At 44.5% G+C, this 70,772-nt stretch overlaps 2 protein-coding genes across 3 annotated transcripts in view; one reads left to right on the top strand and one right to left on the bottom strand.

The window, feature by feature from the left end:
- Nucleotides 1-4,121, bottom strand: part of ACTR5 (actin related protein 5) — an 11,302-nt gene extending 7,181 nt beyond the window's left edge. The window contains exons 1-4 of the mRNA XM_065645707.1: nt 3,738-4,121; nt 2,454-2,683; nt 1,334-1,503; nt 268-485 (exon numbers count right to left, since the gene is read on the bottom strand). Of these exons, the coding sequence (XP_065501779.1) occupies nt 268-485; nt 1,334-1,503; nt 2,454-2,683; nt 3,738-4,121 (1,002 nt within the window). The remainder of the gene's footprint in view (nt 1-267; nt 486-1,333; nt 1,504-2,453; nt 2,684-3,737) is intronic.
- Nucleotides 4,122-11,384: 7,263 nt separating this feature from the next.
- ARHGAP40 (Rho GTPase activating protein 40) lies at nt 11,385-51,346 on the top strand. Of its 2 annotated transcripts, none has more exons than XM_065645506.1 (15): nt 11,385-11,463; nt 34,155-34,357; nt 38,296-38,516; nt 40,448-40,523; nt 40,895-41,046; nt 41,652-41,817; nt 42,172-42,263; nt 42,393-42,470; nt 42,731-42,890; nt 43,609-43,691; nt 44,853-45,059; nt 45,324-45,464; nt 47,125-47,285; nt 48,315-48,370; nt 48,813-51,346. In XM_065645506.1, the coding sequence occupies exons 2-15, from the start codon at nt 34,177-34,179 to the stop codon at nt 48,917-48,919; spliced, it is 1,881 nt and encodes a 626-aa protein (XP_065501578.1). In that variant the 5' UTR covers nt 11,385-11,463; nt 34,155-34,176; the 3' UTR covers nt 48,920-51,346. The 2 variants fall into 2 exon arrangements, with proteins under 2 accessions (XP_065501578.1, XP_065501577.1); XM_065645505.1 differs by lacking the exon at nt 11,385-11,463 and adding an exon at nt 24,832-24,978.
- Nucleotides 51,347-70,772: the final 19,426 nt, after the last annotated feature.

The following is a 70,772-nucleotide window of genomic DNA, read 5'->3' as shown; positions in this document are numbered from 1 at the left end:
ACTTTGCCTTCATTACTACATATCATGACGTGCACGCTTTGGCAGCATCAAAATATTTCGCAAAGGAAGTACTGTTCAGAATATGGAAGCATTCTCTGCATCAATAATCTCTCCCTTTTATCCTCCAAGTAACCTTAAAAAGCTCCTATCAGAAAAGACACAGGACAGACATAGTTTCTTTACAGTGATGCATGACCTTCTGATAAAGCTCCAGGGGCAGCCTGCCCTTCTCCCAAAAGATCACACAGAGAACTTTGCCTTGATTACCTGTACGTATAATAACCTGTCCAGCCTCTCTTGGTCAAGTTGCAGCTTCTCTTCTCGACGACGTGCATTGAGTTCTTGAAGGCGACGTAACTGCTGCTGCCGTCGCTCCTGCTTCTCCTCTGACGTCAAAGTGCTTCCTAGCAGCTTGTTCGAGAAAGGCAGCTGCATCTTGTGCACGTTGTTCTCATAGTACTCAGGGGACCGCCACTTCTGGAGCTCTTTTGAAAGCAAAATAAATGTTTTGCCAGGCTGAAAATCATCGTTTGTATGTTGCACGCACTCCGCACTAAGTTCAGACTGAGAAGGAAGAAGGTAACAATGATCCAGCCTAGAATTCTGTCACCTCCTGGCAGCTGTTCCCGTATTTAGCTGCCCCCTCAGGGTCCCCTCTTCCAGTCACACACTCAGTGCACAAGGGTCTCAGTGCTCTGATCCCCAGCACACAGAAAACACAAAGTACTAACTATTGGAAAGTGCACGTTAATGTCTCTTCTCTCTTCCCAAGGCAAGGGAGAGTTCTCACACATTTCTAAGGACTCCCATGGGCTCTTTCATAAGTGACAAATTTAAGAAAACACTTCCTTTCAGCCACTACTTAAGATGACATTTACCATGGAAATTTTTAAACTTCTTTAATTCATAAAAAGTTTGAGAAGTGTCCTTTGCGATTTGGGAAACCTTAAAACAGATAAGAAACATGGCCAGATGCAGAAATCATCCTAACCAATTTAATGTTCTGTTGCACGTATAGACTAAAGTAACTAATACAATAAACTCCTTTAAAATTATTTTCCTCTGAAATAATCCCAAATTTTATTCACAGAGAAGTTTGAACTAATACAGATTTGTTTTGGTAATGTAATTTTGTTTCTGTCTTAATGCTAACTTCAAAACTGTTGTCAGGTATTTCCCATGAGGTAGATTACCAGAAAAACAACTATAAAGAAAGCAAAATAGTAGTAGAGTATTTCTGCCAGAATACCAGCCAACTTGAGAACAAGGGATATAGAGGACAAAACTAAGTTTGGATGAACACTACCTGGTGGTAAATTACAGCTGGGTTTACCTTCTATATAGTCCTCTGCAATGTAGCTGTGCTCGTGCAGTATTTCCTCCATGCGACTGAGAGTGATGGCAGCAAAATGTCCCGGGTATTTCAGCTGAAGGAGGCGTTGGAGATAAACAGCTGCTTGACACCCTCCAAGATTAATACGTTTGCAGTTTTTAGCATCCAACCTTAAAATGCAAAGAGAGACAACCGTGACTGGAGAGATCCACAAGTTCGGCATAAACCAGACCTCCTACTCTCCCCAGTATTATTTAATATGGACAAGTAGACAGCTGAATATTCACAGATAAATCTTTCAAGATTCAGTTACCAGAGAATCTAACACACCTGCTTTATCAGAGAACAAGCATTATCATTGCTTTGTTTATTGCAGATACCTTCTGAAAGGCTCTGTTCTGCTTTGAAATAAAAAAAAAATCAAACATTACATAATTTTGGCTACAGCAAGAAAAAGTTCTATTTTAAGAAGGAAGTGATGGTTAGTGGAGCTAAAAGTAGTTCATTTAACCTTTGTAACATTTCACCCCTGGTCAGATGTTACCCTTGAAAATCTGAAGCACCTATCAGATACAATAAAGCCATTTCCTGCAGTAAGGATTGGAAAAAAAAAGAAAAAAAAAAGGAAAAAAAAAAGCAACATAGCAGCATAGTCAGAATGATAAAAGCCTCAAGAACTGCAGAAATCTCACAGAGCACTTTATTTTGTCCCAAAGCTGCTTTCAAACCTAGTATATGTTTTTTAACGCCTGATCTTACTTGGGGCAGATATCCCCTTCTACTTTAGAAAGTACAGACCTATGCATGAATAGTAACTAAATACAAGCACAGCACTGCTTCTTCAACTCAAAATTCAATAGAACTTACCAAAATCTGCAGACCTAGTTTTAACTGGTCAGTATAAATGAAGACCTGACAAGAGCTTTTACCTGAAATACTGAATCACAGAATCGTAGAATCATAAAATCATTTCGGTTAGAAGAGACCCTCAAGATGATTGAGTCCAACAATAACCTAACTCTAACACTAAACCATACTAGAGGAGTGGGTATTCATATCACTGAAAAGTCAATGACTGACAAAGAGAGGCTGAACCGTTCTTAACCCACCAAGAACTCACCTGCCCTCCAAGACTGGCAAAATGTGCGTGCACTGATAACCTGAGGATATCACCAAACCACTGCAGGGCCAGTTCTGCTTTCTGTTGTGGTAAAAACTGTACAAGCTGTCTACGCCATAGGAGACTTTGGGCACTTGATAACATTCAAAGAGGAGCTCTGACATCATTTGTCTTGAATACAGAGGATTGCAGACTGCTTCTGTCAAAACAATTGGATGATCGACACAACCCTGTAAGAGACAAGAGAAAAGAAAAATAATAAAGGTATGAAGGAAACACCCAGGGATACTTATCCTTGCTTCTTCTTTTGAACATCAGCAAGAGCTCCTCCAAAACAGCAATGAGAAACACTTTATGTGCAGGCTATTAATCATACAAAGTAAATTATAGCTAGTGCTTAAGGAGGTAAAAAGTAGTCTTGACATGCAGGGCTTCCAATGTTAGCTCAACCAAAGGTCAAAATCCTAAAGCTAGAGGAGAATGGATTTTTCTGAAGCATATATAAATAACTAAAAATCTAAGTAACCAAAATCTGTGCAGTGAGGAGGTAAAGTGTGAATGAAAACTGGTGAAGTTTCATTTCTGCACTAGGTAAAGATTTCAAACGGGTGTTGTCACACAGGCAAAAGGCTTCATGGTCTGAGGAACAACTCTCAACTCTCAGGTATATGAAACAGGTAAATGAGCACTGTTATATAGGGGCACTGTACAAAACCAGTAATGTTTAACATTCTTCTCAAAACTGATCCTGGGCGCCGGTTCTCAGCCACAGCCTGACAAGACGCTGCAGTCCGAACCTCTTGCCCTGCAGCTGTATCCTCCTGCTTTCATTTCACCACAAAACTAAGAAGAAATTAAGCGAATAACGAGGTTCAAAAGCCGCCCCTGGGGAGGGAGACAGAGCCCTGGAACAGGCTGCCCAGAGAGGTTGTGGAGTCTCCTTCCCTGGAGACATTAAAGACCCGCCTGGACACGTTCCTGTGTGATCTTCTCTAGGGTACCTGCTTCAGCAGGTGCGTTGGGCTGGATGATCTCCAGAGGTCCCTTCCAACCCCAACCACCCTGCGATTCTGCCACCACCACGCCAGGTTGCTCAGGGCCCATCACCCCAGGCTGTATCTGCGAGGAAGGGACAACACAACGTCCGTCAACAAGCAGGACGACGCCGGAGCCCCATTTCCAGACATCTCCCTTCTCCTCAGCCCCCCACCCAGGGCCGGGCCTGGTTTCAACCGGCGGCTTCCCGGCCTCGCCCCGGGGTCCCCCCTCCCCGGCCGGCGGTACCTGCGAGGCGACGCCCAGGCGCTGGAAGACGTGGTCGAGCAGCAGCTCCTGCAGCTCCAGCTGCACGGGCACGTTGCGGTCGAAGGGCGAGCGGAGCAGCCAGCGCAGCGGCTCCGGACTCCCCAGGTCGTTGCCCACCTGCGTCTCGGCGCCGGCCCCGCCGCGGGCCCCGCGGCTCCGCGCCGCCAGCGAGCGGAACCGCAGCAGGGGCTCGGCGGGGACGGCGGGGTCGGGGGAGGCCCAGCCCGCCCGCGTCTGGAAGGAGCCGTTGTCGATGACCAGCGGCACCGGCTGCGGGCTCCGCACGGCCGCGCTCGGCTCCAGCACCGGGTCCGGGGCCCAGCGCGCGTCGCGGAACGCGAACACCCGCGGGGCCGCCGCCATCTTGCGTGCGGCACGGCTCCCTCCGGCCGGGAACGCGGGCGGCGCCGCGGGTTCCGGGCTGCGGCGGGGCGGGCGGGCCGCTCGCCGAACCGAACCGCTCGGGCAAGGGCCAGGCGGGCCCTGAGGTGTCCCAGTGGCCTGACTAAGAGGTTGGCCAGAGAGGTGGCGGGTGAACCATCCCTGGAGACATCCCAGGCCAGGCTGGACGGGGCCCTGAGCAACCCGAGCTGGCGCAGATGTCCCTGCTCATGGCAGGGGGGGCACTGGGGGAGCTCTGAATCTCCCTTCCAGCCCAAACCCTTCTGAAGAGACCACAACTGCTGGGTTCTGCGCCTTTCTGTCGCTCTTGCCGCTGCATTTGTAGACAAACCACCAGCGGCCCGACCTCCAGAAGCGCCACCGGCCTGCAGCCCCCGCTGCGCGACGTGGGGATTGCAAAGATTTAGCATCCTTGAAGCTGGGGTCATTAATGGCTTTTCTCACGTGTTTACCCAAAGCACAAAGTCGGGATAATAGCTTTGTTTCATCACACAGGGGTGTTATTAACGTGCATTAATAAGAATTTGCAAAGTTCATTTAGATGTTGGGATTAAAAGGCTCATTCGAAGGCGCTGTTAACTACGTGAAACCAAACACGTGCACAGAAGCAAGAACATTAAATGCATGCAATCGCTCATAATGCGCACTTACAGAGCTGCTCTTGTCTAAGGTTTACCGAGAGCTACACAAACAATTAATTTAGCCGAACAACCCCCTGCGAGGTAAACGATAGATAATGGTTTTATTTTACTGAAGGAGAAACTAGCAGTGTGATGAATATCAAGTCACCAAAGTCGCATCTGTTCCTACTCTGATCACTACTGAACTCCTTTACTATTAAGCAATACATTTACAGACACATGTCCTATGAAACATACTAGCTTGCCTTCCTTGGAGGGAAGTGAGATAGAAAGGTAATGAAAATATACAAAGGCTTATTCTCCTAATGGATTAACTAATAGATAGCAACATAGAGAGTAGGCTAATAACAGAGTCCATGTTAATATGGGACATGTTTGTGCTCCATGTAAAATAAGAAGACCTAGGAGAGGTAATTTTTAGCTAGTCACCCTCTGCAGGGTTGATTCTGTTTTATTGATTTCTCAAAAGTAACCTTGGCTACCCAGTTTCAAAGTGGCTGAAGTTCTTGGTTATCTCCCCTATATCTGAGACATAAATGTACCTTTAACTATTGTTTTAACATAAGCCCTGAAAGCTTCCTAATTTGTGTTTATCTTTTAAATAGCAACTGAAAGATGGACAATTGAATCAGATGTTTTCTCAGTTCCCATGGTTAATCCTTATTACTCCCTCTCCGCGGAGCACAGGGCTGAGTATATCAGCGGTCTTGTGATTAACACAGTGATGCAACAAGAGTTATTAAAAGCCAGTTAGCAAAGCGGAGCAGGCGAGCTGTGCTAAACTTAGTGCAACCTGAAGCGAGCCATGAAGTATCCGCTGGTTCCTTTGGTGAATGAGCTGACCTTTCCTCTTCTTTTCTTCTGGCTTTGTTTGCCATTTGTAATGCTGTTGATCATAATGATTATCTGGCTACAGCTTCAACTTAATGAAGGTAAGTTCTGCACTTGATGAGATAAAATGCTGCTGCATAAAGACCTTATCTGGTAGCTTCATGTTTAGGCTAATGCCACTTTTCATAGAAAGAAACTAAAGGGGTTTTTAGTACTGTTGGTAGCATATGGAAAACGTAATTGCAATTTTTATGCTTTCCTGTTAGAAACACTTATAAGACAACAAGCTGCTGTCATCTGTTCTTCCTTACCCTCTCCCTTTCTCTCAGAGGTAATTTAACTTGAGAAAGGCGAAGGACAAATAGTTTTTGTAAATATATATTTAAAAAATCCCCCAGAAAGCAAACCTAACTCTCTCATCTTGTACACTTTTAAACTCTGGCATTGTGGTTCTCTTACACTTTTCCCTTTTCTGGGGGGTGCGGAGATGTTACTGGGGGAACTGTTAAGTGATTCTTTAATCAATGCTGAGGCCGATAGAAAATTTTTGAAGGAAGAAATGCACTTTCATGTATTTGTGTATTTTACTCCTCTTTGCAATCTGTCACTGATTCTTACTTCTAGCATGTCAGTAACTAATAACAGGCTTTGGTTTAGGCTAATAATAGGCTTGTTGATGTACTCATGAGGATAAAGCCTCGCTAGTTTGCTCTAATCCTGGAGCATAAAGCAATCCCAGCTGAGGAATCCATCGTAAGTTCAAAAGCAGCGATCTTGCCTTTGCAGAACAGCTGTAGGAAGGAAAATAAGAACAAAATTTGACTTTCAGCAAGCTTTTGCTTCTATTTGGTGCCCTCTGTTCTTGCTTAGTAATGTGGTGTTCAGTCCTATAATAGATTCCAAAGCAGTAGCGAGAGTGAGACGGTTCCTTTGGACCCGCAGACAGCAGAGGAGCAGGAGGTACTCGCCGCAGCAGAGCCTTGTTCTCCTCCCTCCTTTCCTGTCCTGCATGGGTGTGCGTGCCACATTTTCAACTTTCGGCCCTCCTTCTGCAGGCTTAGCACACAACTGATGCTCATAACAGCCTCTGCTTGCTGCAGCACTAAAATACCTTCCCTCCACATGCTCAAGCACACTCTTGCAGGTAACCGATCATAGTTATTAAAAGTACAGGTTGTAAGAGGTTGTGACAATGATACCAAATACCCTGAATAGCACCGGCAGAGCTTACTACTGATACCTGAAGAGCAGAATGAAATATTTTTCTTAGGTAAAAGGTAGCTATGCTGCATACTTACACTTAGGTTGAGTATCAGGTTTTTTGCCTGGACGGAGTAACTCTGGAACATCTTGATGCCTTGAATGATGTTTTTAGGTTATATGTGCTGCACTTACCTTCACTATTTCTGGCCCTAAGGTGACTGTTGTTAGCACCAGGCTTCCAAGGATTTACACAAATGCTCTGAATTGCATTTTAATAAATATGACTACACACATTACTAAATTTTTCCATACTAGTGTATTTATAGGAATAGACAATTCAGCATTTCATCAATCAGTCTTAAGAAAGTAAAATAAAAGAATATTCATTTTAATATCTTCCTGACTAATTCAGCCATACCCACTTATTCTATGCTACTTTACGGGTAGGTACAAGCAAGGAGCACTGTGCTGTTCAGCTCCTCCTTTAATATAGTTGCTGATTAAGAGCTAATTGGTTAAAATCAAACACTTGTACAGGCCTCTTATTGCCTCTACAATAAACAGGGCTTGGAAATCCTTTACATCAGTTGAAAAAGGTTCAGAAGAACTTGTAAAGCTTCTGGATAGAACATCCTAGGCTTGTAGCTATGGAGGAAAAAGTCAGGTTGCCAGTATATTGCTGATTATTTTAAAATGTATTTCTAGCCCAGGTGCCTAGTGCAGAAGAAACACAGAAACAATCTTCTGACGAGCCTGATTCTGACTCTAAATTTGAGGATGAGCTTACAGAAGAAGAAAACCAGAATGACACATCAAGTATAGAAACACAAGAGGAGGTGCAATCTAGTAGATCTCTGGAAAAACCAAGGCCCAAACCTGCTTATCTGAATTTGAAACCAAAAAGCCCAAAGCAAAGTTTTCTTGCTGCAATCTCAGATAACTGGTCTCAGAGCCAGAGGATAAAACCTTCCCATGCTGAGAAAAGCAATCTCTGTAACATCGTGATGGTGAGTAGAGCGACCACAACATCTCTTTGCATATCTACTGCTTTTGTGCCTCAGCTCTGATATTTTTCACCTCTGTCCAACTCCCTGCCTCTTGGGTGAGAGAAAGCTGCGAGATTGGTTTCTGCTTGGTTAATGACTAACAGGAGGGGTTTTTTTTCCTCTCTCCCCTATTTGAAATGACTCCTGTTGTAGACCAGGTAGAGGTAACACAAAATTGTATAGAATAATTATTATAGAAGTGTATTGTATAAGCATATGTATAAATATGTATTTAAAGATATATGTATATTTAAGAAGTCCTTGAGAACTGAATTTAAAACAGTGAAAATTGCTACCTATTCACAGAATCACAGAATGTCAGGGATTGGAAGGGACCTCGAAAGCTCACCCAGTGCAATCCCCCCGCCGGAGCAGGAACACCCAGATGAGGTTACACAGAAGGTGTCCAGGCGGGTTGGAATGTCTGCAGAGAAGGAGACTCCACAACCTCCCTGGGCAGCCTGGGCCAGGCTCTGGCATCCTCACTGGGAAGAAGTTTCTTCTCATATTTAAGTGGAACCTCGTGTGTTCCCGTTTGCACCCATTGCCCCTTGTCCTATCATTGGTTGTCACTGAGAAGAGCCTGGCTCCATCCTCATGACACTCACCCTTTACATATTGATAACCATTAATGAGGTCACCCCTCAGTCTCCTCTTTTCCAAGCTAAAGAGACCCAGCTCCCTCAGCCTTTCCTCCTCTAAGACAAGAAGTTTAGCTCAACTCTTTATAGAAACTCTCCTGGTATGTGTGGCTGATATTATGTATTTTAAAAAACAGCTTTGGTTTTTTACACAGTATGTGACTAAAAACTAGATGTATTTCACTTGCTCAAAAAGAGCTGAAGCCAGAAGTCTTATGCAAACACAGCAGTCCCAATCCTCTTAGGCTTTATACAAATCCCAAAAGATATAAATTTGAAGCAGTGGAAGAGCTTAGTGTCTTGTGTCTTCTCTTTCCCCTATGCCTTGACTGTATGTTCCTTTGCAGAAGGGGCTCAGAAGGGAAAGCTGGTCTGTGCCTACACTATCTCTATTCACAGTCCTGTCTACTCACATTGCTGGGATTTTTGAATTGCAGCAACTGAGGTACTCGTCACGCTTACTTCCACCAGCTGTGCTGAAGCAGTAACCTTTATTAGGCTGGGATTGCTAAGGACTGGTATCATCTGATGCTGCTGCGGTTGTTTGACTGACACACCCTGAAGCTGATCTTTAGCATGGAATCAGAAATATCTCAAGTCAAATATTTTTGGCCTTATTAACACCACCAAAGCAGTACCAAGCCAGTGTAGTAAGATTTTTTTGTTGTTGTGTTGCTCCAAGGCTAGAGAAATGATGCTAATGAATGAGCCTGGGCTTGCCTAGGGTAACATTTGATTCTCTTAGAGCTCTTCACATACACGAGTATTGATGTGAACTGAGCAGTTTGAAGAACTGGGGTTAAACTTGTCCTTTGTAGGACATAATACTTATACTGCAAGGCTTGTTAGTTGTGTTGGGTGGGTGAGGGAAGGGAACAATCATTCATGGTCTTGCAAATTTTATATCCTACTGAAAACTGAACCACTTCTGAAAACATCATTGCCATGACTATTTTCTTCCTCCTTTTCTTCACAGCTGTTGTGCACCATGCTTTCTTCTCTCACCTGGAACTTTGTCACCCAGTTGCTCCAGATCTCTAATGTCTTGAGGATTCAACTGCTGCCATCCTCTCTGGTTATCTACATGGCTCAGCTGTTTGTTTTGTTGGGTGAAAAAGTTGTGAAAATCCTGGGCTCCCTGAGGCTGGAAAGCAGAGGGCTGTTGGCTTCAGTCTTGGCGAGGAGATGTCAGCAAACTGGAAGAGAATGATGAAGCTCGGAGAACCACCTCAGGGTGGAAATAAAGCAGGTAGTCCCACGAACGTTAGCAGCAATCCCACTCAGCATCAGTGAGAGCCACTGCAGCTCGGCAGAGGGTGGTTAATGCTCTGAAAAGGAAACCTACTTAAGACAGAGTCAACGTGTTCGGGTCCCAACAGCTACTTTCAGAGTGAACAGTATTGACTGGCTAAATATTAAATGGATGGCAGCAGCCAGCCTCTCGTCCAGTGCTTGGGTGTGTACTCTGCTCCCCTCCTGCTTTACTGAGGGATGAATTCCTTTTTCATAAGGACCAAGCACTACACCAGCACCAGTGATGCCCTCTTTGATTTCAGACAAATAACATCAAGGCAATAGCTCCCAGGATCGGTTCTTACTGTAGTAAAGCACAGTGATTATTTTTCTCATCCTGCAATTAGCACTTCTTGGAGTTCTCAATGTAGGAAACAATTTTTCAGCACCTGAGTCTAACAAATGAAACAAGCCTACCTTCAATTAAGAAGACATAATTAAACCCTTTAGTGGATATTGAACATGCTCACACTCAAGAATTTTTTTTTTTTTTTTTTTTTTTTTTTTTTTTTTCAAATGAGGAACTGAGTTGGGCAGTTGCATCCCAAACAGCACGTTGCTGCTTGTGAAAACCTTTGTCCCTGCTCCTGGTGTGAAGTAGTCCTGTCTCTCCGGAGTCTTGCAAGCGCAGACTGTGTAACAGTTACACCAACCTGCACTAATTATGAAGCACGCCTTGTTTGTGCTTATTTGTCTTTCCCTTCCCATCCCCTGAAGTCTGTGTGTCTAAATATTTGTCCAGAGCAGTAAGCTCTTAAATAAAACTTGTTTGTCTACATCTTTATTTAGAGGAGAAAAAAAAAAAAAAAAGCAAGCTGTTTCTCAGTTGTTTGCCGAGGAAATCTCTGTTTGTCCTTCTGCCCAGAGTGTGACCCTGGTGTATGGTCCTTCTCTTTCGGGGACGCCCCGTTTCCTCTCCGTTTGCCGAAGTGGGTGTTTAGGGCAGATGCTGAGGGGCCGGTTACAGCCGCTGTTGTCACGGCGCGGGGGGAGCGGCCCCGCAGCGGGGTACAGCCCGCTCCCGTGTGGGTCAGCAATCCCGCCCTCCCGGGGCCGCGTAGGGGCCGGGACCCGGTCCCCCCAACCCCGGACGGGCTCTCGCCTCCCGCCTGTGCGGTGCGGAGGGAGGGAAGAACGGGGAGCCGCCCCCTCCTCGCCGCGGAGCTCCGCGCCTGTCCCAGGGTTGACCCTGGCATCACGTCGGCGGGGTCCCGGGGGGTCCTGTGATAGACCCCGGCATCACGCCGGGGGGGTATTTGCTTGACCCCGGGGTCATGCCACCAAGGTCCCGGCGGGGGTCCCGGGGCTGACCCTGGAATCACGCTGGAGGAGTCCTTTGTTGGCCCCGGCATCACGCCGGGGGGTCTGGTCTTGGCACCGTGGTCGTGCCAGTGGAGTCCCGGGCGGGTCCTGGTGCTGACCCTGGAATCACGGCGGGGGGGTCCCGGGGCTGACTCCGGCATCGCGCTGGGGGGGTCCTGGGTTGACCCCGGAATCACGCCCGATTTGGGCTGGGTGGAGCCGGGGGCGGGCGGGGCCGCGGCCGCGTCGCTCGGGCGGTTGTGCCGCGGTCGGTGTCCGCAGAGCTCTCGGCTCTCCTCGGTTCCTCCTCTCCGGTTCAACCGCTCCCGGCTGCCGAGCGGAGCAGGTAGGCTGGGGCTCGGCGGTAGTGGGGACTGGCCCTACCCAGAGCTGTGGGCTTTTCTTTGCTCGAGATGCCGTAACGTGATTCGGGGCCGAATTGCTGCTTTTCCTGCAGAATGTGGCTTCCCCTGCCCTGCTGGGGAGTGGGGTTATTGTTTTAGCCACAGCTCCCCTACGGATAAAGCGAAAAGAAGGTTTTCTGGCAGTCTCAAGGTTTTTCTCTTTTCTGCCCAGTCCATGTGCACGTAAAATCATGTTGGTGAGAAAGACTTAATCTTGCAGCCGGGTCGCTGGAGATGCCTCCCGCCTCTTTGGGATTTCGCATGTTTAAGCAACATGAATGTGTTGGGCTCTCTGCTAATGTCAGCTCACTGTCAAACCTTTTTGTCTTGAGGCAGTTGCCAAACTGCCACAACTCAAAATGTTTTACTGTGGTCATTGCTGCAAGATGTAGATGAACAGGTAAAGTGTCTAAAGGTCTCGTAGAATATTGCTGATTTTTGTATTGCATGGTGCTGTTTTAAAGCCTGGTGATACTGAAGTATACGCTTTGGGTAGTTTTTAGTCTGTGTAAATACACTGGGAATAGCTTAACTTGGCTGGGCTGGCTGTCGCTTGCGATGTCACTGTAATAGCAGGGAGGTGGGTGCCAGCAGGCAAAACCTGCTTGAGAAACCTACTTTGAGGATTACTGGTTCCTGCGGAGTTCCCCAGTACCACAGCTATGCTGCTGGGACTAATGGTTTATACCTGGTTTTCCTGTCTCTGGGCTATGAGAAATACTGCATGACTAAATATTTGGCTGTTATGAACAAAACTTTTGTGTGTGGATTTGGCTAAAAGTAGTATTGAAGGGCCATTTTGGCTCTGCTGAGGGTCTGGGCTTCTTGCAAGAGGCTGATGGTGTGTGAGCCTGACCTAGAGAATGAGCCCAGACCTGCAGATGTGGGGACTCGGTTTGAACCCTATAGACTTTGTGTTGTGGTCTACCGGTGTTAAAATTTTCCTTGCTCTGAATCCAGCTGTAATGCCTGCCCCTTGCCTCTCTTTGCTGAGCATTTGGAGTTCACAGTATGAATGCAGCATGAGCTCTCAGCTGCCTTGAAGCCTGCGAGTGCTTGAATAGCATCCTGGAATTCATGCTTTAATTTCCTCTTTGCTGTGGTGTGCAAAAACTGTTTTCTTGGGCATCAGCAGCATTAGAACTTATATATTGTAGCAGAGCAGACTTGATATTGTAGTAGAGCTCTTTTCAACGTGATTGCTTGCGGAGTTTTCAAACAGATGCTGTTTTGGTTTTGTTGTTGTGGTTTGTGTTTGTTTGGTTGGTTTTTTTGTTGTTGTTTTTTTAAATTAAGGCTTTTCTGTAGTTTGGGATTTAATTCACCTGTAAGGTGACTTTTTTTCACCTGGGGCAAAGCACCTTTTTTCATATGTGCCCAGCAGCCTCCATCCCAGGGTGCCTCCATATTGTAGCAAGTATGTAGTTTTCTAAGCTGCAAAAGTTTGATACCAAAATCTGAGTTGAACACTTTGGAGTGCAGCATTAGTGGTAGTTTCTTTTGACTGACGTTGAGCCTCCTGGGAGATGCAAGTCTGCGTTTCTATATACCAATCTGGACTGCAGATGTTTTATGACCTTTTGCACATCACTTCATCTCTCTTTTTAACCCCCTTCTAATTTATAAAGCCCTTACTTTGCAGGCATGTCACAGGGGTGTGGTTTGATAGACACTAAGACTCCATTGGAAAGCATCGTACGTTGAAAAACATAGATACCACTTTCTCCTCTGAGCTCAAAAGTCTGGAAGAAGGTGATAAAAGACTCTAATCTAGTGTAAACTTAAATAACCTAATGTGTTTTGATGGATTTTGGTGATAAACGTGTCTGAAAGCAGTATGTCAAAGCATTTTGGGATAAGGTCTTGCAGCCCATTGGGATCTCTGATTTGTAAATGGGGCCTCTCTGGGTAACAGCTGGGTGAGCTGTGGCTGTTTACATCTTTCTTCTGGAGGAGTCATGGGATGATTTAACTTGGCCGACATCTGTTTTTCATAAAGAGGAATTGGGGTTCTTGGGTCCAGCTGCATGTAGAAAAATAATGCTCAAAGTTTGGCACCTGGTCCCTTGTGCCCCAAGAGGGCGCAAGGGCAGCAGCAGAGCTCTTGGTTTGATCAGGAGCTGGGGTTTGAGATGGTGTTTGATGCTGAAAGGAAAACTTTTTTTTTTTTTTTTTTTTTTTCCTCCTCCTCCAGTTCATAGCATCTTTGATTAGTTGGATGGAGAATTGTGTCACTTGTCAAAGCTTTGTAAGCTGCAATGGGTGAGGGTCTTGTTTGCCTTCAGGAAAAATATCGCTCCCTGCGAGTACAGAGGAGTGTTGAAAAGGAGGCCCCACAGAGGTGGTGGCACCTCAGTCCTTTACAAGACCCAACTGACCAGAGCCCTCAGCATCCTGATCTGACTTCTCTTTTGACCCCGCTTTCTAGCTTCAAATGTCTTTTAGGCTCTCAGTTCAGCAAAATGTTTGCTTAACAGGGGATGTTATGGCTCATGTGCTTCTTTTCCAAGCAGTTTAAGTGCTTTTAGTTGGAGACATAAAAATGTCTTAGTTGTGACATGGTGTTCGAGCCTTCCTGCTGCAGATGTAAAATCCATATGGCAGTGAGTCTTAATTGAAACCTGCTGGAGTTATTTTTCTCCTTCATCATATTATATGAAATATTCTTTATGCAGCTGGCTTGAAAGGATTAGCCTTAATTAGGTATTTTTAATCAGTTAGTGCTATTCCTTTCTGTGATGCTGTTACTTTCCTGTTACTTTCTAAGAAACATGGGTTTGGGTTATATAAGGCACTTTAGTTGTGATATTCTACATATCAAATGTGGCCTGTGTGATTTGTTCGTTATTGTATGCCATGGCCTTTGGGTAGACGTCATTCACTGCAGCATTGTTAATTGTGCGGGTAAGTCCCTCCAGGTGTGTTGCGTAGTGAAAAGCTTGTCTGAAAGCAGGACCTGTTGCTTGGAAAGCAAGGTCTCTAAATTGTTTTTAGATTCAGATGTTTATAATACTTTCTCGTATTTGTTGCTGTTTGGTAAGACCGTTAGGTCAGTTTGCAGGGGAGTATGTTTTGTGATTGCGAAGAAGTTTGGAGAAAGAAATACAAATGCTGATGTAGCTTAAAGCATATTCCCCAAAGTAAATTACTCCAAGAGTCTGGAATGTGTCGGTGGGAGGCTTCAGTTTTAGTGAGATGTTGCTCCATGCGTGCAGGAGTTCTTCCCCTCCTAAATAATTGTTTCCATCTGCATAGCTTATTCCATCAGCCCCTGGGCTGCCAGTGCCTGGCTGCTGATCTGTCTGCAATATTTGGGTCTCTTGTAAAACTGAACGTTTTTCTCAGCAAATCCTTTGTGCTACCTATGTATGAAGGGAACTTTACTGTTGTCATACAGAAAAATAATAGGGCAACCCCCACTGGGGGACCTTTTAAAATAAACAATATTCTTGTCTTTCATGTTCTTTTATGTTTTTAGAGGGAGAAGTTGCAGGACCCCTGAATCTTCTTGCATAATGTCTGGCAAGCCTATTATTAATTCACTGTTGTCTGAGAGTTGTTTAGTTTTTATATAATATGATATATAAATTGCAGTGTTCCGGGCTGGTTGAATTGAATACTGTGGCCTGTGGTCTGTGAGATGTCCCTGTGAACATACACGGTCACATCATATGGTGGAGCCTGAGCATAGGGAGTGGTAGTGAATACAGCAAATAGTGGAGACTTCGGTGTTTTAGTGAACAGCTTGGCTGAGCCCCAGGCGCACTTCTAGTGCATGAATTCCTGTTTGTTGGTTTTGCAGCAATAATGTACTAATTCCTTTGCCCTGTTTTTGCCCTTTTATAGAAGATTCCTTCTAGGATGATGGACTTTGTGACTTTATTAACAGTGGGTTTTGGTACTGACGTGTTACTGTTATGTGTATATTGGGAAGCGGCTGCCAAGGAGCTGGTGAGGGCAATGGGAAGAATCTGCTCGACTATTATATGCTCGTGGTTCAGCAGGAGCATAGCAGGCAGCCAGTGCATTGAGAATGGCAGGCTCCTGACCAAGAGTTATCATTTTATACTTCTCAGTTATCCCAATGAAGCACAGGAGAGACATCATTGTAACCAAGAAACAGTGGAATGACACAAATGTGAAGCACTCTTCACTCCCTTGCCTCTGCCCTCTTCTTTTTGAAGGTTCGTTCTTCTGACTTAGTTGAAGCCAATTAGTTGAGGTCAGCTGTTTCCTGGAGGAGGCGGCATGACAGATGTGTTTTTCCTTAATCTCAGTTCTTGGTGAACCTTCTCTGGGCTTAGCCTGTGGTGGATGTGGAGAGCATGCACACGAGGAGACGTCAGCCTGGTGGGGTGCTGGGGCATCTGAAGGGCTGGCTGGCAGTGCCGCTGCTTTGGGCTGGAAAGGAGACTTTTGCATGAGGCTGTCTGGGTGATGGACATTGCCATTCAACTCTGTGAACTTAAGCTGCTGCTGCCAAATGAACAGTTATGCTGGAGTTCTGGGAGCTCACATTTCTCCGTGTCTCTGTGTGTGCCCAGCTGAGCGTGCTGCAGCACTTGAGCACCTATTTCTCCTGCTTGGTCATGCTGCTGACAACCCCAACCAAGTGACCAACACTGGAGATGAAAGCCGTCTTTCTTGCGTTGAGGGCGCCTGTAAGCTCTCGAGTGAACAGGAGCCTGTAACTCTTGCGATGTCCATAGCAGATGGCCAATATATAATGGAACTGGAAGGATATCCTCTTTAAGCAGCAAATAAATACAGCTTTGCTGATGAAAGTTGTTTTTCTCGGTCAAGGTAAAGCTCGGACAATGTCAATGTTTGAAAACAGCAGGGCTGACACAGTGGAAGGAAATCCTTGCATGCCTCACAGCGGAAGGTAGACATGAGCCTGCAGTATATACATCCCTGCAGCTGACCTGAGATACGGTTGTTTTGGTCAAATATTCCAGAATCCTGGACTCGCTCCAGCTTGCTCATGAGTAGGGTAAAAGTAGATAAAGGTAACAGCTGTGTTTAGATGCAGTATTTCCTTTGACTAACGGGAGAGGAAGAATACCTCCTGGGAGCAGTCCTTCTAATGATATCCCAAAACCAAGAGTTTTGGAATTCATTCACTTCGTGCTTCCTACGCTCTCTTGGCCGGCACAAAGCAGGCGTGAAGCTGCTGGATGTTTGCAGGCCAGGAAAAGTCTGGAGCAAGCACAGAGCTGCAGGGTCAGTTGGGAGGTTCAAGGTTTTATTAAATACCAGCATGCACTGTGGAAAAAGCTTTTTGGAGAATGGCTTGTTGCAGCTAGAATAAGCTTTGCAAAAATGTGCTAGTTGGAAGAAAACCTAACCGGGGGGCAAATCTATAAGCAGGACCAAGAAATTGCTTCTTCGAGGCTTTCCTGTGAGCTCTGCTAGTGAGATCTGTGCAGTTTTGTAGTGGATTGGCATTACCTCACTGTCCACAAAGCAGATGGCAAAGAAAAACTCATCTTTGTAAATGTCAGAAAGTTGCTACTTGGTTGCTTTCTGGGGATCTATGAATAACATTTAACCCTATATAAGTACTTTTTTCTGACAATAGTACTGAGTCAAGTGTTCATTGAGACTACTCAAAGTTACAGGAGGATGTACCCTGTGAATACAACTTTATAATGTGAGCTCATTAGGTAGAAATCAAACGGGCTCAGTCCCCCTTCAGTGGACCGGTGTAACTTGTTAATTCTCTAATTCGTTACTTCATTAATTCACCAATTCACTAAATTGTGTGTGCATGAGGAAGCCAGTTTCCCAGCTGACGGTGAAAATGCTCATCCTTTCTCCTCTGTCAGGGGGCAGGTGTCCCAGTGTCCCAGCGGGAAGCCCGGGAGCCTCAGCAGTGCAGATGCTGATGGGTCAGCTTGAAAGCTTTTTGGATAACGTGATGTACTTGCGCCTCTCACCATGGAAGTTTGGTTTCTGCCACTCCTGTGGGTTGTTCCAGTTAATTCTGAAGTTTCAATCTTACCAGAACCTGTCGGACAGTTGCTTTTGCACAGCTGCAAGGACAGCAGGTCTCATCTCCCGTTTTCCTTTGTATCTGGTGTACACGTAGCTCTTGCTTTAGCCCAGCGGTGCTGTTCCCAGCATAGACCAGGCTGAGCTGCATCAGCGTGTGCAAGAGTCGAGTCAGCAGCCACAGTCCAGTGATGCCCGCGTTGGAAAATGTCCATTGTACAAAAATTCGGTTGCTTAGACCAGCCTGGTTAAAACATACTGTCCTGAATATCAGTTTGGTTACGGGAGTTCATCACACTTACTAGAGCTGTGAGCTAAAACAGAGTTGCTGTAGTTCATCTGCTTGTGTGTATGTCTTTAGATTTACTTTTATGGCATCTTTGTAGTTTTCAGCTCGCCCGCGAGTCTGAATTGAATTTCTGCTTTTTTAGCTTGTTGGATTCAACAGTGCTTATTCAGTGGATGATCTATGTGATGTTTTCTTTTTGCCTTTGCAGTACCGCTGTATTACTCTGAACTTGCACACTGAGTGTAAACTGAAGAATAAAAATCTGTCTTGCAACATCACTTGACATTGATGCCTGGGACTTCATATGTCTGACCTCCCCTTTGGCCCTGCAGTTAGAGCAGTGGATTTTTATACAAAAGCAAACAGTGTGTGGATTTAGAGGCACTACTCCAGCCTCTGACCAACCTTTGAGATATCTTGCACCATTAACCTCACCTGCCTTGTGTTGTTCTTCCTTTAAACTCTGCACTATAGAGTTTGGAAAGGTCTGTAGCAAGTTCTCCCATTCCCCTCATTGGCCTCTAAGTCCAAGATCGTGCCTGCAATCTTCTGATTCTGGTTTTCATGAAATCTCATGGCAATTAAACTTTGTCATGCATATTTTGGAAAAACAAGCCCTCTCCTAATGAGTTAACAAACTCTTGACTACTAATACCTCTTTAAGAGCGGTGAGCATTATTGTGCAATCGGGTTCAGCATCTCATCCAGTTCTGTTCCAGCTGTTGCATCGTTTATAGACGAAACTAGTACAAACAAGCTCTGTGTGGTGACTTCAGAGCAGGGTGCCAGCATAGCAAAAATTGTGACAGCTGAGTGTGGTGGTTTTTTTTTTTTTTTTTAAAACTTCTGAGCCTTTAAAGCAGCAGCCCAGTTCTGTTTCTATCCCAGCTCTCTTGTCTCTATAGGACAAATGAGAAGAATACCTAAAATTATAAATTATGGGCCACTTGTAAACTCCCCCCACACTGAGAAATTTGGATTCCTCCTGATGGTCCTGTTACTGCTAAAGAGATGAAGAAGTAGAACAGAAGCCTGTTAGGATAAATGATGGCACTTTTGAGTACAAGCTCAACGGTTGCTTATGAGCGAAATAATTGGCACTTACCTAGTGCCTGATGCTAAATAAGAACTTCTGCTACTGAGCTGTATTGCATTTAGTTTTTATTTTGGAAATAATTGATTGAGCAATCGGGATCCGCACAAATGCTGCTCCTTTTGAGAGGAGGAGTTTGTTCTGTTCTCCTGCTCAGAGACTGATGGATGTCCTGCCTGCAAATGTGCACGGTGGCATTTCATTCCCGAGTAAATGCCCTGTATCCACGTGTGTAAGGACAATGTGTGGGGACCTGTTTGGTAAGTATTTTTCTCTGGATCTTAAATTTGGAATAGTTGGATAAGTGGATTTAGTTTTTATTATAATCACTCAATAAGACAAGCTTTGATAACACGGGGGGTTCCAGCTCACTCTCCGCAGTAGTTTCAGCTAGTCTGACCCAATATAAAAACTTCTGGGTAGATTTTTAAAACGATAGGATCCTAAAATCTATCAAAACACCCAAACGGGGCATTGCTTCAAAAACTACATTTGTGTTTTGTCCAGGCTCTGCTCTTGGGTGTTTCACTTTTAATCTCAATAAACGGCTGAGTTGTGTAGCTACAATGAGGTCACTTTGACTTCTCCCCTTGTCTTACCATCCTAGCTAAAATTCGAGCTTATCTGAGTGGAGCTATCGGTAGCTGTTGTTTGGCTGTCTCATAACCTCGGTAGCTCTGAGCCATCAGCTCTGTGCCGATCGTGGGGCTGTGCCATGTGCATGACTTCGGTTCCGTCAGGAGTGGATGTTTGACATTCTTTGCGCAGTAACTCCTATGGGATGCCCGAAAACACACTGACTCATGGGGAGTTCAACCCATGGAGCCCATCCCGCTGCTTGTGATTACGGTGCAGGAAATAAACAGGATGACAACCTAATCTATCATGTCTTTGGGCTGAGAACTGGGACAGCAGAGTACGATAGTCCACTTCTGACATGTTTCTTATTTGTAGCTCTGTTGCCCCATCCTTTTCCCAGAAGGGAACAGAAAACTCAACTTGTAAAAATCAAAATGAGGTTTGTGAAACAGGTTGGGATGTGACCTTGGGAATTTGAACTCTTGCGTATTCTTTTTTTTCTATGAAAATGAAGGAGGTTTAAAGTGCTCCAATGAACGTGGTGCTGGGGCCAAGCTCTGCAGCGTGGACTCCAGTCCCGTGTGAGCTCGACTGACTCATCTGGGCTGGCATGAGGTGGTGGTTACTCATGAGAGCCGGAGAGGGACCTGACTGCTCATCATTTGTCCCATCTGCCTCTCTTCTATCACACCTTAGAAATGACATGTAGGACTTTGTCAGCTGGTTGCGGTGATAATTGATCCCTGTGTTTGAAGGAAGTGGACAAGCAGCTCGGTGATTATTAATCTGGTGCCTGTCACTTCTTTCTGCCCTTAGTGGCCAGCAAGAAAGATGCAGTTTTTGCAAGGCACAGCACCCGGGAGATGTCAGGCATGTGTTTGAGTAGGGAGGTAAACAAGGTCATCCTCAGAAACCCGCTAAGACTTCTAATTTTATGCACTCTGAAAATGCCCAGGAGGCAGAAACATATTCAATTTAAATTAGTAAATAAGTCTTGGTTATTCATCAGAATAAGTGTTTTTGTGTATTAAGAATAGCTGCTGTGTCTCAGCGCTTCCTCCCATTGTTGCAGCTCTTCCTTGAGTAGTGCAAATGTTTGGGGTGGTTTAAATTACATTTACAGTAGTAATTAAGTTTAAGCAACTTTGCAGTTCACTTATCTAAATAGACATCTGTCTCTAAAGAGCGTACAATTTTATATTTTTTCCCCCTCCTCCTTCACTCCCCCAGCCACAACACTGTCAAACAGGGCGGGCAGCTGGTGGCAGTCGTGTGTCCAACCACTGGCCTGTGTCTGATGGACATCTCTGCTCAGAGCTGCTCCTTCTGATGGGGACATGATGCAGTTGCTCTGGCTGCAGCATCACATCCCACCAAGTACCAGTGGTTCCTTCTTTGCCCAATGTTTTGGTTTTTTTTTCTTTTTTCTTAAATGTGAGATTAGTAGCCATCTGCATGCAAACAATCTCAGCTTAGGAAGAATCTGTTCTTGCTGTTTGTCCACCACCTGAAGTCCTAACCCTCTGTTTATCACAACTCTTGGGTGCAGTAAAGGAGGTGATGTGCTCTGACATACAGCTCGTGGCTGCAGACAGGTTGGGTTTTACCATAAGGAGGGTCTGACTGTTCATCGTTGGGTCTGAGCCACCCTAAGGGTGGGTAGAGCAGGGGGCTCAAGGAGGCGATGCTGGGCAGTTGGGGAAGGTGATGCTTTACCTCTCCACTGGGTCGATACCCCAGCTCCCGTGGGCACACCTGTATCTCTCCCAGTAGGATGACAAATTCGGTCCCGTCTCGTGAAGCAAAGTCATGAATAGAAGCACTTTGTAGGGTTTGAGTGTTGCTGTGGCTGTTTCGTGGCAGCTGTTTTGCTGGGAGATGCTGGTTTGATCTCGCAGAGCGGAGCTGGCCGGTGTTGCGGGGCTGGGAGCTGGTGTCTGTCACCCAGACGTGGCTGCAACTTGGTGCTTTGCCCCAGGACACAGCCTGGGTGCTGCCTCCCTGCCAGACTGGGAACAAGCTGCGACTTGGATAATCTCATCGCCTTGGCGACTCCAGAAACTGTAATAATCTCTTAATCTTAATGGGCCCACATGATGGATGGGTAACACTACTTGAGGATTCTCTTGATATGTGGCAGGGTGGAGGTGGGATAAATTATTTTCAGGCTTTCGCAATGTTATGTACTCTGTAAAAATAAACCTGCTGGAGAAAAAAGAATTGCGTGTTAGGGATTTCAGCTATGTTCAGGCTTTTCCACTCTAGTTCACAGTGCAGCGTCTTTCACTTGCACTTGATTTTCATGGTAAAAAGTTACTTTGGGGATGCTTGCAAAATGTAACGATGCCATAAGGTCTTGCGATGCAGCTCGTGAACGTTGTGTTCAGGCTGACCTGACGGCCCTGATGCTGGGCTCTGCCAGGCTGGTGGGGTCCCTGCGGTCTGACAGAGGATTTCTGTGGTCTTTAGGTCTCCAGCCTGCATGTGCTTTGCCCAGCAGAAATTCCCCATTATCCAAAAGCACGTTGGGTGTTTTTTCCCCCTCCTTTTTGGTCCTGAAAAAGTCAGGTTTACTGGGCGAGCCAAGTCATGTCGGTTTGGCAGGACATGTAGATACCTTCAAAAATACCTTGAGTACCAAAGCTGTGATGATAAGAGCGCTGGGTCTGTACCAGTGATTCATTTGAACTAATTGGCTGCTGAGAGCATTGGTATGTCTCTTTGTCTCCATGTTTGAGTGAGATTCAGCTCCTATGATACAGATTATCTCATCCTAGTGAGCTTGGCTCATCTCGATGCCACGTGGATTGTCCTGGAGCATGAAACATACTGGAGAACTTGAAACTAGAGTTGGAATATTTATCCTGATTCCCTCCATCTGAAAATGCAGACTCAGCTGGCCTCGTGTCCTATTCCTCCACCTCTTTTCTCACAAGCTAAGAAATAAACTTACTGATTATTCCTCTCAAATGCCATGAATAACTGAAGTCCAGACGGGGTGAATATGAGAGAGGCTGTAGATGGTGGTGCAGCTGTTATTATCCACAGAGATCTTAAACTTTCAGTAATGCTTGTGTAATGCTTTATATGAGTAATCGAAGCTGAACGAACTATTAGAGAACTCTGTTTTCATTCTGGATACTTTAGATTCATCTGAGTTGTGCAACAAGCCCAGCTGAATTATTACTTCTGCGTTGGAAACCTGCAACGATGGAGCTCGCTCATGAGTGACTGACAGCCATCTGAAAATCTGCTGGTCCAAAGGGACAAGCAGCTGGCTGAAGTTATTAAAGTAAATGTAATGAGAAGGAACACGGTTGTGGGCTGTTGTGCCTGTCTGCTTGCAGTACTGGCAGCTTAGATGTGCTTTTGCATACAGGAGAAGGGATGGTCTGAAACCCAACCGTGTGTTTCAGGGCATGGTGTTAAGCTTAGAGCAGCCCCATCTCTTCTCATAGATGTTTTTGTTGTTGCCCTTCCTCGCTCTCCCCTCCCACGTCTCAAACCCTGGGCAGTCTGTGTGGTCACATATGATGGTGTAGGCTTCTGTTCAATGTAGCTTTGCAACAACCATACCCTGTGTACCTGAATAAAGCATCACGACTGTTTTGATTCACTTTTTTGCACGCTGGTAACTGGTTTCGGAGCTGATAGAAGTTATATGGATAAGCTGAGTTTTGAATTTGATCCCTCATGATTCTTATTAGGACCACTTGTGATGAATAAGCTAAATAAGAAAAGTAACACAATGTATATGCAAGGCTTGTGGGTCTGTTGGGAGCAGAAGCGAGCCAGGGGAAGGCAGCTGTGACTCCAGCTGTACATAAGAGCTTTCCCCCAGGTGCCTTCAGTTACCTGGAGAAAGACCCACCTTCAGCATGGCGAGTCCTCGCTGGAAGCCTCTCCTCTTGCTTTGCTTCAGTGTCTAAAATTTGGGGGGAAGGAGTAAAATTTTGGAGGAATTTGAAGTAGAAAGGAAGCAGGGGGAAGGAAAAAAAATCCCATTAATGCTTTTGCATACTTCTGAGTCGCAGATGAAATTGCCTTCCCTCTACCTCCCCAGGGGACTGAAGCTGTGCTGGGGTTTGGCTATGGGGTGGGGTTGCGTCTAAACCATGGAAAATTGATGTCGTTTAATGTAGCACAGAGAATGTTAATCAGAGATCCCTCTTGGACACAGCCAGGGTAGGCTTGGGACAGAGTCTGGGCTAATCCTGGTCTACAGAAGGTGCGAAGCGGGATCCTGGCAGGAATTTGGGCAACGTTCCTTCTGCAACACATCAGCTGTGTGTTCGCAGGGTGGGGTGAAAGCAGCTGGACTGAAGCAGTGGCTGGAAAAAATAGCTATACTCATGGGTAAGGAAGAAAACTGAGATGGCCTCTGTGTGTTTTAATGAGGGATTGTCCCTAAAATAGCTGCTCCTGCCCTTTAAGCTGTTGCAGGCAAAGCAGGCTGAGCCATAGATCCAGTCTTTCTGGGAGTATTGGAAAAAAAGAGTGGAGTTATTAGCTGTGCTGGAGAAGCTCAGTGTGTCTTCATTAAGGAAACCTTAAGTAAATTACCTGTTTGTCCCTTTTAACTTCAGGATTACGAATAGTAAATGTTAGAGGAAAGTTACAGAAACACTGTGAAAGGAGGTTGGGTGGAGAGAATAACAAGGAAAGAGCAAAACCTGTTGGGACAGCAGGTAGACGGAAATTCGAGTGCTTTAACCCCTTGCTTGCTTATGTGTTTCTTGCTGAGATTTTAAAGAAGAATCTGGATCTTGCAAAATATTCTCTGTGGGTGTTATGGGTTTATGCTGTTCTTTCAACACCAGCGTCTTGCATACAGCTGGGATTTACTCAGTGCTCAACTATGGCAGGATATGCTGAGTTTGCTTTTTTTATAATAACAAATGCTTGAGTTTTTTGCTGCACCCCCACCCCTAAGTCCCCAGGCAGATCCTTTGTGCTTTTCTTGATGTTTTCTTATTTCAGAGAAGTGCAGTTTTGAGGAGCAAATACACTGTTTGACTCCTCCTTCCCAGCGCTGCTTGTGGGAGTTACTTTTTCAGGCAGCTGAGGCTTGAGTTAATGTTTAGCAGACCTTAAGTTCAGCCCAGGCTTGGAAATAACTCCGTTTAGTTTTCAGCTACTTGGAGGGCTGGGTGCTGCCGCGGGTGGCTCAGCCTCGGGCACCGCTGCCTGGAGGTCGCGGGTGGGTTTACCATCACTTCTGCTCAGAAGTGTCACCCGGGCGGGCGGATACGGGGAGGGAGGAGAAGGATGCTCACGGCCACCCAATTAGCACCTCGTGGGTGATGAGGAGCAGCTCTTCGTTATCCGCCGCGAGGCTCGGCAGTCACTCCCTGACAGCGCAGGGGTGCGGATGGACTGACCGCCGCTCTCCTCCCCGGCGGACATGGACAAGCGTGGCACGTGTGGCTCGGGGGCCACCAGCAGCGGGATCCCCAGGCCCCGGGTGACGTTGGCACCAGGCAGCTGTGCCCGGCTCGGCAGGTACGGAGTGTGGTGGGGTACGGCTTGGGGGTACGGCTGTGCGGGGTGACGCTGCTCTTCGTCCCACAGGGACAGGGCGATACCTGGGGCAGGGTGGCTGGGAAACAAGGTAAATTTCCAGGGACGAGCAAGCTATAATATGTTCTTTAAACCTGTACTTTGACCGCTTGATCATGAAATGAAACTGATTGCCGCCCCCCTTTTTTAAAAAATTTTGTGGATTTTTTGTGTTAACTCTGTGACTGGGATCAGTGCAGCGAGCTGTGCAAGTGGGAGTGGGGGGTAAAATGCAAACTCTGTCTTTCCCCTGGCAGCTCGTGGGGTTTGAGGGCTGTGCTGTGATTTGTAGAACCGAACAAAGGCAAGAACTGCATATTTACAAATATTGCACCAAGCACACATACAAAAGGATACAACTAAAAATTGAACTACTTTGGTTGATAAACACTGTACTGTTTGTGTGCTTAAATGGCGCTAAATTACTTACGACTTCATCTAACGTATTTATATCAGCTTAGAAATTGCACCAAGTTTCAGAACATCTGCCTGCTGCAGTAATCGAAACTTGTTGGTTTTGTGTGGATGTACTCTCAGTGATTTTTTTTTTTTTTTTTTTTTTCCCTGAAACATAGCTCATGTTTTCATGTTTCTGTCCGACTTCTCATTTTTCCTAGTCTGCTTTGACCTTGTGTGTAGAAGTGAGAAAGGAAATCTTTAAAAGACGGCAGGCAAAAATTGAGATTAAAAAAACAAAACAAATCAAAAATCTTAGGGGCGATGACGGAATGACCCAGGAATTATACGGTAAATTACTTTAAAACTACCCATGTGTAAAAGAACTAGAGTAGCACCTTGAGTGTTGCAGGGTTTCTTTGATAAAAATCAAAATATTCAGTGGCAACGTATAATTTTTGCCAAGCAAGTTAGTTGAGTTCCGGTGTCTGTACTGGTGCCAGCACACCTCTGCGCTCAGGTCCGAAGAGGTGCTGCAGCAGGAACCCTGCCCTTGCTCACTAAGTTTGACCAAAACACTTAACTCCTGGCAAGTGGCAATTTGCATCTGTTAATCTGGGACACGCCAGCAGGTGAAAGACGTCCCGTGTGTATATGTGTAGCGAAGCCTCTCTGCTGGGATTGACCTAAAACGTGCCTGTACGATAAGGCGACGATACGCCAGTCATCCTGGTTTTCTAATTGATTGACATTAATGACTGTTTATTTTTGCGGCAGTGAGTGGGGCATGCTGGTAGGTTCCCATGAAGACACCCATCCATTTACCCCGGGTGCTGGTGTCGTTCCTCCAAAGCACGGCCGAGGAGCCGTCGTTGCTGAACTAGATCTCTCTGCCTCCTGCTCCTCCTTTCAGTGCTGTAAAGCTGCTGGTTCCTGGGGTGGCTGGCGCTGGTGGCCAGTTATTAGTGATATTAATAGAATTAGTTAGAAATCTCAACCTAGGGGAGGCTTTTCATGGCATTGTAATAACTGAGCACTTTTGATGTGTAATAACTCTTACCTGAGAAGTCCAAGCAAAGAGCTTATGACTGTCCTTCCTGTCTTCCTGCATCCCTAAACCTCTCACGTGTGAAGCATCGCTGATTCCAGCACGTCCCTCAGCTCCTCCTTGCTTTGTGCTGGTCAGCACGTTACTCTTGTGACCTCTTCAAAGTCTCTTGCCTGTTCCCATACATCTGAGCAACAACTTATAGTTACTCATTCCCTGCTGTGATGTAGCTACAGCTGGTAGAATGGGCTACAAGAAGAAAATAAGAATGAGTTCTATCATCCTGATTTAGTCTAAGTTCAACCTGAAAGAATTTGTAGGACAAATATTTAGTACGTGTGAATCTGCTTTTGTAAAAAGCTTTTGCGCTGATGAATGATCTCACAAAAAATAAATGCACGGCCTTTTTAGAAAGGATTCAACCACGCTAGCAGTCTTTCTTCTGAAAGCCATGTGGTCCTTCACCCCCTTTGTCCCTGAGCTGGACAGCCAAGATGTGCAGAGGTTGAGCATCCTGCCTACAGTCACAGCAGTCACGGAAATAAAGTCAGGGTGTCTCGTCTGACGTAACGGTAGCATGTTTTGAGGGTGCGTTCTGTAACTGGGAGGTATCGACTCGTTCTGGTGGTGGTAAGATCCCTGTGTGTGCTGTGGGGCTGTGACAGCCAAGTCACTCGAGGGCAGCGAGTCCGTGCCAGCCGTGCCGTGGGAATCCTGTGCACGGGCTCAGCCGGGGGAGCCCAGGGCAGCGTCTGTACCAGGGTGGTGGGTAAGAACAAGCGTGGAGAAGCTCCTGTTTGGAGCTGGTGTCACTGGGCTGCGGGTTTTGGTGTGCTGGTGTTATACTGATACATGGAACTGGTAGACTGGATCTTTGTGGCTGCTGGCTGGGCAAAGCTGCTTGTGTGTTTAGATGAACGTGGATTCAGTGGAGTGTGTGAAGGTACAAACAGGGATGAGAATGTCACCTTTTAATTATCGATTCTTATATAATCATCTGGTAGGTCAGACTTATCAATTAACAGTTGCATTAAAGATCACAGTACTCCTACAGCTTTGTTTTGGCCAGGTACCCCTTTCTGTGGCCGGATTTCCGTGTCAATGAAATCCCTTTCCTGTTTGGCTCACCATGCGAACGCAGGGAAAGTGAACAACGGGCTCGTCTGCAGTGTCCTTACAGCAAAACAAAAAAGCACATTCAGAGAGCATGGCTTATGGCTTCTGAGGCCAAAACAAACTCTTGTGTGATGGGACAAACACCCAGCTAACAGACTAAACTGAACATGCCTTTGAATATTTTTAATTTGGCTGTATCTGCATGGCCTTATCAATCTGGTGTTTGTGCTGCTCTGTGTTTGTCTGAGACGCCTCCAGGCAGATCTGTAATTACAGGCAAATTTTGCTATTCCTTAGCTTGCTTATTTAGACCCTTACTAGACAGAGTGGAGACAAGTTTAGTGCTGGTGGAGGCCTGAGATACAGATGTTGAGATGAAGTTTCACACAGATGTTGAGACGGCATTTCTTAGAGATGTTGAGATGGAGTTTCTTTGCTCTTAAATACTTTGATAGAAACACTTACTGCCAGGTAAGTTATAACCTGTGCCTTCTTTAAAACTCCCAGTGTTATGGTGGAGGTAGCCTCTGGAGTTTGGGTCCAGCACAGAAAGCACTGGAGGTGCTGGGCTAAAGCGGTGTGTTACAAGGGTCAGGATTCACCTCTCACTCCACATAGCACTGGGCAAAGAATTGCTGTTTTGTCTTTCTGGTGTCACCAGGGGTGCTGGGACAGGAGTTGGGGACAGTGCCTGGCTGGGGTGAGAGGAAGCTGGAGCTGGGATGAAACACTCCACGCATGCAGAGCTCCCTGGCACGTCCTCCTTATCACTTGCAGAACAGGCTTCTTGCAAACAACCCGAAATGACGCTGCTCCCCCGAGCTGCTTGCATAATGGGAGATCTTGATGAACTGATTGCTGCGTTACTGAAAACAAGCTGTAATCTTATTAGGAAACTGTAGTAGTGACATCTTAGCTATTCTTGCTGGTGCTAGAGAGACAGTGTGCCATCCCACGAGTGCGAAATCCTTGATAAAATGCCTTAATGCGAATATAAGTGATGGTTGGCAGCAGTTCTATGTAAACTAGCCTGGGCTAGAGGCACTGTGACTTCTTGCAGGAGATGCTCTTGATGAAACTACTGCATATATAAGCAAATCTCCTATGGTTAGAGATATGCAAAGACGTATGGCAGCAGGGGCAGCCTGTTTCTAAGATGGCTTTAATTGTGCCTCTTGAGCTGCTTTGGTTTAGTAAAGCACGGTAAGAGTATGTTGGGTAAGTAATTGTTCATCGGTAATTTGATAATTAGTCTGTCTTTACTTTTATGGTCTGGTCCGAGGAATTTGAACCAGCCATGTGCTTTTCATTTTTTCGTAAGAGTAAACTTCAGTGTGGCTCTTTTATTGTTGCTTGTGGGGAAGAGGAGGGCATTGGTAGTCTGTGGTGTTTATACTTCGTGTACAAAATTTGGAGGATTGTAGGAGTAGCAAAGCCAGGCTTTAAAGGTTTGCAATAAAGCTTGCTTTTGATTTAGACCTTTAGTAGAAAAGGTGTGGAGCTTGTGTCCACAAGGCATCTCCTGGATAAATTTGCTGTCTCTGTTGGGAATGGAGTTTTGTGTAATTCTGCATGTCTGAATAAAATAGCTGATTATGAATGTTTTATCTAAAGTTCTGATAATAAGTAGATTGACTTATTTCATAAATGGAGTTGTTCTTATATTAACTTTGCTATCTTTGAAAGACCAAGGTTTAAACTTCCAATAGTTTCAGTAAGCAAAATTATGAATCTTTTATATAGATACAGCTATAAATAGGTGACTAATTGCTTCAGGATTTTCTCTGGCTTTTCAAATCTTTTGTCTGTTGTTTCCAGATGCCTTTACCCTACTACGTGATTTTAAACAAGAAAACCTATCATGTTATGAACTGTGCTGGGCTGACCTTGAGTTGATTCTTTCTTTTAAGATTTACCTATGCAGTTCTTTGCTTGGGTTTAAACTGCTTGCTCAGGGTAGGGACTTGGAAGCAAAGTGAAGAGGCGCTTTTTTTTTTTTTCTGCATGGACTTTTCTGTGTGTTTCTTTTAATTTTGTGCTTTTGTACCCATTGATTGTTTTTGATCTTGAATTAAACTGAAAGCCAGTAAGATGTGCGTGTTGTGATGTTAATGTATTTTTGTTCTCTTTATCTGTCAAAATACTGCAACCAGTTGATAGAATATATATATATATTTTTTTTTTCTGAAGAGCTTTTGTTGCATGCTAGTGGTCTGAGTTGCTATGATGTTGTGATTTGGTGTGCTGCTCCTAACTTGCTCTTGAGGTTAATTCAGACTCCTTCCATCTGTTGCTTTCTTTCATGTCTGCCTTTGTGCTTGCTGCAGATCTTTGGAAATGTCTTTTAAAAATTAGGTGCTTGTCATGTGGAAGGACTCCCTTGCGTAACTCAATTCTTCTGCTCTTGTTGCCTTTTTTTCATCTTAGTTTTTCTGGAAACAATATTAAAGGAATTCCATTTTCTTGGCTTACACTTGTTGTGTCCTGTTCTGCTTGAAATGCTTGAGAAGGAACCTATTTATTCATCTGCTAGAGAGGTATTTCAATGAGGGAAGGAGGTTGAGCAAGCAGTGAAGTAGTTCAGGCAGCTACAGGTCCTTGGAGAAGCTCTCTGATGGGAATGATTCAAGCCCAGAATGAACAAATGCATAGCAACAGTGTTTATTTTATTTTGATATTCAAGAGGGCCAAGGGTTGCACGAGTGTTTGCAATGTATTTGTCGTGTGTTGACAGTATCTAGGAACAGATGAAAAACTACACTGAGACTGTATATTCTAGCCCAGGACTGGTGAGCCACCACCACTCAGAGTCAACGCCGTGCAGGCATGCAAATCTCGGTAAGGGCTCTACACGGAGGGGATTTATAGAAGAAATAATAAAAACATGAATTGTATATGGTCCAGACAAGTCTAATATCTCTTAACTCTGCTGTTAGTATTGTTAAGTCATGATTAGGCTGAAGGTGTTGAGGGAGTCAATTGAATGAATCTCAAGCCCCATTAAAACTAGTTCTGCTCTTGAATAAGAGCAGATTGAGTTTGGATGGTCAGTCTTTTCACAGTCATTCCTTTACGGCTGGCCTTAACCAGGTCTTTCTGGTCAGTTTGCTTTTTGTTGGGTTAATTTTTAAAACGTAAGCTTTTTGTTCCGTTGACAGTGCAAGTGAGTGAACTTGATCATTCCACCTGCTCTTTGCCCAGTTGCAACTGCGTGATTAACATTTTAAGCCAACAATCTACACTTTCAATCTAAACTGTTGCTATGCTTATACGTCAGAGATTGCCCTCCATTGACTTGGGAATGCGATGAGGAAGAACAATCTCTTAGGTACACTGAATTTAAAATTAACTTTCCACCCAGGTAGCTGGATTTGTGTGTTCAAAGAAAAAAGATATTTAGACCAGACAATAAAGTGTTTTCTAAATTTAAAGGCCTGACTTTTCTTTTTTGTCCTGTGAGACAGGAACAATAGCACTAGCTTAGGACTTGTAGAGCTGCACTTTGGATCCTGCTGCTGTGTAGAGCTGCAATGTGACATTAGATCCTGCACCTTGGTGGAACAGGGTTTAGGGCATCAGTTTGTGGGGTTGTTGAGAGGAGAAGTTAGTATGGTTTTTGGGCTGTTTGACTTACAAGTGGTTCAAATATGGCTCTCCTAGAGTAGGAATATAGTGTGACTGGTGGTGGGGCTTTTTGGTACAAGCACTACTAGATCATCCGTGTTTCCAGCTGTGGAAGGAAGCAAAATAACCAGGTGGTACGGAAGCACAAGTCAGAGTGGGATGGGGTACAGCAAGTTCACTGTCTGGCAAAACTATACCCTTGCACCAGAACTTTCTTGTCTTAATATGCACTAAATGTGCTGGTAGATCAAAAATAGCTGCTGGCAAGACTGTAGCTTGAAACATGGACCGTAAGGATGTTGTTACCCTTCTCAGATGTGCACCAGGAATATGCCCTGTTGCCCTAGATAGGTATTACTCCACTTGTTTGTAGTATCTCCTGGGGCAAAGCTTGCATTCAAGATCTGTCACTGGCTAAGTCATGCAGAACATCTGACTCAAGAGTCACCCTTTTGAAAGAGCTGAAGACTGTATTTGTATTGGCTTAATTTTTTTTTTTTTCTGGGCAGGTGTGGGGAAGGGATTGTCACAGCCACACGTGACACACAGGCTGGTCACAGAGGGCCTGTGCTCGGTGCAAGCTGCTCTTTGGGTCTAGAGTAGGTTCTGCTGGATCTGCAAACCTATATTCTCTTTGGGTGTGAATCCATGGGGATTTATGGGATGTGAGATGAGCCAGCTCTAAACCAAGCTGAACATGCAAGAAGGGTACTTTTGAGAGCTGCTTTGATCTGTATTGCCTAGATCCTATGGTAGTATAGTGCAGTAACTTCAGGCAAGAAGAATTGTTCTGTGCCTGCTCAGTGCCTTTAGTAGAGCAATTAGGAGAGCTTGAGATGGTTCCTCAGCCTGTCTAGTGCTGTGCATTGAGAGACTGCTCCATAGCGCAAATCCGGCTGCCACAGTGTTTCTGGCACTGATATGGCCAAAACCAAGTTGCTCAAGATAATCTAAAATCCCCTTTCTATTTTCATGTTGCAAGTGACTGCTGTTTAACAGTATCGTTTCATAGTATTCTGATGAGATATTATGGCAAGGTATTAAACAGGTTTGGTTTTTTTTTATGCTAGCAAGGTGGCTTTGTTTTAATCTAATCCTCTTATGAGAAGGCTGTCAGCAGATGTGGGAAGATGGAGAGGAATACCGAAGATAAAGAGTTAATGTGAGGGATGCCATCTAAATTTTTAACTCATGATCAGTGAAGATACAAGTAAGAAGCTGAAGGGGGAAATAATGATTTGGGATGGTAGCTGTAGTAGAACTGAGACAGATGGACATGAAATATGAAGGTTAAAAAAAAACCCTTCCCCCCCGCCTCCCTCACACACACAAACTCTACAAACAAATACACCAAACATTGAAAAAAAAAAAAAATCTTAGATTGAGTATTATATAAAGTGGGATCTCAACTGGATGCTTGTTATTTGGATATCCAGAAACAGGAAAGTAGGGGGGTGGGAAAAGTGGGGATGGGTATTAAAAAAGCAGATCTCCTCTGCCCTTGTCAGAGGTGGGCTGAGTGGCGCAATAGCGCTTTTCAATCTTTAACTTTTGTGTTCCTGTAGAACAAGCAAACAAAAACCTTCTTGTACTTGTTCTCAACGATGTTGCTGGCTCTTGGTGTTCCTGGAATGATGGTTATTGCTTTAGTTCTGAGCTTTAGAAGAGAACGGCTGCCTATGTGCGTGTGAGAAAAAGATATGGGTGTAATATGCATGCACATGTGTAAATATAAGTGCAGAATATCCTACAACATGGACCTCTTGGTTGGTAGATCTTTAAACTTAGTCTTTTATGACTTGAAATGCTTCTATAACAGAAGCAATTTGATGCCAGAACTGCTAATAATGGCCTTTCAGAATGAAAGGAACTAAAACTTTCCGGTTATTTTGCCACCTATAACTTTCTAAGTCCTTCTAGAGTTGGGAGGCTAAATTGCGTTTGGTGGTTGTTTTCTTGTCGTGGTTGTCCAGGCACAACACTTGATCTGCTTTGTTGTTGTCGTGAGACCAGAAAGCAATTCTGATCTGTGTGTGGTGGTGATGGCTGTTCACAGGTGTTTTTCCAACCACCCAGAGCTAGTGTAGTGTGCAGTCTCTTTAATTGTGTATTCATAAGTTGCACAATTGAGTTGTTCTCACAGGTAGGTTCCACTTACCCCTTTTTTTAAAGTCTTTGAGAAAGGTATACAGCAGGGTTTAAACAGCTTACAACCCTTTGAAGCGAATTAAAATTCATTGCAGGAGGGACATTATTTTATGAACCGATGAGAACCTCACAACTTTCTGTACAGAGGTTGAAAGCTGAAAGAGGCAAGTCTGGGACTTTGGCTGCCCATGAATGAATCAGCAGGGTGGTAAGGGTGTATATTTGGGTTTCGCAGGACACTTGTGCTGTTTCACAGCTGAAAAATCTGGTCTGGGCAGGAAAAGAGGGCCTCAAACGTCCGAGTTGTTTATTGCAGGAGCTGCACTGCAGGAAATGATGGAGCCATGACAATTTTTGCATACGAAGGTCAAGTCTTTTGGGTTCAGTCTGCTGTGGCTGGGAGTTGTCAGGCTTGCAGTGTGTGGAAATGCACTAAGCTCGAAACGTCTTGTTTGTCTGTGGATGTAAAGGGTGTTCGTGCAAGTTTGCAGGAGAGTCTCAGAAGCAAATGTAGGAGGGGTAGGTGGTGTCTCGGGTCACTGGAAGGACAACATCGGAAAACCCGTGTTGGTGCTGTGTCCTCTCACGTGTTTGGACAGCAATTTTTCGCCTGCTCTAGAGGATTTGATCCCAACCTTGTCTGTTACTGCTAAACACTACGCAAAGGAAGTCTAGCATTTACCTCTGGCTTTTATTGCAGTCATTAATCAATGAAGACCTCTGTATTCTGAATGCCATAGCTGAAAACATGTGGCTTAATCTCTCTCCTTATCTCTTCCTCTCTCAGTACCAGAAATTGCCCTTGCAAAATGAACCAGCTTCCTCCGAAGAGTCCTTTGGCATCCCCGGTGTCAGAGGGCATGAATTCCAGGGTAGAGTCTTCAGACAATTTGTCAATGGACAGTTTTTGGCTGGAAGTAGAGAACATTAAACAGAGCGCTGAAGCTGAGCAAGAGGAATGCAGCCTTGCAGATGTCAAAACTCAAGAGGGTAGGTTGCCAAAAATATTGGGAGTGAGGGGAGGAAGATGTACATCTAGGAGAGAAAATTTGCTTATCTACCTGAATGATTTAGAAGCATGTTGGAATACGGTTAGAATATTACTAGTCAAATCAGAGATGTATATATATTTTTACATTGGGTGGTGGATAATACCCTGCAGAAGAGGAGGCCTGAGCTGGATTTGGCTTCTGAATCAAAGCTGATTCTAAAGGTCCATCAGGAGTACGATCGAGGCTCTAGGATTTTTCAAACAGCGCCCACTAAGTGGTGGGGCGCTCACTCCCCGTGCAGCTGATGGTATTTTGGAAGGCTTGTTTGTGTATGTGCTTCTGAGACTTCATCATGGTGGCTTTTATGACAGCTGCTTTGGTGGAAGGCAGACTTTTCCCCCTCTGCTTCACTATTCAAGAAACCGTAAAAAGCATCTGGAATTACCTAAGTCCATCCACACAAGGTTTTTCTTATATATTTCCTTTCTTTTTTTTTTTTTTTTTCCCCTTTCTTTCTTTTGATGACTCCTTCATGTGCATGGGATGTTTGTAATGGGCTTTCTGTAGCACCAATGTTATCACGTATTTTGGAATGACTGGAACCTGGACCAATTACCTTTAGACATGGGAGGTACTACGTCCTGGGGTGCTGGAGGGAGAATAAACTGTGATAAGCATCCAGTGATCCCACAGATTGGATCACACGTTTCCCAGGTCTATTTTGAAGAATGTGGTTTAGTTGGCTCTACATCCTCCTGAGCGGTCGCGTTTGCATCCTGTACAGCCTGCAGCTGTTGTGCTGGCCTGAAATTGAGCAGGATCCATGTATGTAATGGGGAAATGTTTGAGTGAAAGTCCCAGCTTGCTGCCGAGCTTGGGAAGGGTCAGTAGCTGTCCTGGTGCATGGAGGCGGGTCTGGAGAGCAGGGTAGGGGGATCATCGTCTGTGTCTGCCATAGTAGACGAGACATGGTAAATGTTAAGTTCTGCTCTTAGTGTCCCTGCATAAATGATGTAAATTTGGTTTTTTTTTAGAACTGGAAGAGATGCAAAAGTGACTCTGAAAGTGAGTGCTCCAGGAAGGAGACTCTGGGAAAAAAGCTGTGCCATGAGGCAAAAGGCTGTCTGGGATATCCGAAACGCTGATATGATAGAGGCAATTTAATTACTGTGTGTAAGCAGGGACACACATAAAAGTGTCTTTTAATGCTGTGTATTAATCTAGCAGGCAAGACCTGACTACTTAATTGGCCATTGAAACCAGACAGACTTGAAATGATGCTCCAAGTAGTGAAGCCTTCCCAGCAGGCTGGGGCAGGAGATGCGGCACCTCGGCCTCCTGCTGCCTTCTGCAGAGGACCTTAGCCAAATCAGTGTTGTGCTGGAAGCGTAAGTAGCGAGGGGAAACTTCAGATGGTGTGGATGCAGGAAGCTGGATTTGACTGGTGCCTCTTGGCTTTCGTGTCTCTGCCATTAATGGTGAGAGCACTGCGAGGTGACAGTGCAGCACAGAGGCTTCAGGGCTCCTCGGAGCCAAAGGTATCATTGCTTTTGCAGCAAGCCCAAGAAGCTGCGCTTGACCACGGCTAACAGATCTGTCTGAAGACGGCATGGCTCGACCTGACAAATACCCGATTGTAATCGCAGCGACAGCGAGGAGGCTGCGTGTAGACAAGGCGTTGCAAAACCGCTGACCCACTTGGAGAAGGCTGGTCCTCTGTGCAAGCCCTGTGGAAGGGTGGTGGTGTGGGATCCTGCTTGTGAACTGGTGTTAGCGGGAGGCCAGCGCGGAACTTTGCAGAAGAACTGGGTCAGCTGGTGATACTTGTCGCCATCCTAACAATTGAATGAGGTAGCAAGTAGCCCCTTCAGGCTGGACATGAGGAAGAAATTTTTTACAGTGAGGGTGGTGAGAGCCTGGCCCAGGTTGGCTGGAGAGGTGGTGGCTGAACCATCCCTGGAGACATCCCAGGCCAGGCTGGACGGGGCTCTGAGCAACCTGAGCTGGCGCAGATGTCCCTGCTCATGGCAGGGAGTTGCGCTAGATAAGATTTGTAGGTCCCCTCTAACCCAAACCATTCCGTGATTCTGTGAATGTAGCTTACTCCTGAAAAACAAGGAACAATGTCCTTTCCTTGCTGTCTGCTGTTTATCCAGCTCTCTCCACAGTCTGACTGTACAGCAGACTGATAACGTATGTGCTCTGTGCGGTAGTGCCGCTGAAATATCTACGAGCATCCTTATAGCATGTAGTCATGTCTGAGAAGTGTCTGCGAAGAGTGATTCTTCTCTGCCTTCAAAAACTATATAGGAAGTTGTACTTAAAGTTTAGTCTGAAATTGTAGGATGTTTAGCTGTCCTTTTTTTTCTTTAAACAATGCTTTATTATGAATGCCATTATTTGGTAGCTTTTATGTTTCAAGTAATTTTTTTGGAACTGGTGCTATTTAGTTTTGCAAATTTATTCCTAATTGTGCCTGCCTGAAATGCTGCTTGTCTGGAACCCACAAGGCGAATCTGAACAGCTCTCAAGGCTTAAACCTGCAGCTCAGCTTCTGGGGAGCGCTCAGTTCTGACCTATTTCCCTCGGATTTCCCCCTTCTCCCCATGAATAACCTATTTTGCTGGTCTCCTTTTCTGTTACTGGCAAACATAACTGGGCCAAAAATATTAAGCAGGACTTAAAATCCGGTGCTTTGGCATCAGATGGGGCAGGAGGCTCACACGGATGTCCGATTTAGGGCCTGCTGTTTAGTATTGTGTATTAGATTAGTTTCCTGTTATGACTGGAATTGGATATTTTCAAAATTTGCAAGCCATACACTTCCTTTGGCTTCCTCAAGACAAAATAAACCAAAGTTTTGTGCGCTGTGCTGCTGGGAGACCACGGATGTGGGACAAACAGCTGCACAGCGAGGAGGTGTGAACGGGACCACGAGCGCGCAGTACCGGGGGATGCTCTGGCCCCTGAGCTTCTGTGGAACCAGACATGGGAAAAGACCAAAACTTAAGGCCATGTAGGAAAGCTAGCCAGTTGGCTAGAAGATTCATTAAAGGAAAGTCTTCGCTTCAGGTCCAACTCTATTTATTGCGGTGTGATGCTGAAAAAAAGTTCTGCTTCATTACAGCACCTAAGAACACAAAGAGTGTGCTCTGAAGGCTGAAAAGAGTTTTAGTGGAGTCACAACATGTTTTTGCAAGTTGCACGAACACAGTTTCCCCAGAAAAATTAAATTATTTAATCTCTCAAGAGCAGCTGCGTGGCTTTTTATTATTGATGCAGCAATATTAGAACTTTGCCTGAGCAACTGTGATAACTGAGGACATACCAGTTTGCATTGGAAAGGAAAAGTGGGAATAAATGGTTCTGTTTCGGTCAGTTCAGTTGTGATTTTTCTTTTTTCCAGTATAACCTTTGGTAGAGCTATGCTGGAGCTGCTTGCAGTCAATCAATGTGGTACGTAGAATTGAAAAGATAAAGGCTTTGTGGTGTTCACTGTATTGAAGTTGAAGCCACTTGCTAAATTGCTTCTTTCATCCTTGGATTTGTAGTAGGTGCCTTGCTCAGGATACTTTCTCACTTACACAAAGAGCACATCCCATAAGGAAAAAGCTGTCTTTTGTGTTTGAAGTGCAACTTATATATATATTGAAGAATGAAGTGGAATTGAGCTTGCTTGAGTAATGCCGCTGTACTGCCTCCAGGTTTCTCACATTTCATTCTGGAACTGGAATGGTCTTTAATTTTAGTGTTGTTTTTGAATAGGCACAGACATAAAGTGAATACACAGAGTAAGAATAACATTTTTGCTTTTGTTGAGTGATTGTCTGGATACTAATCCACTGAAAATGGTACAGAATGGGGATGTGAAGTGTTTCAAGCACTCAAATTGCTGTTTTCCTTTCTCTTCTCATCATTCCTCATCTTCCCTCTCAGAAGGAGAAGCTGAAGCTGAGTGGCTCCAGGACGCGGGTCTGTCCGACCTGCTCGGGGACCGTGCCTCCGACAACGAGAACATCGTGCTGCTCTCCACCCTGACCAAGACCCAGGCTGCTGCGGTGCAGCGGCGCCTGGACACCTACTCCCGCTCACGGAGGAGGAAGAACAAGCATCCTGTGCGTGATGTCCGAGACATTTTTGGAGTGGTCGGCTCTGAGGTATCTTGATTTCGTGGAATCTCCCGGAAGACTTTGTTATGTTGTAGTAGCTGACTTGGCTCTCTGGCTCTAGGGCTACTTTCATTTCCAAAGAGATTAAGTCACCTTTTGAGCTGAAATGAAGCTGAGATTGTAGAAATCCTGCATCCAGCTTGCAGCACTGAGAAATTGCTACAAAACCTGTAGATCCATAGTCTTCCTACAACTGCTGGAAAACCTGTGTGTAGTGCCTCCAGCGCTGCAGCTTCGTGGAGCGCTGGTATCGTTTGGAGCCCTCTTGTGTTTTCTTTATGCCAGTGACATGTTAAATCATTTTTAACCAGTTTTCTAAGTTCAGTTCTGATAAGCTGCCCTCGTGCAGTCAGTAATTCTAGAGAAAGAATAGCCACTGTCGTTTGTTTGTTTGTTTTTTTTTCCCCTGGAGGATACATGACCATTAACTTTGCAGCTGCTTTCCTGCTGTGCTGCTCCTCTTTTGGTTGTGGCCTCAAAGATGTGTATCCTTGTTTTTTTCCAGTGGCTGCTGGAAAGTATCCCTGTCAGGGCTCCTTGTGACTTTTTCTACTCAGTCGAATGTGTAGTCAGAAGGTGTTGAGCTTAATGGAGCTCTAGCTTTTTCAGTAGCATGGGACTCTTGCTCTCTACCAGAACTCAATACTCTTTTTTTCCTCAACCTGAGCATCTTTGAAACTTGTTTTACTATAATGAGATGAATTATATGCAAGTAATCCCTTGAATGCATAAAGGAAATGACACGACCAGTCTGCAGCATCACTGGAAGGTGCTGTGGTTGTGGGCAGAACGTTTCAATGGGCTCTACCTATGGGAAAAACTACGTTCAGCAAATCGAGCTTAAAGCTAATTCAGTTCTTCTCTGGCTCGAGTGGAAGCAGTTCAAGCTGTAAGAGTGCAGGCAGTGCATGTGTCAGTCATTTAGATTTTCATTTCCATCAGTGTTTCAAGATGGATTTGCAGTTGCCACCTGTCCACCTCTGTCACAAGTTACTCAGGCATCAAAAGTGCTGGTATTTCTGTCAGCACCTTTCTATGTTCTTCCCCTCTGTTACTGTTCATTATGGCCTGTTTACACAGCAGCTGGATCTGAAGGTGCTCTGGCATTATTCGTTGCGTGATCTGTGGTTTATGATCTGAGGTTTAGCTGCAGATATTAAATGAAATGGTTCTGCTTTCACAACAAGCCTATCAGCTGTGCACCTACTCTAAAGATACGAGACATTTTCTGTGCAGATTAAGTGTTTTGTCCAGTTGCATTGACTTCGCATAGGTTCCTTTTTAACTTTCAGCCCTCAGTCCACAACTCTGTGTCACAAAAAGGTTCTCGGAAAGTTGTGAACTTTTGCTAATAGCAGATGCTTTCCTATAGTCTAACTAGTTCTAGCAAAAGTAAGGTTTTGTTAGCAGAACTGCCTGCCAAATATCTCATTATCCTTTAAAGATTCACTTCTCTCTCTAAGCACAAAGGGATAGGTTACTCTTAAGCCCATGAGGGGAAGCTTTTAGGTGCTGATGTCTGCTTTGTCTGTTTTGTTTCGGCTTTTTCCTGTGAAAAATCTTGCAATCACAGGCAATGGGTAGATCCTATGTAGCTTGGTTGGTCCACTGTTTGTTAGTCTCTCAATGCATGAATTAAACCAGGGAAAGTGGCTAATGATTCTGTGAAAGGAAGAATTGGATTAATGATGTGCAGATTTATTATAAATACCATCTATGAAATAGTCATCTGTTTTCCATCTGCCTGCCACATCCTCTAATTATGTTTCTTAATTTCAGAGCAGTCTTGTAGCCCTGAGCTTGAGCAGCATTTTCTTAGACTAGCAGACAGTGTCAGGTGTGTGTTTTCTGCCAAAATTGGCTTGTCTTATAATGACTTCTGGTTTGTGTAGGTAAACATGTTCTGGTTTACTTTTCAGGAGACAGCAGCAGAGAAAGAGGAGTCCAGCCCAGATCAGTTGTGGCACAATCTACGGACTTCAAATGTACACAAATGTAAGAAGGAAGTTTTTAAAGGTAGAGTAGGATTGGAAAGGGAGTAGAATCATATGGTGAAATCCTATAAACACTATACAGATTTGTGTAAAGGGAAGTTAGCCATAGGTATGTCCTATAATTTAAGGCCATGCTTATGTCTTACCAGTGATCTGGTGATTTCAGCTGAAATGTTGTGACTTTAAGCTAATTTTACCCTACTGATAAGTCTCAGGACTGTGCTATGACAGTGCTCTTTTCAAATGTTAATATAGTTTTTTCTTAAAAAGTGGTGTTCCCCAAATCTGTCCCAAACTGCTCTTTTAGCACGCCTGTTTTCTAATCTTCACCATTTTGGCTTTCTGAAATTCAAGACGTTTTCTCCTCTGCAGCAGAAACCCAGGATTACTCCTGCACAGTTCGAACCCCTGGAAAAGAAGAGGTGTTCAACATGGATGTCGCCTACTCGGAGCAAGCAGCTGTCCTGCTCAAGGGCTCATTCCTGTCTGAATCTAGGAGGTCAAAGGATGGAAATGCATTAACTGTAAGCACTGACGGAATTTTTCCTGTTAGAACTTACTGGCTCCCTTCTTGTCAAGAGGGGTACGAGGCACTTGATTGAACTGTATGATCAGCTCTTGGGGAAAATGTTGGAACATGTCTATATCAGGTAGATATTTTTTGACAGGTAACGCTGTTATCCTTGTGGTGTTGGGCAAGGATAACTGTTGTGTAGTAGAGAGTCAAAAGAATTTGTAGTTGTGTGTGAAACTAGCAATTTTGATGTGAATCTGGGTCATTTCCACTCAAAAGAGGAGAATAACTGGACTTTCTTACTTGTAATTCTAACAGTTTTCTTCTCGACAAATGTACTGGACTGTTTCCAAAGTTCAAGTAGATTACCGTGGGTATCGGGCTGTGTTTAATGTAGATAAATTGCTCTTTAACTGTATTGGAGATCCCAGTGATGAAAAGGGAAAATATTTATTCAGCTATGGATTGAGTAGTTGTGGCCTTTGCCTGGTGTTGAAAACAAGAGAATGAATAGGTGCCTGGTTATGGTAAGGAATGATAAAAATGCAGCAAAACTTGATACCAGTGGCATTAGTAATGATACTTGTACTGAACCTTGTGTGTGTTTTCCTTTAGAAATTTAAGATTCCCAAGGGCAGACTAGGAGTGACCAGGATTGGAGATCTGTCTGCTCAGGACATGAAGAAGATCCCCACACTGGCCCTTATTGAACTAACAGCTCTCTGTGATGTTCTGGGCTTTGAGCTGAAGAGAAACAAGGCAGCAAAACTGAAAACAACAGGTTAGTTCTATTTAATCGTGGTATTTTTGGGGGTGCATTCTTTACATTGATCTTCTCCTGGGCTTGTATTAATATTTAAAATGTTAGAACAGAGAGGGTCTTTGGTAAGAAATGTTGTGACAGGTGCTTTTCCCTTGATCAGAATTTCTCCTGGAAGTCACTGGAACATGACATCAAGATCTAGAAACACATTTATGTCTGACTGTCAAATGTATTTATCTTGTTAATTATTCCTCTCTTTTTCTCAAGTACTTACACTTACAAAATGTGCTCTCTTAGTCTGCAGTGGTGGGTGTATCCCTGATGTCCGTATTAGTGGTGATATACACTTCTAACATGTTTTTTCTGTTGTAGAGAAAAGACTTTTTGGAGTTCCACTCAACACCTTGTTGGCAAATGACCAAAAACTGCTCCCCAACACCAAGGTCCCTCTGCTACTCCAGGCAGTAAGTTCCCTACTGGTTTCACTCACACCTCTGGTCCTCAGAGCCAGAAAACCTCTGAGGCCTATGATAAGGAACGGCTGAGTTCTCATCCTCTGTGCCTAAAAGTTTTCTTTTTTACCCCCTCAATAGCTGCTGTCCTGCTTGGAGAAGAGAGGACTTGAAACAGAGGGCATTTTGAGAGTTTCTGGGTCCCAGACCAGAATCAAGGTACGAGCTGTTTACTAGTGATCGAAAGTGTCAGATGTGATCGGGGAGCATGTTGCTGAAGCAAGTATCTAAATAACCTGAACTGTCTGATCTCCCTTCCCAGTAAAACTAGAAACATCCATTGCTTGGAAATCTGGGAGTGTCTGCACTCTTTTGACTTGATGGGTTGCCCTCCTAGTGCTCAGCTACAGAACTCCCTTATGTTTGTTTATTAAAGCATGTAATAAATTCCACCTTTTTTTTTTTTTTTTTATTTATAGAGTCTGGAACAGAAGCTAGAAAGGGACTTCTACACTGGCCTTTTCCGTTGGGATGAAGTCCACCAGAATGATGTATCTGGGCTACTGAAAAGATTCATCAGAGAGCTGCCGGCGCCGCTGCTGACAGCAGAGTACCTGCCTGCTTTTGCTGCTGTACAAAGTGAGTCTCTGCTTTGGCTGTTCAGCATCAGTTTGTTGATTTGTGCTTTTCTTGCAAAGTTCTGCTGGTCTTGGGCTCTCCTGGCAGGTGTGTTGGGAGCCTGTGGATTCGATGGGAATGCAGAGCACAAGATAGCACCCAGCACACTCTGGCTGTAGTTTATAATGCGTCTCTGTTGATAGTGCTTGGTTGTATACAACATCTTTGTGTAGAAACGCTGTCCTGGAGTCTGAGATTATGTTGGGTCATTTGAGGCTGCAGGGTTGCTACCATGAATTAAGACAACTTGATAAATAATGACATGCAGGCAACTGGGCAGGATGCCCAGTCTTGGCTTGTCTGAAGGCAATGCCATGTTCTGCAAGCACCTTATTTTGAGGTTTGTGCCTCAAGAGATGATCTGAATGAGTTGTACACTTAAACAGTTAGCTTAACTTTTTTTTAAAAGAAATGTGGAATAATGAGGACCTATTTCAAGGGTGTATTCTGTGTATTTCAAGGTGTATAAACTCTGTATTCTGAAACAAATCAGCCAGTCTTCTAAAACGCAAGTAGTTTACTTCATGAGGGCTATATGAGCTTGATTTACTTCTGCAAAATCCTAGATGACAAACACGATTGTAAGTAAATTGCCTCATTCCTTGGGGGATTCCCATGCTCAAAATGAACAGTGTCAGAAATTTGAATTCTCTGTCCTGTTGTTGCTCTCCCTCTCTAGATATTCCAGACCTGAAGCAAAGATTGCAAGCTCTAAACCTCCTGATCCTGATTCTGCCAGAGCCCAACAGAAACACCCTGAAGGTAATTATCTATTCTGGAATTAACTGGAAAAACACGGCCTCATTCCAGGTTTTTATTCAAGGAACTCTATCAGCTTTTGTAAATAACTTACATCATGCTATTTGGCTTTATTTCACTGACTTGAGAACGGAAACTCATGAAGGGGGGAGCAGGCAGACCTCAAGGCATAAGCTGTGAGCACATTCTGCCTTTTGGGTACAAACTCAAGAGCAGTAGGAATCCATGTGGTCTCGGAGCATCATCTTTAGAAACCTGCTCTTCCTCTACAGCGCGTTAACACCTTACACTCCATGGTGAACTGCTTTTAGTTCTTACATTGTCTGTGGGCGTGCTAACATATATGGAAAGAAATCCAGTCTTTTGGTTCGCGTGTTGTGGTGTTGTCATAATCTAGGAAAGATAGTTTCAATTCAAAAAAATATTAAAAAAATCTAAGCTTGTAGCTTCCAACCCTGCCCAGGAGGCATTTCAAACCCTTTCACCTACTACTTTTTGAGAGAATAAGAGCTGATGGATCAGCTTTGTAGGCAGTGCACAACCTCTGCCTTTCTGTGCTTTGTAAGAACTGTGGTGGTTGTCGCTGCTGCCTTTTTTTTTCCCCTTTTTTTTTTTCCCCCTCTTTTTCCTGAGTAGTTCAGCTTCCAGGTAATAAAGGCAAGACTGACTTAGCACCCTGACAACTTGATTTAGAGTGCTGGAATGCATAATCCAGTCAGAGATGATCTGTCATGTGTCGTGATTTTGGAGGAGGTGCGATACAGAAGAGATTATCCAAAAGAGTTTGTTTTTCCACATCTGGGAATAGCTTTGAGGGGATCCTGGGGAAAGGGGGAGAGTCGGGTCATCTTTGGATTCTGTAACTTTTAAAACTGAACTTCATAAATTGCCACCTGCCAAGGAGTAAGAGCTCATCTGCTTCTCACATGTATTAGGTCCCCTGATTCATGGATGCTGGACAAACTATTTCTCTGCTTGGCATGGTTATTTGTTGCTATCGTAGCATTAGAAACTGGTCACTGAACTTCCTGACTGGAGGAATAGGATTTGCTCCTGGATATCAAGAAAAGACCCACTAATTAAACGATCTCTGCAGCAATTGCCACAGTAGTTTCTTGAGCATTGTTGGCAGTGGATGTCTTAAGCCTCCTCTTCTCTCTTTAGGCTCTACTTGAATTTCTCAGCAAAGTGGTTTCCAGGGAGAACAACAACAAAATGAATCTCTGGAACGTCTCCACAGTCATGGCCCCAAACCTCTTCATGCACAAGGGGCTGCCAAACAAGATCCCCGAGGGGAAGGAGAAGCAGCTGGCAGAGGGGGCAGCTGACGTTGTGCGGATGATGATCCATTACCAGGATTTGCTCTGGACAGTAAGTTGCTCGGGTGTTTTGTGATATGGTGTAGCAGTGTCTTGTTCTGCCTGGAACTGGAATAGGGGAAGGGATAGTCTTGGAAATTTCAGAGGAGTTAAATGTCTGTAGGCAAAACTTCTGGCTGAGTTCCAAGACTACTTGTTTTCAAGGTACGTGGATATTTTGTCTGTTTAAGAAGCTTCATAAAGTAATCTTTAGGTTCTTAAATGGCATCCTCATCTCTGCTTGATTTAATTCCTGTCTTCCTTCTTCCCTGCCCAGGTCTCCTCTTTTCTGGTAGCTCAAGTGAGAAAGCTAAATGAGACCAATAGCAAAAGGTACCAGTTTTGTGACAAACGAATTAAAAATTTGCTACGGAAGATTCATGCTGATAAAGACAAGGTGGAAAAGAACCAGGCAGAGGTGAGTTAGGGCTTGGAAAAACTTTAATGCCAAAAAACCCCCCTTTTGTAACATTGTCAAACACTTTCTCATTGTAAGAGCTTTCACGAGGACTTGGAAGCAAGAGGCAGAAAAATCTGCAGAACCATAAGAAACAGTTTCCCAAACCCTTTTGGCCAGGTTGTGGCAAACAGAGATCCCAACAGAAAGTGTACTAAATAAATTTCAGGCTACAAAACACTTGGCTAAGATGCTTCATTGTTGCCGGAGAAGGGGGAAGAGACCAGAAGCAGAAATGCTGATCTTTACCTTGTGTGAAGAGCAGAGTTCACATGGCTCTAAATGTCTCATGTGTTTAGGCAGATAAGTCTACTGTGATAAAGGCAGGCTTATTTTCTTGAATTTAAAGCAAAAAATTAGGCTATCACAATAGTGTAAAAGTACCTTTTGTGTGTGTGTCTCTCATTTTCTTTTTGTTCCATAATATTGCTGATCTGTATGGGAGGGTTTGAGGCTCTACTCCTGGTATTGGTGCAGACTTTTAAACAGATGTTACTACCGGATCTATTTGAGTATCAAAGTTGGGAAAAGATCCTTGGAGTCATTCTGCCTTTTTTTTTTTTTTTCTTTTTTTTTTTTTGGTTGCCACTGTTAGTTGAATAAGCATAGGTCCATAGGAGCAAGGTTAGACCACAGATTGCTGGATTGGGAGTATGGCATAGCAGTGGTGGTGCAACTGGGATGCTCTAAGGGCACGAGCTAGATGGAGTCCGCAGGTAGAAATAATATTTAGAGAGCTTGAATCTGCAGACCTGAAGAAGAGTTTGTGTTCTCACAAGTCAGTACATCCCCCTTTCTATACCAGTTGGGCTCCTGAAATGATGTCTGCCTAAAATTAGGCTGGTTAAGGTGACATGTCACTGTTGAAGGTGTTGTCACTTCAGAGAGGACAACTCCTGCTCAGGCAGTCAGACAGAGGACCTGATGCTCAGAACAGTGCTCACAGTACTTGCTAGCAGTCTCGGTGTTCAGCACTGTTTTTGCAGAGAATTTTGGGTTTGCAAAATTAACTCGTTGCAGATCCGGCCCTGTTAGAATGGTTCAATGCTCTCCACAAAAGTGCTGGGAAGTTACTTCGTGAAGGAGTTGACAAAAACAATTTTGAGAAAGTAGCACTTGAACTGTGCTCTGTGATAGCTCTGTTTCCTTTTTTGAAACTACCTTTCTGAAACTCAGTAGTCTGCAATTCAGCTGTCTGAACTCCTTTTTCAGTAACTTAAATGAATTCCAGAGAAGTCTATCAGGCTTCTGCCAAAGAGTTTGTCAGAAGAGATTCTGACAAATCCTAGTTTCAGCAAAGCTCGTTGCTTCTGGTGCCGCTGCTGTATTTGAACAGCAGAGAGCACCAGTGAACGCTGATGGAGAGCGATGCTTTTCTCCAGCCACAACACCGAAGCACAGATGATTTTTTTTTTATATAATGTTCACCTTGATGCTTCTATGAGCTTCCAGCCTGTCGTGTGTGTGGGACAAGAAACAACCTACATTCTCTGAACAGCTGGCTAGGTAGCTTTAATTCTTCACGCTCTCCGATCTGTTTTGAAACTTGATGTTTTAGCTGATAACAAAAGTCTTTCTTTAAGCACTTTCTTCTTTTTGCCTCTCTGCCTGCCTCGTTCAGCCTTCCAAGATCGTGAAAGTCCATGCTTCGCTTCTCCTGAAGGACTCGCTAGAGGTGCATTTGAACAATGCAACCAGAGTCGCTGATGTCTTGAGGCAGTTTCAAAAGAACCTGTGCCAGAATGGTTGGAATATTGTTAACACTGTCAACCTCCTCAAGTGGTAAATGGCTTTTTCTTTGCTTTTTTAAAAAAAAAAGAAAAAGGAGAAGATGGTCTAGTTGCTGTGTTTTCTGTCTTCGGGCAGAGCTGATGTGGTGGCACAGGGAGCTATTAGGAGACTGTGCTCTGCCGCTCTGTTCTAAGCTTTGGAAATAGTGTGTTGGATGGTACAAGCAAATGTTAGTTCAACTGAGGGATTCCATCCCTGCGCTCAGGCTGTCTGGATGTCAGGTACTTCCCTCGGGTTTGCTGGACTACATGTGAACTTAGCAGCCTTGCTGGAGGAAAGGGAAAGTTAAATAACATTGACCCTGCAAAACAAAGCTCTTTAGCTCTCCTGGAGAAAAATATCACCTGTGCAAATTACTTGCCTGGAGTAGTATTTCCAACATGCATGTGTTACTGTAGGGGCTTTCTAAAATAAGCTTTGCAATTACCTCCTATGGCCCAGTGGTGAATTGCTGAAAGAACCCAAAAAATGAACAAAATTATTCCTTCCTTGCTCTGTCACTGTGCCTGCAGACTGTATTTAGTAGGTAATGTGTTAGTGCATCTCCTGACTCTGTCCCCGGGCAGACAAGGATGTCTAGATAAGGAGAGTGGATGGGAAATTTGCTGAATATGGGTCAGCCTGGAATTTGTATCTCACTGACAAGGTGCTGCAGCTGCTGAGGTCTTGTGCAGATGAGCTTCTCTTGAACCTCCTCCTCAGTTCTAGAGGAATGCTACAAATGAACTTTAGTATTTATACCTGCTGTCTTCCTGTCAAACAGTTAGTATTTGCATGTAGCGTGCTTCTCAATACCAGTGAGGTATATCTGCCTTGTTTTCTTTTTCCAAATTTTGGGTGTCCTTTTCAATAGCTGTACTGTTCAGGAGGATCAGCAAGGGCTCTGTACCATGACCTGTAGCTTTCTTGACCGCTGCTGGCCTCTGAATCATATGCAATTTTGGGGAAGAAACATTACCAAACTACATAACTTACCTTTTGCAGAGCTTTGTTAACTTCGGTGTGTTTTTCTTTCTTCAGTAACAACTCAATGGAGAGCACAAACTTCCTCCTGTATGAAGTAGGAGGCAATATTGGTAAGTCTGGGTGGTAACTGAAAATAAGGTCTCTCATATCTTTTTTTTTTTTTTTTTTTTTTTAATGCCTAACTTATCTTAGGAGGGAGTTAAAAGAAAGGATGGGATTTGGAGAGGGCTCCAAAAGTTAGAAGACAAATGAACAAGTGTGGGTTAACTTCACCCACAGCAAACAGCACCTGTGCTAAAGTTATCAGGTGTTAGAGTACCTTTCCACAAAGTTCGAAGCTTGAGCTTGGTATGGTTTTAAGAAACATATATTTATTTTAACATAAACAGCTAAAACTTTTCCAGATTTGTGGAAACACTTCTGAATGGTTGTGATATTGAAATTAATGTCAACAAATACCAGCTTTTAGGGGGAGGGGAAACAAAACAAAACTAGCAACTATCAGACTAAGGATATAAGAAATGCTTTTTTCTGAATCTCTTGTTTTGCTAGGTGAACATTGCCTGGACCCAGACACTTACCTCTTAGACTTGTACCACATCAATCCCCATGCTGAGTGGATAATTAAGCAAAACCCATCTTATCCTCGGATGTTCTAAGGAAAGCATGAACAAAATTAAACATTTGTTTGAAGTTTTTGGAAATCATGGAAAAGCTATCAAGACGTTCCTGGTGTAGTCACAGACTGGACAATGCTCGTGTCTTTGAAGGAAAACCAGATTTATTTACTACTTCCATGGCAGCTGGCTGTGAGCGTACAGTAGCCACCATGCTAACAGGGGCATTGATAGCAAGCAGCAATTTTCATGATGTAGCAGATTTTGTGTGTGGGGGTGCTTATTCTTAAACAAAACAGCCCCCCTAAAACAAACCCTGGAAACAAAGCTACAGTGATTGTGCAGCAAAGATGGAATGTAAGAGGAGAAGCATCTTGAAGATGTATCTGTAGAAGACATCTGTATCTTCTGGATTTGCTCTTTCTTTTGATCATATCCACATTGTGGAGGAGAGACAGTCAAATGCTGCAGCGGTACTGATGGCATCTCTTTGGTAAGATCCACTACTGACTGTTGCACGTCACCAGAAGAAGTTGTGATCCTGGGTTCCACTAAGATACTGTCACATTCTTTGAAGAATGAAAAAGGACGCTTCCAAGAAGGCCAGATGGGATGTGAAGCCAACATCCTGTATTTAATGACTATAGCTAAATACATATATGCAACACAAGAAAATACTTCGAAAAAAGCGTGGAATGGATAGCAGCCTTTCAAATGTACAGTTTGATGAGAGAGATGCCTGTCCCATACAGCTCTGCTGGTAATGCAAAAACGAACGTACAGGCTCCCATTGATGATGGAAAAACGTGTTTATTTTGCTGGACAGCCTATATGTCGAGAGATAACCAAGGAAATATTCCGAAGTTAATCTGCGGTTAGTAATCTGACCTGGCCACATGAACTAAACTTCTTTTTGGAAGACTCTGTGGGAACATGTCTGTTCAAAACCAAAAATACCCCCAAGATGTGCGGTGGCTGAACCAAGAACTCTGTGCCTGGATCTGGTCGCACAGTGGGTACCGAACTGAGCCTTCATTGCCTTGGCTGCACATTTTTATCCCACTCAGCACAGTGTGATCACTGTGGTCTGGAGAGAGGAGGGCGGAGCAGAACACTTACACCTCATATCACTGCGTACTTGGCATACGACCTCAGCTCGAGTTAGTCTGCACTCATGGAAGAAGAGTGCAGAAGTATTTTATTTCCTTTCCAGTGATGCTGTAATACCTCATGTGAGGGAACCTACTATGCAGTTACAGTGGGTGGAACGTGCACCACTTCTGAAAATCCTGATGTCTTTTTTTATATACTGTTTTTAGATACTGTTGGATATTTATTCATGTGGCAGAATGTGCCCTGCAGGTGTGTACTCAAAGCGTTTCATTTGCCGAGTCCTAGCTGCACCAGTGACAATCTCCAGTATTATACCTTTTGTTTAACTGAATTTATTCCATTGCAGTCTGAACTTTCCCTCCTCTGTTTTCTTTTTTTTTTTTTTTTTCCCCTGAGGTTGATATGTAGCTCTCCCTATTCGTTATCTTAAAGTCCTAGTTTATATGCAAGGGCACTTCACTCTGTGGTTTGTCTATGTGCTTAACTCTCTTTGTGGTTAAGATCCTTGAGGAACAGGTGAGCCATAGTTCATGTTCTTCCTGACCTCTTGTGAATACTGTGTGGCTGGTGCTGATGGCTTGAAATGATGCAGATGTGCTGACTAGTGGGACCATGTTCATAACTGTTTTTTAAAGAACCTGTAATAGAAATTTGCAGAAAACCCACCTCCCAACCCCACCCAGAACCCCAATATCAAGACTTGTTGAAGTGCCTCTTTTTAATAGGGCTTAAAACGGGTATAAAACGACCTGATTCTTGTCCTTGAGGATGGGTGATTTGTGTCTCTTGGGAGATCAAGCTGCTTCAAAATCGGGCATTAAAAATCAATGGTACCTATTCACTCATCACTTCTGGAAGTCTTTGTTGCGGTGGTGGAGCTTGGCAAAGATAAATGCCAGGGATGCTATACTCTAAAAAATACCTGATACTTAAAGGTATTGGTGGGAGAGAGAGAGAAGAACCTGTTCCTGCTCAAAGATGCTTAGTAAGCTAAACTGCATCCCCGCAAATCACATAACGCTGCATTTTTTTTTTCCACCCCTCATATGCTGGATGTTTTATTAAACATTCCGGCTTCCGTACATATGAGGGGAAAAATGCTACAGTACTGCTTCTGTAAACGAGAAATGAGTGGGGTTTTTTTGAACACCAAGCAATGTGAATCAGTGCTGTGGAAAACAAGGTTGGTGGGAGATTCTCATGAAACAAATATCAGTTCTCAAATATGAAATGTAAAAAAAAAAAAAAATCATCTCTTTCCAGATGATGGCTATGCTTTTCTATTTTTCTTTCCTAACTTTGTACCAAAAAGTATGTATGAATTTTTCAGTCACTGACGTGCAAGCTACTTTTGAATGCTGGCTTTTAATAACTTTTTTTTTTCAAATTTTTAATTCTGTATTTAAAATTCATTTATTCAATGAAACAATAAAAATATAGTAAAAATCTCTCGGTTCCAGTTTGATTAGTGGCACAGTAAATGGCACCAGGTCTGTGAATGCCACTGGGATTTGCCTCGTGCCTGAAGAGGAGGGATGTACCTGGGGTCTGAGTGAGCTTGACAGGGCTTCCATGTTACAGCTTCAGAAGTTCCTCTTTGGAAGATCTCACTGTGAAAGAGCGATCCAGGAGGAGGAAGAGAAGGTCCACATTGGGTTTAGAAAGCCCGGAGAAAGGTTTGGAGCTGGTGGTTTGAGAGGGGGCTAAAGGTGCGTTCGTGAGAACCAAGGGTTGGTGGATTCTGAAGGAAGAAGTGCTGTCATTAAAGATCTGAGCCTGAGGAAAGGCAGTTGTCAGTGTCCCGTGAGAATTCCCCTTCCCACCTGCTCAGTCCCTTCTCGGCTGAGCTGTGCTCGGTGCTGTACATGCTGGCAGGACTAGACGAGCTGGCCAAGAATAACAGGAATCCAGTCTGAATCTGTGGATGAATTATGACTAATAATTTAGTATTCAATAGTCAGTGACGAAATGTGGCGTAAATCCACTGCTCTTTGTTTAAAAAGAGCAATGATGGCAGCCTGTCCATTACTACTGATAGAAAAGCAGGACTTGCTATCCTATCCAGAAACAAAAGGAAAGGGAGGAGAATCCAAGTGCCTTTAGAAAGCTTTCAGAGCATTTATCTGAGGAAAACACCAGTTTATCAAACTCATTTCACCCATTCATCTTCAGTAGTATCAAAGTGTTAATCTCTCCCATCCCCAAGGGCATTTTTTGATTGATCATTACACAGCTATCTCCCCTGCTCAGAACAAAAGCCCAGGATTTATTCTGTATGCGGCTTGAAGTTGGGTGAGCTGAGATAACAGGGTATAGTCTACAAGAACCTTGCAAAGGCTGGTTAAACGTATATGGGGATGAAGTGGAACTGAAATACCACATATTAAAATAATAAGTAATTTTCTTCGGGAAGAAAATCTTTGCAGAAATTTGGGATCTTCACAGGAACAAATGAAGCCTCAATCCTTGGAGGGAAATGCCATAGGAAAACAACTGAAGGCACTTCCTGGAACAAAGTAAGTAAATGACAGCAAATTCTGTTATAAACAAAATACAGCTGCATTTGATTAAATCTATTTCTTTCCCCTAGTGCATTCCCCAATGTTGAAAACAAGACAAATGACATCTGTGCTTTTGCATGCAGAAAGAATGAAACTTTAAAGTTCTCTCCAAATCCTGCCTGGTCTTGATTGCACACAAGGGTTGCATATGCTGTCACCTTGGGGGAAAAAAATAGGAGGCCATAGTTCAATACTTTAAGTTATTAGAAAAGAGAATTTGCAGCTGCACTGACTGACCAGCTGGGAAATGTCTGTGGCAGGATCAGTTCCAATAGTCCTCCCCAGCCATCTCTGCTCTCTACAAACTTGTATTGACTGTATGCCTTTTTTTTTTTTTCTTTTTTTAATAGCGTAGTGACAAACTTTTTCTCTTGAAGAAGCCTGCTGTTGTCTGTCCCTTTGCAGCTCCTCATTGTCCAGGGGAAGGCTGGTGACCTCCTCTGCCAAGGTGCTTCTCCCTACCACCTGGACCTGGCAGGATCCACTGAGCTCAAGGGGTTGCTGCTTTTTTCCCCACACTTTTTTCTGCTATCTGTTTTTATCCAAGGACTGGTCTAAAGAATGGGGTGAGGGGAGGAAATCCCTTTTATCCTTGGTCCTTGGAAGCGAACTTGAAACAGTGGTGTTTTCACCTATCTGATCCTCTTGGTTGTCCCTACTTGCCTGGGTGGTGAAGTTGAAGGAGTAATTAACCACTGGATAAAGGAGGAAAACCAACAGAAATAGAGGGTGTAGGTGTACCTGTAGGGGTTATTTGGGGTTTTTTGTTTGTTTTGCAGGGTTTGGAAGTGATTCAGATGCACGGGACTTCTTCTGTCCTCTCCTTGCTCGTCCCAAACCTTGTTCTTGGCAGGCTGCAGTAGAAACCTGCTTCAGTGGTTCCCCATCCTTTGCAGGCTGAAAACCAAAGGCTGGTTTCCCTCGCCTGCAGCTCTTGCCAGCCTCTCCTATCTGTGCCAGGAGCCTTCGGTACTGACTGTACTTTGTGTTGGTCCATGCATGTGGATGGATGCTCCAAGCTGTGTATGGACTGCTGTGACTTGTGTTGGAACTGGTCTTTTGAGCCTCACCCAGAGTTTTGAAAGTCCTGAGGAGTGTGGTTATACGTAAGCCACCTGTGTTGCCTCCTAGCTCAGCTCTTTGTATGTACCTAGGCGGTGCAGGCGGAGAAAGTTCCTCTTATCTGTGCTGATGACTCAGTAGTAAACCTTCTCTGGACACAAGAGGCAGGCAGAAAGTGGAATAATTGCCTTTTACTTATAACAAACCAGCAGAGCTGGCTGGAGGTTTCAAGAGAGACAATTAGAGATATTGCATTGTTTTCTTCAAAAGCAGAAGTAGACCTGGGGGTTCCCTAATAGCCCTCCTGATTCTGCACTGTGCTCTTGGAGCGTGTTGTTGTGGGTTGCATTTATTATGAGCCACTTATTATCCCTAATTGTTTAGCAGGGGGAGGTCTCTTACTAACAGGCGAATTTGTGACTTGATGAACACTCAGCTGTCTGTATTTAAGATAAAATTACTGTAATTAACAAATCGATCAACCCTACTTTCACTTTGCCTGGCTGGGACAGAACAAATGGGCTAAATGGGACCTATTTAGTACAGAGGTAGAGAAAGGGGTTTGTAGACCTCAGGATACACAGGTTTAAAGCTGCCTTCTTTTTTTCTGCATGCTGCTTGTAATGGTAATGTCACATAATTGTCTCTTGTTAGATAATTCTGTCTCCAACAAAAACCACTCATGCTGCGCTTTCTTCAGCTCAGCCCAGCAAGGCAGAGTCACAGAGGGTGAATAGCCAGGTGGGTTGTTCTGTTATAACTTTAACCTTGAGCAGGGTTGGGTTGGGTTCCCGGGGTCCTGTGCCTTCTTGTGACTCTAATCTGGTTGTTTGCACAACTGATGTCTTTGTTGAGAGCAAGATTTAATCCCTCAGGTTGTCTTATGGTTGGCAGATGTTGCTCCATCTCCCCCAGCTGCTGCTCTGGGTGCCACGTTGCTGACCAAGGGTTTATGTCCTTCTGGCCCTGGCTGAGCCTCCCAGCTCTCTGGTGTGGGAAGGACTTGTCCCCAGCTCTTCTTACAGGTGATTGGTACCTGCTAGCAGTTGCTCATGTAGAAAAGGAATTTAAAAAACTGTTCCACAGCTGCAGTTTTGCCCTGGATTTCTGGACAGGCACCTGCCTTAGATGGCATCTCTCCGGCCACACTGAGCATGTCCTGGGTGTGTTGAAATAGTCCAGGGTGCAGAACAGTCTCTGGGCTTTGAATTAATGCCATGCCTTAGCTCACGGTAGTTTCCTAATGAAAACCAGCACTCGGAGGCACGTGCTGTCTAGAAAGCATTCGGCTGCCGGGAGTTGTCCGTTTGAGCGTTGAGGTGTGTCTGTGCTCTCTGGCAAGCGCACACTGCACGTGGTGTCCGCCCATGCTCGCTGCCTTGTCACTCCAGGGTGGTGTGGCACCCATACGTGTATTTAAGGTGATCTCTTCACAGCAGGCAGAGTGGAGGGCCAAGGAGTTGCTCTCCATTTCACTGTATTCTGCTGTCCCGTGAAATGAACTGGGAAAGGGTAGATCTGCCATGGAAAAAGAAACCAGCTCTGGCCATCAGCATGAAGATAGGGTGGGTTACAAAGCGCCTTCTCTGAGACATAGGGCCGTCCCTGTGGTTGGCTTGATGAAGGGCAGATCTGGCAGTGATGGAGGGACAGACTGTTCCAGTTACAAAGTGTGGCTGCTCCAGCACCAGTTCCTCTTACAGGAGGATGAAGATGTCTAGCGGGGAAGCTGGCGCTCCTTGCCAGTGACGGTAGCTCTTGCTGTGCCTCTCATCTAGCAGAAGAGGGGTTTGCTTACACATGCTGTGTAAGAAAATTATGGTCAAATTTATTTCAACAGACTGATAACAAAGATAATCTGGAAGTGCTTCAAAGGACTGGAACTGCTTAACCTGGAGCGTCATCTTCATCCTGTCCCTTTTTGCATACCCTGGTGGGGAGGTTTATTCTTGCTGCATCCATAACCATGGGCAGGTGGGCAGCAGCTGTGGTGTGATAAGGGTATTATGTCTGATGGATAAATGGGCACTAGAAGATGTCTGGGCTTGGTCAGTAATGCCGATGGCTCAGTGTTTCAGAGGGCTTCGTCATCACTGCCTTGCTCTGCGGAGTGCGTGGCTGCCCTCCATTTTGAAGACTGGTTGCATCTTTTGGGCGTTTTGCCACTCTCTTCCAATCTCATCCATTGCTCTTCATCGGGCATTTCCTCCATCCAGCTCCGGAGACATCCCTGGCTGGAGGGGACGTTGGGTCTCTGCTGTAACTGTCACATACATGCAAGGAAAACCCGTGTTGAACCGTCAAACGCAGAGCCAAGAGCATTTGAAAGCTTCATTAGCTGGGCTTTGTTCTGACGGTGCAGTCAGGCGGGGAAATAATGCCGTGAGTGTTATCAGCCATGTGCAGGAGGTGGTTGCGTAGCAACCCCGATTGCGGTACCGCGCTGCTTTTCCGAGAGTAAAAGAAACACTCATTTTCTTCAATTTAGAGGCATTTCAAACAGGAATTCATTATTGGTGAAGGATTCACTTAGGTTTTACATCTCGTAAAGAGATGGCAGGCAGCGTTGGCCTTGTTTTAGCATTGTGTAGGTGCAAACTCACAAGTTAAATGAACCTGAGACAATCTGGGGTTTGTTTGTATTTTCAGCTGCTGTTTTTCATCCCTTTTTCCTGCTGGGGCTCAAAATGGGATGAGAACTGGAGATTTCGTTGCTCTGTTCAGATCTGATGTAAAGGCATCTCCGGGGAGCCCTTCTTGGTATCACGTAGACTGTTACAGGTGAGAAAGGCGACGGTGTTCCCTCTTTCCTCTGAGCCCTGCTTAGAGAGTGAAGTGCAGAAAGGGGTTGGTTCTGCTACCGCATCTCTGTGCCAGGCTGGAAAAGTGGTCAGACTTCAGAGCCCCTTCAGATCTGCAATACTGGTGAGGCTCTTAAGGAGCACTGGATGTGATGGATAGGAAATAGATTCACCAATCCACTTCTTGTCTGGAATCCTAGATGGTGAGATGTAGGTAAATTGAGACAGTTCATATTGTTTTGAAGAGCAGCATGATTACGTGGCACAAGTAAGGAACAAGTGCCAGCCCTGAGGAGCAGGATTGCCAAGTGTGCAGGTAGGACAGGACATCCCAGCATCTCCCTGTCCTGCTGCGGCTCTGGCCATTTCACATAGATGGGGCACGAAGAGCTTTTTTAAACTTCAGCTTTGGCATATATTGTGTAATAACAGCGGTGGGGTAGAGACAGTCCATTCTGAGAGAGGAATTGGGCTGCTGAGACATCATGTGAGCATCCTTAATGAATCGTCTAGGTTTGGTGACTGTGTACAGGACATTATCCATGTGCCATTCATCCAGACAATGGATCTGGTTTTCCAGATAAATCTGCATTGATCGGATCACCTGCCCTTGTGCATCCCTCTCTGGATGCCTAAGACAGCGCTAGCACAGAAAGGGCAATCCCGAGTGCTACCAAGAGAAGACAGTAGATAGGGAATTAACAACTACAGAATATTTATTGTGCTTTTGCAGCTCTATACGGTAATGTGGAAATCGCTTTCGTTCACCTGTGAATATCTGTATTGTCTGAGTGTGCAGGTAACAGCAGAAGGGTGCTGGTATTGGCAGAGAGATTCGGGATCTGTGGTGAAGGAGACCTGATAAAACAAACATCCTCACTGCAGTCTCATCTACTGAGAAAGTGGAGGCATTTTCTTTCCCTGATTAGCCAGTGCATCAAGTGACAGCAAGCAGAAAGAATATTATTTGTATATTGTGAAACTCCTTTCTTGAATCTGTCCTCTCACTTCAGTCTTTCAATACTGAACGATAATATATCTTCCCTTCTCATTAGCGATTCAGTTTGCAGGCTGATTCAGATTAACTTGGACTCTCGCTGTATTAAACACTTTAAGGAAAAAAAACATAGGATCTCAGGATGTTTATGAAAAGCAATTTCCTCAATGCCAGGCAGTTTAATAACTCTACAGCCATGGCATCCAGGCTCATTTATTTTAAGCTCTGTTTCCAAACTGTGACGGGTCAATAATAAATAAGGCAGTGTGGCAGATTTTGCATGGAAGAGAGCTCATTTCAAAGAAAAGAGCATAGGCAAGTTCAGTTGGGAGTGCAGAGAATAATGTGGCTCTCAGGTCTGCCAAATGAAAGGCTCATTTAAGAAACAGAATCTTCTTCTAATCAATATTTCCCCTGCTGAACTATTGGCACCACGTGAACATTTGGAGATGTGTATGGCAAAAAGGAGAAAATTTTGCTTCTCTCTCACCCAAACAGTTCTTTTTTCTGGTAAGAGCAACATTGTTCTTCTGCATATTGTTTTGCTTTTTTCCTTAAATCAAGTTCGTGGTGGAGAGGGATGTGTAGCCCCAGGCAGTGTTTTGCACCTGAGACCTCAGCAATAAATACACACACCACAGTGTGTTTCAAAGGACTTGTTAAAAATATTGGAAATCGATATCTTGTAGGAAACAAAGTGAGTTAATACTATTTGTTGAAAACACCTTTTAAAAACCACATGGGACCCTGAGCAGGTCAACTGGAATGTGTAACAACACTCACCTGTCTCCTGCTTCCCTCTGTGGGGATTCAAGCAGAGATGTTGGTGGTTTTAAGTTTTATTATCTTCTTTTGGAGCATGGAGCATCCTGACAGACCAAGCTGAATTATTTTGCTCTGTGTCCTGCTCCACTTCTGGGAACTTTGGGCTCTCCTGCTCAGCCAGCTGTTTTCTTTGGCATCTGCCATGTTCTGAGTAGCAGGTTCAAAATGTAAATAAGCTTTAAAAAGTTGGAATGGTCAGATTGTCATTAGCATACAGGAAGCAGGAAATTGGTTTCTGTTGGTGAAGTTTCCTTTCAAGTTACTCCTTGGTAGAAAGACACCCGTTTCCCTTCTCTGTGGAGTGCTGTGGATCGTTCCTTGCTAATCAAAATATTAAGCTTGACTAAAGTGTTATCTATCTCCCTAATATTTAAGATGTATCTGCTGGATAACTATGACGAATAATTGGGCAGGTAGGTTGTCCCTGCCATTCATTATGAACCCAACTGGGAGGTTTCTGTGTGGCTGATCAGGGAGGTGAATTGCCTCTGCTTTTATTTTGGTTGAATAATAAATTTACAAATCAGGTGCCCAGCATGAATGTTTATTTAAGAGTCCTAACTTACTGATAATGTTCCTGAGTGTTCACTTATTAGAAGCTCACACTGTGAATCCCCAGGAATTCATGAGATGTTTTACGTATCCGTGTACCTTAAATAAAGCCCACAAGTGCAGGCTGCAGGTCCTGAGTAGATGTACTGTTTCTGAACAGGCTTCCCACACTAAGCTTCCCCCTGTCCAGCTTGGCTGAAAGAGCTGCACCAAAATCTTGGGGTCTTTTTCCTGTTGATGAACTTACATGTGGATTTCTTAATTGAAACGGAGTTGTGGAGTCTCCTCTGGAGACATTCAAAACCTGCCTGGATGCATTACCTGTGCGATCTGCTCTGGTTGAACCTGCTTTAGCAGGTGGGTTGGACTAGATGATCTCCAGAGGTCCCTTCCAACTCCAACCGTTCTGTTCAGTGGTGGCCAGGGTGACACTGGACCTATGGGTGGCACTGTCTCCCGTGCCTTTGTGGATAATAGTATGAGCAAATCCAAAAATATGTCCATAAGAGCTAATGAGGAATTTTAGCTAGGTCCATCGCTGCATGTTCGTGATGTTAATCTATGTTGTCACCTGTGATCTGCCTATAACACTTGGTGTATCATTACCTTATAACCATAAGTACCTACAAGCGCTGTCTCTCAGCGCTGCCACATTTTGGCAAGGCTGCTGCTGAGACCAAGACCTGGATCTTTAAAGAAACAAACCTCTAACTCCTGACCTTCCAAGAAAGGTCAGGCATAAAAATATCTTCATCCCCACCTTCTTCCTCCCCTCTGTCCTGAAGCCCGTGGTATCTGTGACCCAATGAATCAGGACTCTTGGCACAGCATCTCTGCCATCAGTGCTACAGCTGGCAGGCTAATGAGACGGAAGTATAATTCATCTTGAAGTCCCATCCCCTCCATCGCTCCTGCTCAGTGCACATGGTTCCTTCTGTTCTGTCCATGCTGTCTTGGGTATGGACATATGCGTGTGCGAATACCTACAGCAGGATGCAGATGCGATGCACAGGGACAAATATTGCTTATTTGGTGGTTAAAGGGTTTTATTTCTTTTTTAAAAGCTGCCATAACAAATCGTATCCTACACCCTGCTTGCACTGGCAAGGATTAAATGGGAAGAATGTGTTATGCCTTGTTATCTCGCAGTCCTGTCCGTAAGGATGTCTCTGCTCTCAGAGCCATTTCTGAGTCACCACGGATGAGTCTGGCTGCAGGGGACTGACTGAGCCCAGCACGGTCCCAGGGCTGCGTCGCAGGATGCCGTGAAGGGATGCCCGCTGTACATCAGGCGACTGGGAGCATCCATTGCTGACTGCTGCTTGGCTGCTTCTTTTATTCCTTTGATTTAAAGTAATTCTGCCAGTGTGTGGGGATGCATTTTGCTTAGAAGTGCTACTTACAGATTCATAAAGAGAAAGAATTTTCATCTAATTTTTTGGTAATATTTTCAGGCATTTTGTGGGTGCTGATTTTTGTTGTTGTTGTTGTTCATGTTTTGGCTCACATGTGCTTTGCTCTCTATCTGGATTTGGAGGGATATGACTTCTTTGCCTTTCCTTCCCAAATATCCTGTCTACTGAAGGCTGAAGAAAACTTCTGTCTGAAAAACTGTGCCTGATTTAAGGCTTCCCTGCCTTAATCCCTGGTCAGGTAGCTGGGAAAATATGCAGGAAAGATAGAGAAAGCAGATAGTGTGCCAGTTTTAACAGTGTTCAGCTCTGGTGGTGACATCCCAGCTGCTTCCAATCTCTACCCTGCTAGAAAACCCATTTCCATGATGATAATCATTTGACAGCTTTTAATCTTCTAGTGCAGATGTGACAAAATAGTTTCATAATCCTTTTCTGTGCATTAGGCTGCTCACTTCTATTCCTGGAGATCTGTGGCCGACTAATGTATGGCTTAGTCTGATGGTATGTGACACAACCGCATCAGCTTGTGCTGCTTAAGTGAAAGGGCTGTCATGTTACAGCAAATGCCTCCTGAAAGTGGGTGCGTTGTAAATGCATCGTCGTGATTTAGTTGGAAACCTGAAGCAAAAACTCACAAAAAACCCATGGATAGCAGCCTGAAAAACTTTTGTATGAAATATGGTAAACAGAAGTCACTGAGTTTGTGTAGTAATCAGGGAAAGAGCAGGGGGGGTGACTTTCCCCATGCTATCTGCAATGTGATGGTTCTCGGTGGTGTTGGAGGGATCCGTGGGCTTCAAACTAAAAATAAGAAATGGTGACTCACTCCCACTCCGAAGGGGTGCAGAGCAGCAGGCAATGGCGTGTTCCCCTCCGTCACAAAGGATGCTGGTTACTCCAGAAATCCCCAGAGAGGTTTCTATGAGTCATTCGTGGGAGGCGAAAGTACAGGGATGATGGGGAGCAATTTGAGCATCATGTGGCCTGAGGTGGGCTTTGCTGCAAAACTTGTGGGAAGGAGATAGAGCATTAAAATCTAACAAAGCTGCATCAAGAGGAGTGTGGGGAACATCTGATTGTACATCTGAACATGTCATTTTAACTTGCACTCATGATCATTTGACTCTGCATGTTTATCTATTTACTCTAACAGTACACTAATTTGGTCTTGTTAAAGCTGAATGAAAGAATGGCCAGACACTTATCCAGAGTAAGTGTCTACATGTTCACTTCCTCCTAATTGACCAAGTGTGTTTAATTAAAAATAATTAATTTCAATAAGTCTCAATGTATAGACATCTTAAAATGAAGGTGAAACATGACTGATATACAATCAATATCATGATCAGTCTTTGAATTTATTTTTGGGAAGTGGCAGTGAGACCTACAGCGAAAAAATGGCAAAAAGCCTTTTTCTCTTGAGATATTATCAGATTAATCAAGAATGTTGGTAGAAAGAGAAGCAATTTCCAATTATGCCTAATGAATCACTAAAAAGCCTGTGAAAATGTGTATATGGAAGGTTTTGACAAAGAATCTAACAGTTGTTTTACTAATAGTAACAATACTTAGATGTAGGTGAAGATGGAAACAAGTCCAAAGCTGAGTCTAGACATAAATCCTATCATTTATCATCTGCGTTCTTTTAGAAATAAGAAATGACTGACATACATGCTTAATTCAAACTAAATAGCCTATAAAACAAGTTCCCCAAGGCTAATAATAATAATATCAGGAGAAATGAATATAAGGATGATTGAATACAGGATACACTGAAGAGTGAATATGGAATATAGATACATATCATCCTGGCAAGAATGGGCTGGTGTTTATGGTATGCTCGAAAGTCCAATCCATCATCTGACCAGAGGATGTAATCCAGTTAGAATCAAAAAAGATGCCTCTGTTCGAAGCAATACATGCGAGTTATAAACCAGCAAATTCAAATAATCAATCAAAAGCAGCAAGCGGGCAAAAGTAGAATATCATCAAGCAATAATTCAGATCACAGCTGTGATTATGAGCAATAACCTTAAATCTCCTATTTAATTAATATTAAGCTTCTGACACCCCCTAGGATAGGGCAAGCAAACCTTCTCAGGCTAATGTGATAATAGTAAGAGAAAATGTTATGTTCCTTAGACATTTCAGAAAGTGAATTAACCATTCATTGAAAGGTTTCAGGTCTGTGTGTACAAAGTTCCCTTCACCCAAAAGCTGCTCAGGCAAAGGCTGGTTTGCTGGGATCGAGCATCCCTTGCCAGACACCCCCAGGTCACACTGGGGCAATCGGCTCAGTCCCCTGGTCACCTTTGGGGTCCGTCTTTTGGTACCGATCCATAACTGCTGTGTATCTCGGTTTTTCTGCTCTCCAAGGGAGAAGAAAAATCACCTGTATGAGCCTCCTGAGCAAGACTGGCTGCAGCTGCTCCTTGTCCAAGGCTGGTGGCTGAAATTTGGCTGCCTTAGTGCAGGATGAAGGTGCCCACCTCAAGCACCCAGCTGCAGAGCAGATAATCTAGTAACCTCAGTAGCCAAATATACATGTAGAGAAGTGGCTCACACCTGCTCCCACAGCCTGGATGTTCATACGCATGCAGATCTAAAGAACAGAGCTTTTTCTAGGTGAGTGCACTGGCCGCAGATAAACATATCTTTGTAGTAAGTGTGTAGATTTGCATCGTTAATGGAGCGACTGTGACTCTCAAGTCTGGGAATCAAGCAGCCTCCATCACCTTCCCCTGTTTTGTGAGTGTGTGTGTGCGTGGTAAATGACCTTTGGAATGAAAATATTAACAGAAAAGGAAAACATGATTGTAATTTATGAAATGTTAGCCCAGATGCCTCTAGGGGGGAACAGACCTTTCAGTCTTGCAAGCTGATACATCGCTGGGGTGCCGGCATTGACACAGGTGCATTTAAAGAGTCAATTAAGGGGAAACTGTGTATTTACACAGCCTGCATTAATTTTGTGGTTTGGCAACTTTCTTTTTAAACACTCGAGACTACTGATATTGCTTAAAGAGGTTGCTTGTTCAGAAAGTACTGGAGAAGGTACCAGAGGAAAGAGGTGAAGCACAGATCTCTGGTAACAAAATGTTTATGTGGATGTGGGATGGATTGAGCATCAGGCTGAGCAGCCAGGGCACACGCTGGAGGAACCCTTGGTGCTGGGATCTGGGCTCTTGGATGGAAATGGTATTGGAAAAAGGCTGCAGATAATTGTCAAATTTCTAGGGATGTTATCTGACGGAGAATAGAGAAAGCGGGTGCTCTCCTGGCAGTCGCTTTGTGCAATTCAATTTTCTGGGTAGAAGCCCTGGGTTTCTGTCGTTGTTATTGGCCAGGAGCTTCCATGCAGAGCTATAAAAACCTTTAAAGACTCTCTTTGAACTTTGAAGCAGATCAGTGTGAAATGGAACGGGGGAAAATTGTTTATTGCTGAAGAAAATACAGCGCTGTGAATAATAAGGAAGAAAATGCAGCTGAGGGCTCAAATTGAATGTCTATTATGCCTATGATTAGAGATAATGTGCTAGGAAAAGGGGATTACAGAAGGGTTTCTGTGCTAGGTTGGATGGCTAAAAACACAGTGATTGTGGCTGCCGAGCCCTCATTGGCCTGGGCTTGATATCTAAATTATAGGGCTGTTACACAGAAATGAGCTTGATTCCCTGTCTGAAAGGCAGGGCCCTCTGCTGCCCAGCTGGCCGGGGGAGCCCGGTCCTGCTCGAGGCTTGGAAACCCTCCGTTTCTTTATTTCCTTGACAACTAAGGGTTCGTTGTACTTTGCATGACTGAGGAGCAGTCTGCGGGACTAGGACTTGAATAATCAGAGTTGTTGTTTTTCCTCGAGAATCTCAGAAATACCACGTCAAATGAAGGGGAAGAAACCAAATCTGACACAGCTCAGATCCTCTCCTGGCAGGACGGGTGAGCAGAGCTGTGTGTTGAGGGAATGGGCTGAGGCTGATGATTTCTAAGGGCTGGACTTCGTTTTGTTTTATTATAAATGTCATTACAACCTTGAACACATCACTGGCCCTCTCAGCATCTCTGTTAGCATGTATAGAATAGGATAATAGTATTCCTTTGGTGTATTTTGGTCTATGCAGATTATAAGATGTTTTGCAGGAGTATATGTGTATACAAAGGGATGTCAGATTTGGTTAAACCTTCTGGTCTGGAGTAAAACACAATAGTGTGTACAACACCCATGGAAAGAAACTCAAAGTGATAGAGGCCTCTTCGCAGACATCTGGAAACCACCAGCAGATACTCTGCCCCCTGTACAGTGGTGTGGGTATACAAATAAGCTTTAAAACTTGACACTAAACCTTTTTTTCAAGAGGCTACAAAAATCGAATAAATATATATAGGTCCTTGCAATCACCTACACTCCCATGTAGACTTCCAGACAGTTCATGAGTGACTGCTTTGTTTTAAAACTGTTTTGTTGTTGTTGTTGTTTTAATTTAGTCTGTGTCCATTTACTGATAAGCATAATGTACGGGGAGGCAGTGCAAGATTTATGGTATTTTCAAGAACAAACTTGCATGTTTTTAAGTAGTTAGGTTTGTGAGTGATGACTGAGCTGTTGTTATTTGGCAAACTTAATTACATTTGAAATGTATCTGGACTTGAATTTGGGAGATGCTTCTTTCTGTTTTAAACAGAATTGTTTTCCATAGGGATAAGAATAAGATTTCAGTGACAAGATTTTACTTAGTAAGCTCAAGGCACTTTTTACAAATCTCAGAACCATTCAGCATCACACGTTGTTTTCTCTGGAAAATCTTTCATGCTCTTGTATCCTCAGCCCCCATGAGCCTTGATCTGGGAACTGCTGCTATCAGCTGCCTGCAGGGTTCTGCTCCCGGCTTATCTTCTCCCGACACAGAAAGGACACGGTCAACTGCTCATGGGCCTTGAGCCCCCACATCTCCCAGAAACATCACCAGTATCTGCACTGTCCCCTCGTCTTTCTTCCCTTCTCATCTTATCGAGGGGGGAGAGGGGGAGCATCCTTTACTGTCTGCAATTTCCTTAACGTTAAAAACTGAAAAACAATTTATTATGCTTATTGAGTCGCTACATTGACATTTAGCTAAACCTTATTTTTAAGCACAGAGCTACTTAAATTTGGAGTTACAGGGCACACGGTTAGCTGCTTAGTCTTCACACGTGAAGGTCAGATCTCTCTCTGGCACCAGCAACACCAGTTTGTACCATGGCACCGGGTGGTGTAGCACTGCTTCCACCCTGGCCTTGTCACCACTTGAGGTGACGTGCTGTAAATCCTGTTCCCTTGGAGCCCTGGACTGGTGGTTGGCTGCTTGGGGTCACCTCCGGGTCACCCTCCCCGTTAGTGCTTATTTGGTGAGCTGGCTGTGGGGTGTGGGTGCCCCACAGAGCTCAGGCAGCACCTCTGCAGGTGCCGAGGGGCCGATGTGACAAACCGTGATTCCTCAGCCAAGGACAAGAGCGAAGATGCTGTAGCAAGAGCTGTCTCTTCTGCAGAAGGACCGGACAGGTTGTTGTTTGGTCCATCACCAGGCAGGTATTTCAAACTGGAGCATCTAACCTGTGCTAACTGCACCCTTTCAAGCCTCTATTGACCTTGATATTCCTTCAATTATTTAGTTTAAAAACCCACACAAACAAAATGCAGCTTTTCTTTCAGCCTTCCTATTGCCACTCGTATTCCTTCTGCTGCTCTGGCTGCCTTTGCCTGGGACCTTAATATCACAGTTGTCATCTTTTTAACAAAATGGGGCAGGAATAGTGAGTGTTCCTGCAGGAGTGTGGGTGCAGAAGAGGATTTGTTGTCCTGGGGACTGGAGGTATCTAGGGAGAGGCTGGATGATGAGCTTAAGCCTATGTTTGGTGTTTCTGTGATTTTTACTGAAAAAATCAGGTAATATGTGCAGGCTATACCTCCAGCTCTAAGCTGTGTGCAATTTTTAGTGGTTTTAAAGGAGGAAAAATGATGATGAGTCAGAAGGTGCATCCCATGGTGTTGGGCTGCGGAGGCTGCAGGCGCTGGTGACCGGCACAGCGCTGGTGCAGTGAGGCTGGAGACCTGTGTTTGGGTGATGCTCAGCTCCATAGTGAGGATGAGGCAATGACATCTGCATGTTTTACAGCTTTTGTATGACTGCTTTCTATGAATTTTCCAATGTGCCTTTGTGGCTAACCGTGAGGTTGAGCCAGGCTGTGCTGGACTCCAACCTCCACCTTTCTGTGTCTTGTTATTGAATGTTAGCAAACAAGGTCAAAGGTACAATAACTCCCCCCTCCCTTTTTTTCACAGCTCTCCTGCTGTAATTTTTTAAGAGCCAGTCATGTGTGGGATCAGGCAAAGGTTAAATTGCGAGGTTCTCTTAGCCAAGGAAAGATTTGACTCCTAGCCCGAGGCAGGGGTATCTAACCCGAGCTGTTATATTGCTTGTTAGATTCTGTTTTTTCATTGGCAAAACATATTGACAGCACAACCTCACTATCCCTGTTTGCTGCAGGGAGTGATGGATTTTAGTCAATCTGTGTAAACCTGGTCTAACATATCCTGGTAACACGTTATCCATAACCTTCCCCACATCACCCAAAGAATGGGTGATATTGTACATTTTTACTAAGTTATACCAGGAAAAAGCGGTTTGTCTCTCTGCATCTAGTATCTGGTGAGTGGGAACTGATAATTATTAGGTGTCTTTACCGACTGATGCCACTGCAGATGAACAAGACTTGTGTTTCTTGTGCGTGTATACAGGGCACAGAGTTGACTTGTGACATGGCCGTGAGCGCTGGCTGGTTCCTTCTGCTTTGTAAGGGAATTGAGAAAATGTAATTTCCATTACGTAAGTTCACCTGCATTTAAATTTATACAAATGCGACCTGCAGGCATGTTGCTGCAAGCACCTTAGGTGGCAGGTCTGCTCGGGTGTGCTGGCGGACTGCAGGGATCCTGTAACTAAATAACAGCACAGACTTGGCTGGTCCTCAGAAGCCTTACTTCATATGGCTTTTCATAGGAAAAGAAAATGAAGCTGCAGCACAGAAAACTGCATTAAAACTGTGATGTAGGACCATCCATATGGACCATCTGGCAGACCCGACCGAATTGCTGAGCCTGCAGGGCTCTGTGGCAGCGACACGCGGAGGGAAACCGTGCGTGAACAAAAGCATTGCTCATTTTAGCAGCAGGAACAGTGCTTAAATATGACAAAGGTTTTTATAGTGACAGTCATCTTCTATGAAATCTATTGCAGTTAATTTTTCTTCATGGTGATATAGACAGGCCTCGTCTCTAGAACATACTGTGTTTTTCTTGACCCTGTGTAGACGCTGTGTGCTCCATTTTCTGGCCTCTTGTCTGGTGATGAAGGTAGTGGTTTCTCTACCCAATCCTCCCAGATTTCCTGAATTTAGTTGAGTTTTGTAACCAAGGAGGACAATCGCAAGAAGTCCAACAATGTTCTTAAGTTTCAAATATTCTTTGAGATGTGGCTCAACAGAACCGCATCTCCAGAAACACGGCTGTTCTCTTTCTGCCTATTCCTTCTAGGCGTCCCTGTCTGACTAATATATTCATAAAAGAAATATTTTGGTAATCAGTCCTCACATACTGTTACAGAATAACTCCAAACTTCTTTAAAAAGCCATAAACCCCGTTTTTGTGATGAGTGCTGTACCAAAATGTGGGCCGTGGTACAGCCGCAGCAGATGGGGGTGAAAGCTCCTCCATAGGCACCTTCCAGGTGACTTAGTGCCTTCTGATTGCCAAATTAAAATACTTGGGACCCAAAGGGTTTGGAATTCAAGCTTTCAGCATCTAAGGTGAATTTTGGAAGAAAGTATAGTTGACCTTCCCTCCCGTGGACTGGTTATTTCTCTGGTGTCTGTACAACATATGCCCCTGCAGACAGAGAACAATCTTTGCTTTCACATCAGGGTTCAGATAAACAAAGGCATCGTCAGCTACCCCCAGAGAGGCTGGGCTGTAATTGAGGTTATTAGCTTTGCTATTTTTCAGAGCGTGGAGCGGGCTGGCGAGAAGCCAAGCCCTCCCTGCGCTGACAGCATCTCCGCTGCTCCCACAACCGCTGCGTTAAACGCCTCCCGCATCCCCACCGGCCCCCACCTCCTCTGCTCCCCTCCCCACACTGCCAACTCCCTGCTCATCAGGGGCTTTTGAAATGGCAGCCTGCCTGCTTAAAAATAGAATGAAATTTTAATGGCTGCAAAACATCCCCTTTTTCCACCCGATTGCCCTCTGGCGGAGGGGAAGGTTGGGAAGCTGGGGAATGTCCAAGGGGTGAATGTCTCTCACCTGCTTTACTAGGTGTGTGGGGCTAGGGAGGAGAAAATAAATAGAAGAGATATTTTAATTAATGATTTATTATTATTATTATTACCTTTTAGTGTCATGGGTGCAGAAAAGTGGCCAGGGAATAATTTGTTTCACTTGGTAGTGACATACACAGGCAACCATCTCAGTTCATATGGTTGTGGTGCAACTGGTGCCTGAACACCAAACCCCTTTTTGGGCTCTGACCAGCACTGCCAAATCTGCCCAAGCCCGGGGACGGTAGGAGAGCCTGACTGGCAGAAAGTAGAAACCTCTGAGCACCAGATGCTCATCATCAGAGATTTATGGTGGACTCTCATCAACTGAAAATCAGAGCCACCACACTTGCACCCTGGACCTCTCAACTGGTTTTCAGAGGGAGCTCAGTGCTGTGGTAGCCGGAAGATTCTGATCAATCAGTCTGCTCGGTGCGCTCAGTCTAGATCGAATTTGTCACTTTTCCCCAATTATGCCCTTGGGAAAACACGGTGTTATAGCACTTGGTGTTTGTGTTGACCTAAGCCCGGTGCTGAACCACCGCGCTGCTTCCTCCACCGCTCTGGGGACCGCTGTGCTCTGACACCTCCCAGCCTTTCTCCTGGTAGTGTTCTGTGACCTGTTCAATCATTGCTAAAAGAAATTATTGGGAGACATTGGATTAAACTGTAAATCAATAGTAGGGCAACACACGGTCCCATTACCAAGATGTGGATTGAGAGGCAAAATAACCAGAGACGTTACCATCGTTGTAGAGTTTACTGCTGGAAGAAGTTACCTCTGCAGCAGAGCTCTGCAACGAGCTTCCGTAGAATCATAGAATAATTTTGATTAGAAGAGAACTTTAAGATCATTGATTCCAACTGTAAATCCAACACTGGCACTAAACCACGTCCCTAAGAGCCTCATCTCTGTGTCTGTCCAACCCCTCCAGGGATGGTGACTCCACCACTGCCCTGGGCAGCCTGTTCCAATGCCAGACGGCCCTTTCCGGGAAGAAATTTTTCCAATATATCCAATCTGAACCTCTCCTGGCACAACTTGAGGCCATTTCCTCTCATCCTATCACTTGCTACGTGGGAGCAGAGACCAACACCAACCTCACTACAGCCTCCTTTTTAGGTAGTTGTAGAGCATGTGTGAAATCCTCCTTCAGTTGTAGAGTAGTGTGAAATCCTCCTGGAGATCTGCAAACTCCAGAACTTACTGCTCAGGGTTGCTAAAAAGCCCTTTCCCTGTCTATATCCTTGCTCTAAAAGCTACAGAAAGACTCAAGCCAGGACAATTTGTCCCAGGGCATTATCACGGAGCTGGTTCTGTCTCCCAGCCCATCGGCTCCTGTGGCAGAGCTGGTGGGATCCCAGGGCCAGGATGGGCTGGCCAGGGATGAGTTGGGGTGAGTCGCCCCAAGAACTGCATCTGTCACACGAGATCTCATCCTGGTGGCTGCTGGGGAAGCTGTGGGGAGTCCCAGAGGTCACCCAGCTTCTGCAACCGCTGCTCTGCCAGGTACGTGCCGGCACATTTCGGAGCACACGGGGTGGCACAAGCCCTCCCCACGCCTCGCTGCCCTGCAGGGAACTGCAATCCCATCACCCTGCTGGGATTCCCCTCCTTTCTCTACTAAAACCCCGTGATCAGCAATCACTTTTTTTCATCCTCTGTTTGCTTACAATCAGAAAAGATAAAGCCACGGTGGTTATTTTTATCCCCTCTGTGACTATATAGCTTAATGTGACATTTCTGACTGCTGCATTTTGATGAGGAAAACAAGGTATTGGCAACTAGAAATTAGTCATGGGTCCTTTACAAATGTCTGGATACCTAAAAATAGCTGCGGAATACAGTGCCGCTTGTACGTTTTAAGCAAAAGAAGAAGCAAAGCAAGCTTTCCCAGAAGTGCTTGAGGGAAGAGCAGACTTTTCATTTAAGGCTGTTTTGTTTAATTGGATAATATGATTAAATATATAGGTTATGTGAGGACCTGATGCAATCCCCTTTAGAAACTGTGGCATATACATGAAAATGGCATAACAACCAATTGTATATGAGAGATAGTTACAATAAATGCTATTCTTGACGCATTTGCTCTGGAGAAATTAGTGGCAGATGCGTTATTTGGATAAAAGGGCTATTTTCTCCCAGATGAATCTGTTTATGAAAATGAATTGTCCTTTGCCAAAATAATTTATTAAGCCTGAGTCATTGATAACTGGGTATTTTGT

The sequence above is a fragment of the Caloenas nicobarica genome, chromosome 15, assembly GCF_036013445.1.
Source record: "Caloenas nicobarica isolate bCalNic1 chromosome 15, bCalNic1.hap1, whole genome shotgun sequence".
Taxonomy (NCBI): Eukaryota; Metazoa; Chordata; class Aves; order Columbiformes; family Columbidae; genus Caloenas; species Caloenas nicobarica.
Note: the sequence above shows the minus strand (reverse complement) of the source record. Positions and strands in the feature narration are given on the sequence as shown.

What these genes read in the sequence shown, in the direction of transcription:
- ARHGAP40 (XM_065645505.1), top strand. Translation starts at nt 24,881, where the DNA reads ATGGACAAGCGTGGCACGTGTGGCTCGGGGGCCACCAGCAGCGGGATC. An exon ending in GGTCCCAGACCAGAATCAAG is followed by an intron (nt 42,471 to 42,730) that starts GTACGAGCTGTT and finishes TTTTATTTATAG; the next exon opens with AGTCTGGAACAGAAGCTAGA. An exon ending in TGCTTTTGCTGCTGTACAAA is followed by an intron (nt 42,891 to 43,608) that starts GTGAGTCTCTGC and finishes CTCCCTCTCTAG; the next exon opens with ATATTCCAGACCTGAAGCAA.